The 70,996-nt window shown below is 39.0% G+C and overlaps 1 protein-coding gene and 1 long non-coding RNA gene across 2 annotated transcripts; one reads left to right on the top strand and one right to left on the bottom strand.

Annotated features, from left to right (window-relative positions):
- Window positions 1–18,834: 18,834 nt before the first annotated feature.
- Window positions 18,835–50,221, bottom strand: fn1a (fibronectin 1a). Its single transcript, XM_079618350.1, has 46 exons — window positions 49,903–50,221; window positions 49,578–49,703; window positions 49,293–49,430; window positions 49,061–49,192; window positions 48,448–48,585; window positions 47,983–48,141; window positions 46,789–46,986; window positions 46,498–46,680; window positions 45,619–45,795; window positions 43,696–43,851; window positions 43,474–43,602; window positions 43,122–43,265; window positions 40,522–40,643; window positions 40,218–40,386; window positions 39,858–40,043; window positions 39,594–39,722; window positions 38,072–38,161; window positions 37,773–37,973; window positions 36,320–36,598; window positions 34,952–35,215; window positions 34,763–34,857; window positions 34,451–34,619; window positions 34,271–34,357; window positions 33,727–33,918; window positions 32,971–33,243; window positions 31,288–31,479; window positions 31,091–31,180; window positions 30,099–30,365; window positions 29,886–30,002; window positions 29,101–29,265; window positions 28,819–28,974; window positions 28,570–28,683; window positions 27,243–27,512; window positions 26,156–26,343; window positions 25,641–25,728; window positions 25,382–25,561; window positions 25,192–25,281; window positions 24,778–24,966; window positions 24,555–24,644; window positions 23,037–23,491; window positions 21,565–21,703; window positions 21,312–21,479; window positions 20,283–20,408; window positions 20,078–20,184; window positions 19,886–20,002; window positions 18,835–19,646 (listed from the first exon to the last, which is right to left on the bottom strand). Exons 1-46 carry the CDS (start codon window positions 50,030–50,032, stop codon window positions 19,578–19,580), a joined length of 7,443 nt encoding a protein of 2,480 aa, XP_079474476.1. The 5' UTR covers window positions 50,033–50,221; the 3' UTR covers window positions 18,835–19,577.
- Window positions 50,222–57,534: 7,313 nt separating this feature from the next.
- Window positions 57,535–58,819, top strand: LOC307001887. The gene is made up of 4 exons (XR_013798354.1): window positions 57,535–57,582; window positions 57,655–57,724; window positions 57,821–57,893; window positions 57,968–58,819. It is a non-coding gene; the product is annotated as an uncharacterized lncRNA (long non-coding RNA).
- The last annotated feature ends 12,177 nt before the right edge of the window (window positions 58,820–70,996 follow it).

The following is a 70,996-nucleotide window of genomic DNA, read 5'->3' as shown; positions in this document are numbered from 1 at the left end:
GGAAGGAAGGAAGGAAGGAAGGAAGGAAGGAAGGAAGGAAGGAAGGAAGAAAGGAAGAAAGGAAGGAAGATCATTCAAATGGAATTAAATTCAGTTGCTATAAGTGTAATTTTTAGTGTTACATCTAATTTTTCAGAATTAATTATCATACACATGCATACAACATTTGGGGTATTTCAGTCATGAAAACAGTGATGATCTGTAGCTGAAAGACCATATACCGGAATTTTATGTTTAATTTTAATAAATTAACTTCCACTTTCCTGAAATTAATTGTAATTTTGAATTAAATTACAGGATGTGTACGGATGTGTAGTGTGACCAATTAAGTTCTCCAATTTAACACTCATGCAATCTAAAGAATCAATTCTAACAGTATATTCTGAATTTTGCCCAATCCAGGCATACACAGTTCCCAAAAGCTGCATTCTGTCAAGAACCATCTCTGCAGCCCATTGGACAGTGGCCACGTCGCCACCCAGGGTGTCATTGGCGCAAACACACACACACACACACACACACACACACACACACACACACACACACACACACACACACACACACACACACACACACACACACACACACACACACACACACACACACACACACACACACACACACACACACACGGTTTAAGCTGTTTTCTGCATGAAAAAAAAAAGAAAAAAAAGAAAGACCCAACAAGGACAAGGATTTCAGATATTGCCATCTTTGTAAGGACATTTTGTCCCCATAATGTAGGGTTTACCAGGCCACACACACACGAACACAACAGATAATGTTTTATTACAGTATAACACATATGGGGTGAGATGTGCATCTCCGTACAGTGGTTACTGCTGATCAGCTCTCTCCACTCTCGTTAAAGGGACCCAGAGCAGCTGGTGGTGGAGGGAGAGAGGGGGAGGGCTGCATTTGGGGAGTGTTTGCCTCCTATTCTCCGGGCCAGATGGGTGCTGATTATTGGGAACAAAGCTAGAGACACTATGAAGCCAATTTGAAGTTCCCCTGGGGCCCATATACAGCCTATTAGCAAAATCCAATTGAAAATGGAGCACAGGACCCTATTAGAGGGATGTTTTTGGCATGCATGATGCTTTCCCTGTCACGAGGGCCTGAGATATGCATACATGTGCCCGATCTGGAACTGCTGCATTAAGAATATGGGGAAAGTAGATGCATTTATCTGTAAACGGTGCATCTTCAAGCTGAACTGTTTAAGTTTTCACAGTGTGTACTTCCCCAAAGGCATCATCTAGAGTTTGATCTCAACACCCGGAGACTATAATGAGAGACAGTTGTTAAATAGGACTCGTTCAATTACCCTCAATATCTAAACTTGAGCATCATACACAATGGAATTAATTATATATTCTCTTCCATGCCTTGTGGAAATGCATAGCGATATCCACTGAACTGTTGAGACCTTCTAGTTTCTAGACCCCGTAGTTTCAGTCAAGGACTCATTACTTTCCTGCTCGTCAAAGTTGGTTGGGAGTTCAGGTGGCGGATTCGCAACTTGTGGGGCACGTTAGTCGTATGCTGTGCGTTAACCTTGTCTGGCACATTTTTCAGACATTCTGCGGTTGAGATACTAGTGGGAGCTCCTGCGGCAGTGAGCAGATGTGTCCGGGTGTCTCTCAACATGTTTTTGTAAAAGTAAAACGCTAGGCTGGTCTTAAATATTTCACTTGGATTTAAATATTTAGAACACCAATTGAACTTAAGATAACACCAAACGAAAGCGTAAAATTACCGTTTTCGAACAGGTTTCCCAAACCACGATCTCCAATTGGTTGCACAAACAGTCAGTCCCACTATCAAACTGACACCAATGAGTGTTGAGATGGTTGGCAACAAACAAACAGCAAGTACGTATGTTAACGTGAACTTTAAAAGTTAGAGTTTAGTTGGACTAAAACATTTTAAAATGTCACATTAACAAAATTTGGAGCTCAAAAAATTGAGCTTAATCTACATGCCCCTATTTTCCCTAAAGTCTAGATAAAATGGATGTAGCAACAGATAATTTATTCTATACTGTGACAAACAGTAGTTAAATGGATAATAAAAAATAAGAAAAATGTAGGGAGAGGACTTGGTTTGTTTGTTGATTCACTGTAAAAAAAAGATTAGTTGACTCAACTTAACTAAGTCAAGTCATCTTGTTGCTTTGACTGAGTTAATTTGAGTCAACTTATAGTGTCAAGTTTATTACACTTCAAAACACGAATTGATGCATAAACTTGACACTATAAGTTGACTCAAATTAACTCAGTCAAAGCAACAAGATGACTTGACTTAGTTAAGTTGAGTCAACTAATCTTTTTTTACAGTGTTGGATGGAGACATACTGTATCAGCTAAATGCAAGCTTGCAATTGGTTGTAAGAAAGGGGTGGGGCTTAACGGACTGAATGATTGGAAGTCCAGCAAACGTCACTTGAGAGATGTATCATCTTCACTCAAAATATATTCTTTGGTAATTAACATTATCCTACAAAAGCTGTTGACTGATCTTGACTTGTATTGAATCAGGAACATTCCCTCATTGGACAGGGATAACACAGACCTAGATAATGTGAATGTAGCTCAGCTTCATCCAGCATGTATACATATTAATCAAACAATAACTGGCCTAATGTTGTGCAAAAGACAGAGGTTTATAAAAGACAGAGGTGACAAAATCCTCAATTACGCATTGTCGTGTATACTTGGACAGAGAGATGAAGACTAGTTGAATTATGAATGAACTCTGGATAATAAAATGTGATTAAAAAAAGGGTTTTAAACAATTGAAAAATTACACAATTCGCCTTTAAACTGAAAAAGTCTGGTTCTTCTGGTCACTAAATGGCTTTAATACAAATTGCCAGCAGCCTGCAAGCATAATATGCCCTGCACATTGCAAGCTTTGGTCTGTCAATCACAAGAACCATGAGATCCAACCCCAATCACTCTATCATTATGGATATGTCCGAAGGGAGTTGTCCTTGTTATGGACAGTCAGCAATTACAGGCACTCCTACCAAATGACTAATGAAGCACCATCGATAACTTGTAACCCAGGGCCTGACATTGGCATTAAACAACCACAGTCAGCAAATTTTGCCCTTCTGCTTTTATCTTCTCTCTCTCTTGAGCCCTTAAAGGGCTAAATGGTAAAGGAGGGGCCTCATACAGTATGTGCATGGGAACTGATCCTGGAGCTGTCAGAGAGGTGATGGCTATGCTAATGAACTTTAGTTAATCCTGACATTACCAGTCCAATCACACTTTGTGCTAAGAATCTTTTAAACCACTATCACTCTCCTGAGACTATCATCATAACCATGAGAAGGTTAATTAGCATTTCACATTTAACCTTTCTTTAAGCATAATTACCAAAAAAGGAGGCAGTTACTTTGAACGGCGAGATGGAAAGTTTTACATGGGAGAGTTGTGATATTTAAGATTCATGATGTGATAGATGTGTCACATATATAAAACTCTAAAGGGGTCATATCATACATATTTATTTTCACTAAGGTCCCACTTGCAATGCAGGTCAATGTTTTACGACACCAAACAACAAAAAAACACATTTTTGTTTGAAGTTTGTTTCATAATTCAGTTTAACATGACAATTGTTTTTGCGAATGTCTATACAACATCCTCACATTTGAAAGAAATAATAGCTCTTACTCACAGGTTACAGGTTCACTTAAGAACCTTCAAGAAGAGACTAAACAAACACCTTCTTAGCAAAAAAATTGTCACTTATTCTATATATCTAGTCCTGAGTAGTGGCAGATCACGATAGGCTCTCGGAACATGTTCTGTTAAAGCCTGTATCTGCCTAGCTTGAATAAAAAAAAGAAGAAAAAAAAAAGAAAAGAAAATGAAAGTTTGCACTAAAGCTGGGTGATATATGAGCAATAATATTTAATGAACAAGTATAAGAAGTTTGTACAATAGGAAATAGACAAGCAAACATTTCAGTCAAAAGTAGGCTATGCTTTAGAAGGCCTACATCATTAAAGTTAAATCAAATATACAATTATAAAACTTAAATTTGACCTCAGTCAAAACGATTTGCCTGGGAACAAATAATAGATTCATGATACCAAAGATTGGCCGTTACATATACTTAAAAGAAATTGTCGAGGTAATGCTGTTCTCAGTGGGGTACATGACCTCTGACTGTACGGAGATCGCAACAGCGACACAACACAACAACAGTGACACAACAACAGTAGTATTTTAAAAATGATTGTGGGTTTTCTCCTCCGCCATTTGTTTGTTTGTTTGTTTATTTTTTGGTGGGGCCAATGTCAACTTCTAAACTGAGGCTCAAGAACCTTTGTAATTTATCATACTTTACAAAAGCTCTACAAAGATTTGTTTAAGCACTGTTTACAAATTGAATTTTTTTCCTGTATCAATCCATAAATCTAATTTGTCTGGGAGCTTCTGAGAGCTTCCTCTTTAAACAGATATATACAGACATTTATGGAGTGATCCTAATAGACACTTAACATACCCAGATGGTGCTAAAGAAGAGAATGAACATGATACCATCTACAAAGTACTGTACAAAGCACTCCAAGAAATCCACCCTGCACTGTAAAGTGGACAGTGAAATGAAAAACACATGCCTACTTTGATCTCCTTCCAACATGCTCTTATATAAACAGATTATGTATCAGAGAAATGGAATTTCAGCAATCTGATAAACACATCGCTCTCAGATCTCAAAATCTATGCAAACATGACCACAGAGGTAAACAAACACTACATTTCTTTCTCATGTGGTTGGGGAAGAACTGGCAGTTACATGAAGTTTGATGAGCCTACAGGAATGAGTGCATGTGTGCACACTGCATATGTGACTAAAAGAGACGTCTTCTGACTTCATAGCTTGAGTCAGAAGATTTAAGTGAGATGTTTTTCAGCACAGCCGGCAGAGAACGGGGTCTGAATATTGATCGAACCTCCTCGAAAGCTTCCACGGGCCTGAAGAAGATATCTGCTCTTGATTTTGTCTCTGCACCTGCAGGATTCTTTCCCCAAGAGTGTAGAAATCCCATCTCAGCCCCTCAAATTGATTCTCTGAGAGAAAGATGAAACAATAAACAGGGACAAACAGAGGAAGCCCCAGGGAATGGATTGTACCAAGTCGACCCACTGCAAACCTCCTACGAGTCGATTACAATGAAAATGAATGGCAGACTTATCGTAAGCTGAATTCTTATGCAAAAACATCTCTGAACTGATATGATATATAAAGCATGATTCAGTCACGGTAAAGCCTTTAACCTGAGCGCAGTGAGCTGGGGAAATCATTAAAGACAGTCTCTTCAGAGGCACAGGAGAGGTTTTCCCACCTCACTGCAGTCCTTCCCTGGTGACCGCCATTAAAGAGCAAGTAAAACAGTGTCATTTTTTTTATGGCGCCAAGCCTATTTCCAGCTGGTGGGGAAAACTACATGTGTGCTAGACGAAGAATAGTGGGAAAAGAGTAAGTTCTCTTCAGTCAGAGTACTTTCAGGACAGTTTGCTCCTCTAATCTCCTCTGTGCCACAGTAAGCCGAAATTAATGTCATATACACAAGCCTCGCTTTTGAAAGGCAGCACATCAGCAAAAATGTAATCTTTAGACACACATACACACTTCCCAGTCCTTTTTTGCTGGCACAATAGCTTCAATTTATAGAGACAAATTCACACATCTGGTTTCTTCCTTTTGGTTTTTAACACAATTCTATTTTCACTTCTACAAGCCAGCACATCAGCAGCAACAAATCAATATGTGTGTGCTAAAACGGCACACATAATATACGTGTAGCATGGTGGTAAACACACACACACGCACACACACGCACACACGTGCACACACACACACACACACACACACACACACACACACACACACACACACACACACACACACACACACACACACACACACACACACACACACACACACACACACACAGCAACTCTTTACTGATATACTGATACTACTGATAAAGCGAGCCTATGTGTCATGTATCTATATCTAATTTCTGTCTCATATTTGAGAGAACATAATCCTCTGTGGCGGCAAGGGAGGCAGTGTCTCCTCAAACCAATTGGATAATAAAAAAGCAATCCACAGTAAAAAAAATAAAACAATGCAAGTTTTTGAGTTTTTACAGACCCCTGAAAGTGTGCGGAGGGTTTGGTACTCGATATATACCGGAAACACGATTTGTACTGCGCATGTGTGAATCTGAAGTATGTCGAAACAAGTGACAACAGTTGTAGTTTGAGACTACCCAATTCATTCATTCCATCCTTCATTCTTTCCCTCCCTCCCTCGTCTTCTGCAATTGCTGATTGAGGAATATAGGATTGACCTTCCAGCCTTGTTCATCAGCACGGTATGGCAAAAAAAAAAAAAAAAAATCCATGTCATCCTGACACTGAAATATAAACAAAATTCATCCTTTGCTTCAGAGAATTCACTCCCCAGGACATTCCTGATGGCATTTTGTTGATCATCACTGTTCATCGGAAGAAAAGCTCTGTAAACTCCCCACGGAATAAGTCTCTGTGATTGTGGACCCAGTACCACCACGCCGAATGAAGGTCTCTCACAATGGTTGGCTGTTGCACCGTGAAGTAAATATATAAATATAAGTGTTTAAATATATATATATAAATATTAATGGCACATAAACTAATTCAACTATTTATCCAGCATGCATGCAACTTAAGTCAGTGCTCCAAAGCATTCAAGATTTATGACAGTTTATGTTGGAAATTCTCTTTTCAGGTCCATGCAAAAAAAAAAAAAAAGAGTGAATAAATGGATTATAACTGCATAAATATTATTTAGTAACATAAAATCCCCTAAAAATACAAAAATATTCAACGAAAAACATTATAGAACTAAAATATAGTAGGCTACTATCATTTCATTGAAATACATTTTTGACCGACACATAAACAGTACCAGAGGGTCAAGCGTGATCTGCTGTGACGTCACAATCATGGTGCATTGTGGTCTATGGATACGCCTGAAGTTTACATGTTGGCTGTGTCCCAATTCAAAGGCCTGAAAGATTCGGACTCCAACGGAGGATTGTTCTTGTCGACTAGCAACTGTGACAGCTGCCGTTGATGACTGACGGTAACGTTTGTACAAGGCTTTTTTTGAAAGTTATATTAAACTGTCTGGAAACAAAACAGGGTTCGCAGACTGTCTAAATATCTTCACCACAGACCATATCTGTATATAATAGAGTATAAACATAATAGCACCTTATTACGATTATTACGATTCGGGTATGGTTGGGTTTAGGTATGCGTTAGGGTACCGCTAGGAGGCGCTGCTGGTGCGCTTATGTTGACGTTATAGGGGTACCCTTTTCGTCGTATGTTGACGTATGGTCAAGACCCGTCAGTATATGACGTTTTGGGGTGAGACCGGGCTGATTTCTGGGGTAGGCAAGGCCGCGAAGGATCCATCTGTTGTATCCTTGCAACAAAACCTTGCAAGGCTTCAAATTGGGACAGCCTTCGTCGTGCCGCGGTGACGCAAACGGCCTTTGAAGCATCACCTGATCCCCTTATTTTGTGCCCCTTTCTCTCATGTCTTTGCTGGTTCGTTTTGTGCGTTGTCTGAGTTCATTGTGTGCGTTCATTGTGTGCATACGGTTGTCACAGAATTTGTCAGTCAGTGCTAGATTTAGTTTTCATTGTTTGATTGTTTCTGCTTTGTTAAATTCTAGTTTCTTTGTTCCTGTGTTTTTAGTCTAGTCCTTATTTACTTCTAGTTCCCTCAAGCCTTGTTTTTGACTTCTCTTTAAGCAATCTTTATTTCTTTTTCTCTAGTTCTCTGCAAGGTTGCAGTATTGTTTCATTTCTTTTGTTTGTAAGTACCAGTTACTTATTTTGAGAAATTATTTTATTTACTTTATTTTCCCTTTTTGCTACCTCCAGTTATTATTTAGTCTATTTTGATTTTCTGGTCATAGTTGTCTGCATCCTGTTCTTCCCTGGTCATCGAGACTCCTATCCTGGCGAGCCACTCTAGTGCGGTTTCATCTCACCTATGCCAAGCCTCTGGTTCCTTGAGCTGCTGTCAAGTTTCCACTGTTGCCGAAGAGACTGGAGTTGTCTCATCCCTGACCAGCCTGTTCTCCAGCTGTGTGCCCTGCCCTATTGTTTGGACTGTTCCTGCCTGTGTCTTGTCTGTCAATAAATATCACTCCCCGTCATTCTGCGCCTGGGTCCTCCCTTCTCTGAACCCTGACACCGTGTACCTTTGAAAAACTCATTTCAACACACTACGATTAGGGATACGCTAATTCTAATTTCGAATACTATTTAGGACAGAGAGTGTGAATTGGGATGCAGCATCAGTGTTTTGAAAGAATCGGTTGAGTGAATGATGATTCATTAATAAAGACAGGCATAATGTGTCTGTGTAGAGCATAAACTTCTAATTCAGCAATACTTACATTATTCATTAAGGTTGAAATGTACTTGTGTCTTTTATTTACTTAAAATTAATTTGTATAACTTAATAGCCAGCTAAACCTTTCATTAACATCCTACAGATTATGACAAAAATGTATTCATGACCATCATGATCATTTACTTCAATGTCTCTAGAAGTATCAATATATATCTCCGGCAACACACAAATGCACAAAACAAAGACATATATACTAATATAAATACAGGCTACAGTGCCGGGAGATTGAGCACCACAGTACAGTGATGGTATCAGATGGTAATACTATGGTATAAATAGCATGGCCATGGAATTCATGTATCATACATGGTTCTCTGATTCATTTCCTATAAACACAATGTACCATACTTTCTGGCACTTTGATGTATATGAAAATGTGTATAATGTGAAGTGTTGGAAACACACACTGTAATTCACACTTACAAATAATCGAATAGAGTAAAAGAGTATGCGTATTTGGCGTGCTCAGAGCTCCTAATTTTGGCCCGAATGCCCAAAAACTGTTCTTGAGCATAGCAAGCAACAAAGTATTTCTATAGCTTATCCCTGGCGTAGAACAAACAGTGAAAAATCTCAATGATGTTGGACTGCCAGGACCTAAAATCACAATAGAAACGCGGACAGGTCCGACCTGACCCCTACTTTGATGCTGAACAACATACCTGTGCACAAACCAGCCGTAACCAACACTAAAAGATGCTTGTCTAAGTTGGTATTTTCAGCAAGAGTGCAAGAGTGAGACACACTGAAATGCTATATAAGAATAAAGAGAGAGAGAGACAGCAAAGAGTAAAAGAGATGTGTTGAGTACCGTGTTTCTGACTGAGGGTCCCTCTGGTCGGATGCTGGGCTGCTATGATTGGAAAAGTAATTATTGGCCTGTGCGGAGCATCAAGGTGAGTGACAGGCTGAGCTAGAGGCTCTAAGGCTGACTGTGTCAACCACTGCACTGCCACAGAGCCCGGTCTCCACGGGCATGTCAAGCCTCAGACTGTGCCTAACCCCTCTGACACCCATTCAAGGAGAAGAGCTTATTCATTTTGTTACTCCCTTAAAACCACTTAAATATTGCTCTCTCCTCGGTGAAGAAGGGTATGGGGAGATCAGGGTGCAGGGGTGAGTAACTGTGGCACAAGAGGTGAAATGCTGCTCTCTAGATAAGAATGAGTGACAGCCAAAACTTCTGAGTGAAGGTTCGTCACTCTCACAAGAGAGGCTGTGGTCAGTTGCTTTATTTGGTGGACTTTAACAAATATTAGTAATTAGCTGTTAAAATATTAGTTTTCCTAAGAAATAATATTAAATTATTATGGAAAACTACTAATGATGCATAAACATGGGCCCGTGTCTGCTTTGTGTATCCATATCCTTCATTTTTAGATCAAAACCGTGGTACTGTAAATACCAGAGTTAAAAAGCAATCAGGGAAGTGAGACATCTGATATATTAATAAACTATAGCTAATATACGTATTTCAGTCACAGCATGGTTTTAGCATGCTAATTTATAGCCAAGAACCATGTAGAAAAGTATGGAAAGTGCAAATCGAATGGCTTCCATATGTAAGGTTTTCCGATGTGATCACAGCAGTGACACATGGGCGGTCATAAAAGCTTCTAGTTTCTTTTCTACGCATGGAAATAAAAAGTGTACGGAAGTTTTCACAAAACCCTATTACTGCGGTTTCCTTTTCAGATATTTCACAGAGAAAGATTCTACCTTCCGACGGGACGTTGGGAGTTCTCTGTAAAAGTTCAAGTATGTAGCTCTTGTCCCCTGTCTGGAGAGCCTAACATCACTGGCAGAGGGTCAGAGGTGTTTGGGTTCATCAATTGTTGTTTACTGAAGCCTTCGGTCATCTCAAAGACCCCAACCTCACCAGTCCAATATGAAAGTCTGAAATTAATCCTACAGATGGTCGACCATGCAGGGATTACAGGATAGAGCCGCCATTAAATTTGTATGGATCACCCTCAGCAAGAATTTAGACCTTGCTAGATAGTTTAGTAGAGCTAGAGTAAACATACTATCCTTACTTGCATTATTCTTCCTTGATTTTCTGAATGTCAAGTATCTGGTTTAAGACTCTCATAGTGTTTTTTTTTCTCATGCACATTTCTTTTAAAACAGCATATGGATGTGAATCAGCATTAATTAATTCGTTCATTCGTTCATTCATTCATTCATTCATTAATTAATTAATTAATTCATTCATTCATTCATTCATTCATTCATTCATTCATTAATTCATTCATTCATTCATTCGGTTTGTCTGTTCATTCATTCATAGTTATTATTATGTTTTTGGGAGTCACACCACATGACATTTTTAAAACCTTAACTAACTTTGTCTTGTCATAAAATGGTCAAATGATCAGATATTTCAAAGACAAGGGGGCTCGCATGACATCATTTCTTGTTTTATGTTTTTCCCCCCGGCATGTTGGTTGCACCACATTGCCGATTAATAAAAAAAAGTATTTTTTATAAAAGTATTGATTGATCAATTGATTGATTCATTAATTTATTCAAAAATACTATGTCTTGACATTTTACAATTTGAACAAACCCTGCCTTGTCATAAAAAGGTTAAATTATCTGATGTTTTAAGAGACTGTGGGCCTCTCTATGCCATCGTTTCCTGTTTTATGTTTTTTTTTTACTGCATATTGATTGCATCACATGACTATTTTGGTTGACATTTTTTGCAAATAGGCTATTAATAAGCAGATGTTAAAATGTTTTTTCTTCTTCATAAAAACAGAATTGTGCAGTATGTTTCTTTGTTTTTCTCAATGTGAAGCATAGGCTAATATTCAGAGAAAATGAACCACTCTCACAAGTACAAGCTATATTTAGCCATAGGAAGCCAAGAAAACAATTAAATCTTATCGGCTAATAGTTTCAGTATTCATTGACGAGCTTACCTGTACCCCTCCTCCCTTCGTCCTGTCTTTCCACACAACCCTGAGCACGACAGACACTTTTATCTTTCCATTTTTAATATCATGCTCTAATTATTTACTCTTCAGGTGTATTAAAGTTGAGCTGAATAGTGACTAGATCCGCCTTGTTAGCTTTAATTACTTGTCTTTGTTCGTCCCTTTAATGAATGAGCCGAGCAAAATTAAAAACGCGTAATGAAATGAAACCCAAACGGTAGACAGTACGCCACGTCTCCTTGAGATGGGTGCGAGCGGGGGCGGAAAACACGGGCATAAATAATAATTTATCCCTGTAACGTTGAACCATTTAGTGACGTTATTATCATCATAGCCGTCTCAGTTTGAACTAATACACCAGTTGAGGAAACAGCAAGCCCTCCCATTTGTTTCAGAGGTTTTTTTTCTTCCATGCATTGAAAAAGATTGTTTGTCAAGATTATGCATGACAGTAGAAATGTCAGATGCCTCGTACATAAAGGAGACGGATGTCAGTATGCGGCGAGGAGGTGGAGAAGAGCAGAGGTAGGAGGGAGATGAATGTCAGCCATGGAAAAACAAACGGCGCCCGCAAGCCTGTGCACCGTCTCCGCACAGAATTAAACCCGAATTCATCAACTAACAGCCTGCCTTATACCAGAGTCCACAATGGAGCCAAGCAGCCATTTAGATGCAAGTTAACAAGTGAAACTGCTCTTTTCAGGGCTGATGGTTTGTCTAAATGCTAATTTATGTTCAAAAAGCGCTCAACATTCCAAAGGCATTATGTGTAGACTCAGACAGACTGCAGCAGAGACATCAAACTGCTTTCAGACCTAGCGTTATGCTCTGCTGGAAGGTTATTTTCCCCCACTGGCCAAAGCGAGATTGGATTTCAGTAATGAAACCGGCTAATAATGCTCATTATACCCTTAATCTGGGAACGAATTTGTTTTTTAATAACACAGCGATTCATACGTGTAATTAAAAAGTAACTTGGCATTTGTCACCCCAAATTAAACAAATACAGCTCGACTCACGTGGAACCGAAACCATAACAATGACTAAATAAATGAGGTGGCAAAAACTATTATGTCACATCGGGAAAAAAAAGTAGGCCCACTAAAATATACATGAATGTTCCGGAATCCAAGAGCTGGAGTCGTTGAAGCATATGGAAGTAAGAAACAGGGTTTTTCTTTTGTGTTTGCTGTGTCATTGAGGGAGGACAAGTGTGTGTCTTTGATGTTGGGTTTCAGATTAAGGCTTTGGGTGGACACCAGGGAAGAGTAAAGGTTTCTGATTCTGTTGAACTCTACAGTTCGCATTCTGAGGGCAGAGCTACTGATCTGGGGTCAGGTGAAGTTTAGACTTTATAAAAGAAATGATTGTGTTTTAATTTCCTGTCTGTCTGCTAAGGAAAGATCGAGTCAGAGGGTTAATCCGGCAAATCAGCACATCTGTAACCAAAACCCAGAGAGAAACGGACAAAGAGAAGACATTTTCCTTTTTCGTGACAGGTCATTTAAAGAACAAAATGCACAAAGTAATCCGTTACAGGCCAAAAGATCCATTTTCTTGATTTGGTGTTTCATTGCAGAGATGAAACTCCTTAAGATAACGTCTTAATACCCTGTTTCACGACACTTCTGAAAGGAAGAATGGAAATGTGGCGTGAATACGTTAACGTCTTACAGTCTGTGCTGCAATCTGGAGAGGATGGAAAGTCGAGAAAGACCAACTGACACATTTCAGCAGGCAGGCAGGCTGGACACACACAAAACACACACACACACACACACACACACACACACACACACACACACACACACACACACACACACACACACACACACACACACACACACACACACACACACACACACACACACACACACACACACACACACACACACACACACACACACACACACGTTCGCTTGATGAACAGGTTAGTTGGTTGTGGTATTAATTCTGCTACATTAAGGGACATTTTAAGTTATTAACTGATCCAAATTCTTTAAATAATTTATAACGAGTTATATTTAATTATTCATATTTCTCTTGAGCTAATTTACTATGACTGCCATTTAACGAAAGACCAGTCAACTAAAATGTTAACTACCTTAATTGGCAATTGTAACACACACACACACACACACACACACACACACACACACACACACACACACACACACACACACACACACACACACACACACACACACACACACACACACACACACACACACACACACACACACACACACACAAACACACACACACACAAACACACACACACACACACACACACACACACACACACACACACACACACACACACACACACACACACACACACACACACACACACACACACACACACACACACGCCATGTTGCTGTGAAGGACACAGATTCTTCCCTCTACCATGCAGCCATATGAATCCTGGCTGTGTAGGGTGAGACAGATAGTGAGAGCAGAGAATAATTCACATGGTGAACAGATGAAGGGTTATCTGTCCATATTCTGCTGCATAAATCTCAGAATATGGGCCTGCTGGGGTAAAAAGGAAAGGGGAAAAAAGGGAAAAGCACCCAGGCTTTGGCTCTTAGTCTGCCCACATAAGATGGAAGAGACTGAATTTAAGAATTTTGCAGTAGTGCCATATTAATAGTGAATGTACTGTGTAGTGACTGAGACAAATCAGACATAATTATTTTTTATGTTTAACGAATAATCTTTAACCCCCCTCACCCAACCACAAAACAAGGTGCCTGTGACAGCCCCCCAAAATGATCCAACCAGGCCTCTGTTTGCCATGGGTTTACCATCAAAAAACAATGTAAAAAGTCAACTCTCACTCCATTCCCCGATTGAAACATATAATGCCGCATAACACATGAAAAAGGTCTCCTCCACATTAATTCATAGAAAACCTTCTGTAAAGGAACATGCATATCTCCAGGACATTGTGTGTAAGATTATTACTCTCTTGTATAGTATGTTGTATTGTATACCATTTTATGCATACGTTATGGTAGAACCACCAGTTAAAGTAACATAACCTATACCAGGTTTGGTATCTACAAATGTGTATTATGATGATCTAAATAATCATGTATATATGTTGATACCTGCAACCTATTAGTACTACAACAATCTAATAAATTCTGCATCAACACCCAATCCAGTTTCATATGTAAATACCACGCTTGAAGAGTCGTAAAGCTTCCTTCCAAATGAACAATTTATTATTGGCTCACGCATCTCCAGAGTGTGCCACATCTTCACACTTTAAAGATCACTGATCACAAGATCACGGCCGATTCTGAGAAATTCTGACACCAGCAAAGATCAACTGGAGCCTCAACAAATCGTATCAGGGAAGTTTTATTCAAACGAGCGAGACATGCAAGTATCAAACTTAGTCTCATGATACATTAAGTATCCCTACACACACACACACATCTCTCCCTAGTATCCTTTTTTATTCAACTACACAGAATAATAACCAATTTGTTAAACTCTTACCAAAGACAGCCAAGGAATTTCCTTCTTCTTTGCCAAATCAAATATTTGGCCCTCCATACATCATAGAGCATCTGACATTAAGTAGCTCAGTGCGTCGCGGCAGGGTAGAGAGGAAGGCCCACGGACTCGCCACAGATTGATTTATAGAGACATAAGGCAGTAAATCACCAGCCATAGGGCGAGAGCGCCTAACGGGCCTCCAATAACAGGCCAGCAGCCAAATCACTCTGTGAGTAATCTATCAAGACCCGTTACAGTCAGACGCAAGCGGGTACAGGGGGTCCACAACCTCAGTTGTGTCTCTGAGACACCAGTGCTGTTGTCACATTGTTGTAGAGAGACCAGCTCCCATCACAGACTGTAATTCCTTTTATCTTTGAAAGAATGTGCGGGTGGAATTCTAAACTTTCACCTGCTTTGCTTTGAAACTTTCAGAAACAAGGAACAAGGCAGAGACAGATATTCTTTGGCGAGGAGTTCAATTGTCAAACTAAACTAGGGATTAAAGTCAAATTTACCAGCTCTAAAACGTGTGTAAAAAGGTAATCACTTGCTAGCTTAAGAAGCCATAGCTCCAATTAAATTGACCTAACAGCTCTCATAAACATGTTCCTTAATTAAGATCTGAAAGAGACGGCAGCATGGAACGAATGAGAGAATTTAATTAGTGCATAGACAGGAGTTCCGGAGGCTCCGGACACTGCTGATCCTCAGCCGTTGTAATGCACTGCACTGATAGCACAGTTCCAGGAAATAAACATAAGTGAATCACAACTGAACAAAGTGAGCATGATCAGATAATATGCACAGAAACATAATGTAACCCCTTGTAAAAAAAAAAAGAACATTTACTTTACATAAAAAAGTACTTATTACAGACATAACATACTTAAAAAAAGTACATTTACTTTACTTTACATAAAAAAGTACTTATTACAGACATAATATACTTAAAAAAGGTACATTTACTTTACTTTACAAAAAAAAGTACTTATTACAGACATAATATACTTATAAAAAAAGGTTGTACTTTCAGTGTAAACGAATTGCGATTAAATAAAAGTCATTATAGTTTAAATTTATTTTAATTGCAATTAGCAATTACTTTACAATTACATTTACAAGTACAATTACAATTACTTAAGTGGAATATTTTTGTAATTTCATTATTACTTCTATTGTCCTTGAAATGGTTCCAAATATTGGCATTTTGTTGTCACATCTGTCCACTGCATTAGAGGATAATGGTAACTATTCTAGAAGTACTTGGTGCATCAACACTTCTGTAAACCATTTTGCATTTATGTCATAAATTAAAAGCAGAATGACATATAAAGAAGAAAGTGATATAAGAAAGGGTCAAAGGTCAAACCTGTCACACCTTGAATGATTCAAAATCGCTTTCTGTACACTGTATGCGAGTCACGCTGACTAAAAGAGACTGACACAAAAACACCAGCTTCTGCTAATTAAAATAGGTTTTCAGAGCTGATATTGATTAGAATCATTTATGTAGCAATCACATGTAATGAGGACCCACAAAGCGTACGCACAGAGTCAGAGCATTCATCACTCAGACCACTGCAGACTCATAAATCTTAACAGTTTTTACACAAAACCATAGGCCATTGATCACTTCCATACTTGAAAGCAAGACTCCAGGAAAACAGTGAGAGTGCTAGGAAAGATTAATAGAGATGTGTTGGTCATACACACAAATGGCATATAAATTAATTGATGGACAAGCTGGGAAGTGCAGACTAATCAATCACATTCCTAAAGACGGATGAGAGTATTGGCAACGGAGAGATGTAATCTTGAGCAACACAATGGAAATTACCATTTTACTTCTTTCACAAGCTTTCGAGCTTCACACGCTCTGTGGCTTCACATAACACTCTTATAATTCAAAGTGAACCGGTGGATCCCTCATTAAAGCCTTTTTAGATTATAGACTACTTTCAAGTCAAATGAATTCAGAACGAATGGTAAACATTATTTCAAAAGACTGAAAATAGTGAGGCTGAATGTGGTGTTTAATCACTCACTGAAACCCTGTTAGTCCTCCCAAGAAATCCTTGAAAAGGAAATCTGTGATTATCAATGCACATCTTAATGGATGCGAATGAAATTGCACGTTTCCATTCAAGACAATCAGATGTGGTTGAGATTGTTATTTTCCTTGGCTGCACCTCAGCAAACCTGCGCACGGTCTGTTTAGATTTTCAGATGAACTGGGTTGGATCCAAAAGGACAGGGCAAGGCCAAAACTGACTTCGGTAACAGAGATAAAAAAAAAAAACACTAACTAACCTTACCTTGGGCAACAATGTAGAGTGGAGTGGCTTCTCAATGAACTGGCGTAGCCTAATAACAATGATCAAAATAAGTTGTCTTCTGCAATCAATGGACTGAATGAAGTGATTATGAAATATATGTCAAGGGAAAACAATATACCGGTAAGTGAATGCAACAGTTGGTTCATTGAATATGTCCAATGCAAACACACCTGAGAAACATGGCAGGATGTAGGGTGAGATGGCAGTCCCAAACTGAGTAAAGAGCAATACTGCCCTCTGCTGTGGAAAACTGACAACTTGTGCCTTACTTGGGTCAGTTTAGCAACAGGGTCATTCATGTTTGGAGGATTTTGGACTGACCAGGTTTGTTGAAAAACAAAATGTTAAAATGTCTTATCTGAGGGAGAAAATGGCTATTCATGGCTAAATAACCAGTAGCCAAAAAAATTCTTTAACATGGGAACACAAATTAGTATTATCTTCAAGAAGAAACAAAAAAGTGAAGGATTTCACTCAAAGATAAATTTCTGCCTTATACTCATATTTCCATGCGTGGCTTCAGGTCTATCCAAGTCAACCTCCTTCTGTTCGTGCAATAGAAATCACTGAAGGATAAATATCTGAGGATAAGAGTTCAATTCAAACATACTTCCATTAAAAAAAACTTTACAGCTATAGGAAAAGGATTGCTCTTCCAATAATTCAGATTTGATTTTTGTAAATGCAAACAAGTGAAAGTTAAAAGAATTATGTGAAAAGATTTATGTGAAGAGTATGTTACATTGTTTATATTATTTATATGTTTGTATAAATACATGTATTATAAAACATATTAAAATATTAAATTCTGCAATCAATAAAATCACTCCAATGTTTTAATTTAGCTAATTTGTAGCCATTTTTAAACTAGGGAAACAAATTGCACAATATGGCCACAACTGACCTAAAACAATTAAACAAATTGTTTAATCATAACAGAATATTACACATTTGTGACCCTGGACCACAAAACCAGTCACATGGGTCAATTTTTTAAAAGCTTTCCATTGATGGTTTGTTAGGATAGGACAATATTTGGCCGAGATGCAACTATTTGAAAATTTGGAATCTGATGGTGCAAGAAAAATCAAAACATTGAGAAAAATCTCCTTTAAAGTTGTCCATTTATGTTCGCGATTGTGCTGCATTCACTCACAAAAATAAATGTTTAATATATTCACGGTAGGAAATTTACAAAATATCTTCATGGAACATGATCTTTACTTAATATCCTAATGATTTTTGGCATAAAAGAAAAATCTACCATTTTGACCCACTAAATGTATTGTTGGCTATTTCCACAAATAAACCCTTGCGACATGCGACTGGTTTTGTGATCCAGGGTCACATTTCACCGCTATCATCCCCATATGGAATTACAAATATAATCACTTTTCAAACAAGTTTCCTGAACACCCTTGCATGCTAATATCTCTTAGCCTCATGTACCTATTAGACCACATGAAAAAAGAAGACACCAATGCTGCTTTAGTGCCCTGAAAGCTTCTTACAAATAGGCTTTGAATCACAAACATTGTAAAAAAAAATTGTTTTATTAAAAAGTATTTTTGTCCACAGTAGTTAAGACTTTGGCACCTAAAACACAAACAAAAAAACATTATACACCCATAATCTGCATTCCATCAAAACGCATACATAAAAGGGATAAATAAAAGAAAAGAAAAAAAGTTCACTTCTTCATTAACACAGTGCTTTCCTTTGTCTCCTGGCAGACACAAAGGCCACAGATATCAACCAACCAATCAGATTAGGGAGGGGCGAATATTACATCATACAAAAAGGATGCCTACAAGGCACAAAGGTTCTCATTGTAAGACAGTGCTTGTTTTAGAAAAGAACACCAATAAAAGTTTATCACTGACAAAAATACACAAAAAAGTCACAAAATCATTAAAAAAACACACAATCAAACAATAGGCAATAATACTGAAAAACACAAAGGCAAGATATGTTGATTCTCTGCTGATGTTCCACTGATTTGAGTTTCCAGCGTCAACGGCCAAATGTCAAACCAGTGGAATCTCGGTGTAGACGGATGGTGTCCTTCCATCCACCATGCAGAGGGAGACTGGCTGCAGACTCAACCAATCAGAAGAGTGAGAAGTTGTGTCTCTGGGCGTGATGTCACAGGTGGAAGCAGCAGGACAGAGTTTGCAGTGTGAGTGAAAATAAGGACAGAGAGGCACCGAGGGTGCTAGATACAGTCTCTGGGGGTCGTGTCCTCTCCAGTATTGGGCAAAACTGATACGCGCGTTTATTCCAGAGGGCTCTGGGCATCTGCTAACAGGTCCGGTCTCAGGCACTCAATGGGACATTGGATGTTCTGTAGGGCAAAAGTCAAAAGTGCACTTGTTTAATGGCAAAATCCCAAACATTTATGAAATCTCCAGACATTAAAAGGTATGTGATGATGAAATAAATGCTGCCTTGGTGAGCAGAAGAGACCACTTCCCGACCCCAAACTTTTGAACGGAAATGCATAGTGCATAATAATATACATTATCAGCTATAATTAGCTTGGGGGGGGGGGGGGGGGGGTAATCACATCTATGAAAGACTCACTAGTTTGCGTAGGGCGTTCTCTCTGTAGCGGTCGAAAGCATCAGTGCGCACTGGAGGCTGAATGAGGTCCGCATCAACTTCAGCCCCAGGACGACGACAGTTCTCACAGCGCCAGCCCTGGAGAGACAGCGTGGTTTTAAACATGGGAATATATATTTAGTGTGGAAACTAGGACATAGGACCTAGTGTTACCTGTTGTCCCCCGTGGCAGGTACAGGTGCAAATGGCTCCGAGATACTCCTTCTGCCACTGGTTGCCCACCTGGTACAACTTCCCCTCATCATAACAGGTGGATTCATCTACAGAACGCAATGATAGTCAATCAACTAACCGATTTACAACTACAATTCAATATTCAAAGTTGCTTAGACACTGTTAAAAATAAAAATACACTTACGGGGTTCACATTTAAACTCTCCTTTCCCGTTTCCGAGACAGGTGCAGCTCATCATGTGACCGTTCTCAGCATGGCGGTCCCACTTCTCGCCAATTCGGTAGTTGTGGCCATTGTCATGGCACCACTCTGTAGATTAAGAGATGCGTGTTGGTTGGCACATAAACTCTCAGAAGAGTGTGGAGAAAGACATTTGAGTTTCCAGTGTATTCATCCTTCACACACGTTCATACAGTGGTTAATGCACTTAATAAGCTGGTCTCAGAGTTTAATATCATCTGGTTAAAGGCTGACAATACAAATCTGAGACATGAGCCACCTCTGACTGTCATGTTTGAATATATCTACAAACATGTCTGGAAAAAACTAACATGGGCAAATGTATGGGGGCCAAACTTTCACAAAAGATCTCAAGTGTACTAATTAAAGTTAGTTTCTTATATTCTAATGTAAGAAATTATTTTCTTCCCCATTGTGACATATAACCGAGTACCGCTTACAGCGCGTGTCGGAAACGAAACGCCCATTAGTTCTTGGAGTAAATACTATATAGGCCATTATGTGTACACAGATTTTTTTTTAATGCTGGTGTTTCGCGTGCGTTCGGCCAATCAGTGTAGAGTTACGTCACTGGTAGTTCCTATTGTGCTGGGTTACACTGAAGTAGGAGATCATTTAGTTCCCTCAAAAGGCCGATCCTAGAACTAAACTCGTTCCCAGTTCCTGCGATGCGGACACGCTAAAAAGCCAGTATTTCCGCCATTAGTTCTAGGAACAATGAAAAGGTTCCTCCGGTGCGAAAGCCCCTAATAACTCCATTTATCGTGCACTTTAATCTTTAAAACTTTGCCGACCTTTTACTGTACATTCTCAAACAGCTATATCACACACTACATTAAAGGTTATATCCGAAGAAAAAGCATAAGAGAGGCACTTTAAACAAACATAGCACATTATTAAAGTGGTTAACGGTTGCCCATGCTAGAGTGAGGGGTGGTGTTTAGCATTTAGCGGCACTGCTCATTCACTCACTGGATGAATCACATCTGAAATGCCCACTGCCGAGGCCAAGGCACTTGCACCAGAGTTTAAAGCCTGTCTCAGACATGCGCTCCCACTCAGCACCCACTTCATGGTAGATGGCAGTGAATGTGTCGTAGCACACATCCTTGCTTGAGGGAGTCACTCCAGCCCCTGGAACTAAAGCATATGAGGGGTCAAGATCAAGCATGCCAACTTCTGAAATGTGGTTATGTGAATTTTTTGGGGCTTTTGGATGATTTACCACTGTTTCCAACAGTCACAACATCATCGAGGACTTTCTGTTTTTGGTCTCCATTGACAGACTCCACAAGAACATTATAGGAGGCACCGGAAGTGAGACCGATCAGTGTAGCGCTAGTAGACGAACCAGGCAGACGCATCTGAAGGGGAGAGAGCATTCAAAACAATAATCGCTGAAAATATCATTCCATGAAAGAAATATGTAAACATCAACAGCTGGAAGTTGCATTAATTGGGACCTACTGAAGGTTTCCAAACATGTAAATTTGCACTTTAAGAGGCAGTGTAGAGAAAAAAAATCTCTGATAGCCGAGGCACTCCTTAATTAAAATGTCTTTATTATACAAATGATATGTCCTAAATGGACAAATTTAAAATGCCCACGCGTAGCGGCATGGGGCCTTCTTCAGGGCATTTTAAATTTGTCCATTTAGGACTGGAGTCCTAGGACTGGACTCTACACTGCCTCTTAAAGATGTTCGACCTTGGACCGAAGAGCACCCAAATCAAACTCAAAAAGGATTGAGCACGCCATTCATCTTGAATGTAAATTTGCACTTTGATTTTTAGTTTTTAAACTGTGTGATTGTTTCAGTATACCAATGTATTAATTAGCGCTGGCAATTTAACTGTACATTTAATACAATTAATTCCATAAAATATTTTTAAAAATAAATACATTTATATAATTATTAATAGTTAAAGAGTTTAATTACGCCCCTTGAAATGTCCGTCTGCATACAAGTAATTTACTTGTCTGCCACAATAATGTACAGTATAATAGGCAAGGCAAGTTTATTTATATAGCACATTTCATACACAATGGTAATTCAAAGTGCTTTACATAGAAGATAATAACGTTTTTTTATTATAATAAGTAATGTTTCTTTAGCAGCAAATCAGCATATCAGAATGATTTCTGAGATCATGTGAATGTAGACTGGAGTAATAAAAAATATATATTTTTTATATATGTATATATTATATATACACACACACACATATATATATATATATATATATATATATATATATATATATATATATATATATACACATTGACAGTCAGTTAACAGTTATTTTAAATTATAAAAATATTTCACATTATTATTGTTTTACTGTATATTTGATCAAAAAAGTGCATTAAAAAACCTCTTATCCCCAAACTTTTGAACTGTAATGTATGTGCATATATCAAATACTAAATTATATAAAGAATTATTATTAAATAAAGAATGAATAGTAATTTCATTTGAAATGTCCTTCTGCACGTGGCTCAAATCAACTTTTTTACTGACCATTGTTTTAATGGTGTAATGTTTTCAATTATCTTGATTTGGGGCTTTATTAGCGAGTGTTGATATTTGAGATTACTTGTGATTTTTTTAATATATTTTTTTTATAATTGATTGATAACACTAGTATTTATTTATAGGAGTACCAATATTGAATATTGTCAGCTAGTTTACTCACCTGGAAGCTCTTCTCATTGATCTCTGTGATGGGACTGCACGACACCACATACTCTGAGGTGTGCGGCACAGGCTGCCATATGATTGTGGTCTGGGTCTGAGATTCCTGGGGCAGGTTTGTCTCATTGTAAAGGCCACCAAAGGGGAAGCCCGGTTCAGGGCCCTCGTTCACCTTCACCACTGGCACTCTCTGGCCATCGGCTCCTGGCAGGGGGATGTAGACCAGGGGCTCGCGGTGGTTTGGGGGATGAGGCTGCTGGCCGTTGTTTCCCAGGTTGAAGCTCTGATATTCAGTGTAGATGTGTTGGCCCTGCTGACCCAGTGTGTTGTGTCGGTTTGGCCCCAGCATTTGCACGTGGTTGTTGAAGTGGTCATTGTCCTCGGGGACATCTAGCATGTCATGGCGGGGACGGCTGGGGTCGGGGAGCTGAGGGAGCAGCTGGTAACTTTCCAGTTCTAGCAGAAAAATTGTGTTAGGGGAAAGCAAATGGGTAATGCAATAGCAAACTTTTTGCCAGCAGAGGGCAATGTAAAGCACATTTAATTTTTTGTTTTTTGCTTAGATCAGCCTTGCATTTCTTTCTTTTGAATAAGGTACACTACGTAACTTTTCTTTGTTCAGAATTTACAAAATGTATATAATGAGCGAGTACATCATGAATCAATCTTCCAGACCGTGTTTTTGTTTTTTCGTGAATCACTAAGGTATGCCTATAATAAGTGTTTATATTTGGTCTAATATAGACTGGGAGGGATGATAACCAAGTAGCCCAGTACCTTCATATACATAAACAGAAAGAAGTTGCTCCGGCTACAATGTTCTTTCACAAAACGCATGCATTAACCGCTAGAGTGTGTGTACCATTAAAGTAATTCAAATATTAGTGGCTTTAAAGTATTTCTTTCAAAATAAAGGCTCCGGCACTGCTATGTGACGTGTATTAATAGCTTGGTTGAAATTAATTAGAAAAAGTATTATAATATAATAAGTTTGACTGCAAATGGCACCCCCAAAATACATATAGTACATAATATGCACTACAGTTCCTAGGTTTGGGGTCAGTAATAAATCGAGTTTGTAATAAATTGTAAAAAAAAAAACTAATATTTTTATAAATTTAAAAAGATTTATATTTCAGATAAATGCTGTTCTTTTTTTTAACTTTCTATAGAATCCTAAAATCAAATCAAACCAATAAATACATTTTAAAAAATCATTTATTGCAGCTCCACAAAAAAATTAAGCTACACAACTGTTTTCAGCATAGATAATAAGAAATATTAATCAGCATATTAGAATGATTTCTTTAATGGCTGCTGAAAAACTTTTCTATGACAGGAATAAATTACATTTTAAAATATACAAAAATAGAAAAGAAAATATTTAAGTTACAGAGTTTACAGTTTATATTGTATTTTCGATAGAAAAAAAATGCAGCCTTGGTGAGCATAATTTTTCCCCAACCCCAAACTGTTGAACAATAGTAAAAAAGGAAGGATTAATATAAAGTGTACTTACGAGTTTTTGCTTTTCTAGTCAGCGGAGTGCTTCTCTGAGCATTATTTAATGCAACAATCTTGATAATGTACTCAGTGCCTGGTTTCAAACCTACACACACAAAAATGTTGGTATACATAAAAAAAGAGAATTCAAATGGCGAGCTGTCTAAGAAAAAAAGCTTAAATAAGGAGAAACAAAAGGTAGAACATTATGAAAGCCATAAACTGAGAAAAAGCAGTACCAGAGATAGAAGCGAAGGTCCTGCCAGCCTGGGGTCGAGGGGTCAACTCTTTAGGACGGTCTCCAGCCTCCTCATAGGTCACGTAGTATCCAGTGATAGTGCTTCGTGGAGCCTCCCAGGTGAAGGAGATCGAAGTAGAAGTCAGAGAGGTGAAATGGAGGTTTGTAGGTGGGCTAATAACTGGTTTCGCTGGAAAAAATATATTAAAGGTGCAGTCTGTAAGAATGACAACTAGTGGTTGTCGAAATAGGTATTGCAGTCGAATTCAAAATATCGTGTTTTTCAGAGAAACGAGTATGTGAACTTAGCATGTTTCTGCAATATATGCAAACATAGTGGTATTTTTATGCTTTAGTAGAGTGAAAAAGTTAAATACAGCACATTTAAAGTAATTCTACTATATTATACATGTACCTGTAGTAGCTGTAAGGGTGAATGGCTCACTACGTCCATTTTCATTCAGAGTATAGATATTGACCTTATAAACGGTTCCTGGCTCCAGACCTATAGGACACAGGATCATAAAAAATATTATTTTTATTATTATTTGCCAAGCAAATAATGCAGCCTGTTATATAAGTTGCTGTGTGGAGTTGTACAGTACCAGTAATCGTGTGTGTGCGTGAATCCGGCTCAATGGTTCTCTGGATAGGATTATGGCCGCCCATGGTTGGTGTGGCTTCTACCAGGAAGCCTGAGATGGCCTCGGTCTTAGAGCGCCAGGTGAGAGTGATGGAGGAGTCCTTCACATTGGATATACGGACACGTCGAGGTGGACTGATGTCTGGGAAAATGAGATCTAGATTGAGTTTTGGCCAGCACACACACGGAGAATGCGGGTCTGATTTAGCGACGTGGCTTACTGTCAGGTGTCGTGACTTCTCCCTTGACACGACGGCTGGTGAGAGAGTTCTTCACACTGTAAACCTCCACTTCATAATCAGTGCCAGGCTATAAACACACATACAAGGGGGAAAAAATTAAGCAAAGCCTTGAAAATGTGCTCCGCAAAATACCATATAATTTTCTGAAACAATCTGGCGAAGGCTTTAATCTTTGATCTACCCACTGACCAAAATGACAAGGTAGATATACAATGTGAGGTTTGCCTGATGGAGATTAACATTGCTCTCTGAGTACCAGTAACCCACAACCACAGCTAAAATCAAGAGTAAATGCCACAAAACTTGAGGAACAGCCGTTTCAATAGTGATCTTTCCATGAAACCCCTCAGTGCTGTTTATAAGGGCTACTTTCTAGCATTAGTGTGATGCAAAAACTCCAAGGAATTAAGTAGTTTGTTCTGCACTAGACACTTATATCAGTGAGGTTAAAGTTTTGAGAGAATGAACTTCTCCAGTATGAGATGGTTATTCACCATGAGTCCCGTGGCGTGGAACTCAGTGGAGTCAGGGGTGATGTTGTCCTCTTTAGTGGGGCCGTTCTTGCTCTTGGGGGTGATGGCCACACGGTAACCTGTCAGCCTGGCGTTAGAGGAAGTCCAGGACACAGTGAAGGATGTTGGACCCACCTGGGAGAAGTGCAGACTGGTGGGCCCGGGAATAGCTACAGAAAGGAAAAGAGAATATTAAAAGAAACATTCATTATATTACCAGATTTATCTGAAGAACATTGCTGATTGCTAGGTGATTCAACTTTTTTTTTTGAGTCTCTTATGCTCAACAAGGCTACATTTATTTGATCAAAATACAGTAAAAACAGTAATATTGTGAAATATTATTACAATTTAAAATGTATAATATATTAAAATAACAATTAGTTCACTTATTCTTGTGAATTTTCAGCATCATTACTCCAGTCTTCAGTGTCACATCATCCTCCAGGAATCACATTCTAATATGCTGATTTGATGCTCTAGAAACACTTATTATTATGATCAATGTTGAAAACAGTTGTGCTGCTTGATATTTATTTTTTCAGGATTTCTTTTGACAAACAGGTGGTTTAAAAGAACAGCATTTATTTGCAATTGTAAAATAACAAAAGGTCTTTACTGTCACTTTTGATCAAATTAATGCATCCTTGCTGAATAAAAATATAAATTCTTCAAAAAATTTAAATCTTACTAACCCCAAACATTTGAAATAATAATAATAACCATACACAATAAGTGGCCTCATTCATATTCATGTTTCAAGATAAGTTTATAAATCTTGCATCATTGTATCAATCATTGGATCAATGATTTTACTGTAGGTGTCATTCATGTTCAACAGTGCAGAACTATATAATATAAAATTATAATAATAAGCAGTACTACTACTAATAATAATAATTAATTCAAATAAATTATATAAATAAATATTTAATATACTGATTAAATATATTTTCGATATTTGAATTAATATAAAAAAAATTGTTATGCATGTCAATAATTATTATAGTTGGAAAGACCGAATATAAATGCACATGATATTAAATAGTGCAGTTGTTGAGTGTAATACCTGTTGTCTGAGTGCCCACCAGAGGAGTGCTGGGGGTCCGGTCATGCAGTGCGATGACTTTAACAGTGTATTCTGTGCCCGGTCTGAGGTCACGGATCACTGCAGACTCCTCATCTCCATTCGGGACAGGGAACAGCTCTCTCTCTCCCTCCTCCGGACTGGAGTACAACACTCTGTACGAGGAGACCACGCCATCAGGACTCTCCCAGGAGATGCGCATGGAGGTTGAGTCCACGTCACTGAAGGACAGGTCTTTGGGTTTGTCCACCGCTAGAGAGAGAAATATTTCAAACTATGAATTCATCAGTTTCAATTAAACCTGATGTCATTCCATCTGCACCGTTTACATTGCAAGCACTTTTTAATATTTACAATTAATTAATAGTGATTTGATGATACCATGTTTTTGACACTTTCATGTCGTTAATATCCTTTCAGTAATTCAACTTAAAAGGTGAAACTAATATATGATATAGACTCATTACATGCAGGGATAGTTCACTTCAAAATGAAAATTCTGTCAGAATTTCTTTCTTCTGCTGAACACAAAGGAAGATATTTTGACGAATGTCAGTAACCAAACAGTTAACTGGTCCCATTGACTTCCATAGTAGGAAAAAAAAAATATTATGGAAGTCAATGGGACCAGTTAAGTCAGTCAAGTAATCTGTTTAGTTACTGACATTCTTCAAAATATATTCCTTTGTGTTCAGCAGAAGAAAGAAATCCATACAGGTTTGAAACAACTTGAGGGTGAGTTATGATGACAGAATTTTCATTTTGAAGTGAACTATCCCTTTAAAAACATTATTGAAGTGTGCAAAATTTAAGTGTGCTACGTATTATGCACTTGTAGTGCACGTCAACAAAGCATAAAAAAGAAAACTGTACTACCAAATTACTTCATGACATTCGTCACTATGTTTTTTAGCACACTTTTTTGCACATTTTAAAATGTCAATTTAAACAACTTTAAAGATTGTTAAAACATAATAATTTAAAATGTACTTTTAGTTGTGCTATAAAGAAGTGCACTTATTTTGATGTGCAGACTGACATTCTGAAGCACATGTGAAGGATTTGATTATAATTTAAACTGTAGTGTGTTATTCTAAAGTTAATTTTTAACGAGCCAAAAAAGCACTTTAAGGTTCAGCTAATTGCATTTAATAAACATGTAAATTATAATAGATTTTTTATTTAATTACAATTAACATGCGATTAAGTGTATGATAACATTATTTTAAAGTTTAGTATTTCTGGTACTCTTTTTAAAAAGTATGCTAAAGTGTACTTCTGTAAATCTGGATCCAGTTTGTACACCTACTTGTGAGTACATTTTCGACCAGAGGGGGGCTCTCTCCGTCCTGACCCAGAGCGTAGACGCTGACGGTGTACTCTGCTGTCGGCATCAGGCCAGAGAACGTCATTTCAGTCTGGTCTGCATTTACATGAACAAAAAACACACAAACTTAACTCTCACTTTGACAACATTACTTCCTTCATTTCAAATGTACTGTACATAAGAGAAGGCACAACACAATATTTGTATTGAGAGTGATGTACATTAGGCTACCTGGAGCCACCACTTCAGAGATAAGGGGTCCCTGTCCATTTAGTGGAGTTCCTGTGACACGATATCCTGTGATGGGACCAACTGCCGGACTCCAGCGTACAGTAATAGTGTTGTCCTTCACGTCAGTCACCTCCATCCCTGGTGGAGACTCAATATCTGTTTAAAGAAAATAAGTCAATTTTTACATTTTTGACTTAATAAATCCTTTTAAAAAAGTCAACAAACTGACAAACTAGTGAACAAAGACCTGACAGACTCAGATTGTCAGAAGCGTTGGTTTACCTGTTCGATGTATTACATGGATGGGGGTGCTGGACGCAGGGCTGTCCCCTCTGCCGGTCACAGCGTAAACGGTGACGGTGTAATCGGTGCCTGGACGTAGGCCTTCAATAGTGGCAGTAGACTGGGAGCCGGGGACATTAAATTCCAGAGGAGCGTCAAACCCTCCTGCACGGGAACATTAGAATGATTTAGCCAACGGCAGACAAAAACTCTTCACACTAACACATATTCAGTGCAAAAATTGGATGAATGACTGTTAATGCATCTGTTCACATCAGACCATCACGATTATTTTCACACTGTCAATGCGACAGATTATTATTATTTTTTTGCAGAGAAGGGTTCTAATCACTTTTCTATCGCACTGTGAATACAGCTGGCCCACTAAACAAATAAATGAACATTTTACATTGTCATTTTAATTGCGAATACATGTACGGTAAGTGCAAATGTGTGGTGTATAAGCTAAGCTATCAGGCTAATTGGATCTGCATGCTATGCTAGTACGTAAGCTAACTAAAGCAGGCAACAATGGCAGGAAAAGACGCAAATACTGTTTGTCTTCATGAAAAGCGAGTGTCAGAAATGTAAACTTACGTAGTGTAACCATGGGTATTTATGCACAGAGAGTAAATTAGTATTTTTGCTAATGTGTGCTGCTTTTTTACAAACTGGTCTGAACAGACAATCACATGCGAGAATCGGACCACATTTTTGTGCCGAAAATTCGTGTTGGTGTGAACTCAACAACATTATTTGATCAACAACAGGATCCAATGAGCTACCTGACTCTCCATGCGTGATCCTGTAGTACCTCACAGTGACCGAGGGGGCGTCCCAACGAACTGTGATGCTGGTTGGTGTTGAGGAAATGACTTCCAGGTCGGTGGGGGCATCAGAGACTAAGAGAAATAGTGATGAGAGACAATTAGTACTAATAAGACCTAAAGTGAGCCGCAATAAGAAGTCAAAAGAGAGGAAGAGATGCAGCAGCATACTTGTAGACTGGGTTCCAGTTAAAGGCAGACTCTCGCGGGATCCGCTGACGGCATAGACGTTGATGATGTACTCTGTCTCCGGGGTCAGGCCTGTGAGGGTGAAATGGCTCCTTGATGGGGGCAGTCTCTCCTCCTTAGCACGCCCCCCACTGGTCATTTGGTAGTGGATACGGTATCCTGAGATAACGGCCTGAGGAGCCTGCCAGCGCACGGTGAAGGAGTTGATGCCGACATCAGAGAACTGCAGGCCGACAGGAGCGTCAAGCACTGTGAAGTAAAATGCATGACTTAGTCAACCAATGAAACGGGCTTGAAATGGGATGATCCCGTTTGTTACGGAAACCCTTCCTAAAGTTATGCAGTTTCATATTAAAAATCATATATGTAGTTTGAGACAAAAAACAAAATGTAATAAAATAAGGACATAAAATAAAAATAACTAAAGCATTGAAAAAAATATTGTAATATATATAGTAAATAATATAATATATATAATAAAAAAAATATAGTAATAACAGTAAATTATGCATAATTACAAGCAGCTAACCCTAACCCTACAGAAAGTATATTATAAATATAAATATAAATATATATATATATATATATATATATATATATATATATATATATATATATATATACATACTTAGATATTTAATGATATAGCAATACCAATTTAGATACCACAGTAAAAAAAAAAAAAAAAACACTCCTTAGATTATTCAAAAGTTCATAATAATGTATATATTAACAAATAACATTCTTGAATGGAAATCTCCACTTGTTAGTTTCTTTTTTTTAGCTGGCAAAATGAGTAGGTTTTTTTCTTTTCATGTTTTCTAAAACTTTAAGGGATATTTCATTTCATTTCACGCACAGAAATAAAAGGGTAATTACGGTAACAGAAATTAGTTTGTTCGGCGCTAACCCATATCTCCCAGAATAGAACATATTGCCTGCATCAAAGCAAAAAAACAACAACTCATTATTACCTGTTCTCTGAGTGCCAATCGCAGGTGAGCTCTCTCTCTCCTCATAGACACAAATCACTCTCACCAGGTACTCGGTGTTGGGAACAAGATCTAAAAATCACACAGAGGGACTCATTACTAACAACTTCTCATTAGTGACACTAAAGACAGGACTGCACAAACAAACAAAAATCAATTCTGCTGTAAAAGTCACGTACGGTAAAGAACGACAACATTTTCGTTTCCTTCCACAGTGCGCTCGGTGGTGTCATCGTCATCATCGATTGGATGATAGTGGATGATGTAGTGTTCGACATCAGCGGATTTGGGGACCTGAGGGGCATTCCAGGACACCACCATACTGTCCGCAGTCACTCCACTGAAGGACAGGCCAGACGGGGCAGGGACAGCTAAAAGAGACAGGAGGAAAGTGCAAGATTTTTTATTTCCATTTAAAAGCAAGTTTTTGGAAGCATCATCTACAAGAAGTCAGTGTCCCATTTGTGGAAGGCTCTCTCAAACTGTGTTATTTTAGTACTATTTATATACTATTATAGTATTTTTATTTCAGTTTTTTTTTAAAGCAACCGGTGGAGGACAGAATTCGAAAATGAGCACCATTTCTAAAGGTCAGACCAAGAATATGTTTATCTGAAAAGCAGAAGTCACACATACTGATGCCATGTGGGTCTACACATCAGTTTTCTTAAGACAAAAAGAGAGTGAGGAAGAAAAGGAGACATAAAATAGTGTGGTAGAGGGAGGGAAAAAAAGAGTAAGAAGGAAAGAAGGATAAAGTGCTGCAACAAGAAACAGCTGCTAGTTTTTCCTCAATCCACTTTCAAACAGGGAATATGGCTGCCATATGCACATAAAGAAATACTGTAGCAACAAAGAGCAGGAATGGTCAACAAGTATGAAGACAGATTTATTGCACATTCATTTGGGCCAACAGGTAATTAAATTCACATGTTTTTCTTCACTTAAAGGTGCACAAAATATATATATTTTTTGTATTATATCTATTTTTACTCCCAAAAAACATCAAACTCTAACAAATTTTTTTTATATGCATTGCTGGTCAGAAATTGTGTTTTTTGGGAAGGAGTTAATGCTTATTCACTAATGATGCATTAAATTGATCATAAGTAACAGTAAATACATTTATAATGTTACAAAAATATTTATATTCAAATAAATGCTGTTCTTTTGAACTTTTAATTTAACAAAGAATCCTGAAATAAAAATCACGGTTTCCACAAAAACATTAAGCAACAACGAGATCAGTAATATATTATCGACCATTGATCATTTCTTGAGCATCAAATCAGCATATTAGAATGATTCCTGAAGGATCATGTGATCAGTAATGATGCTGAAAGTTCAGCTTCGCGCCACAGGAATAAATGACATTTTAAAATATATTCAAATAGAAAACAGTTAAATTGTATAAACAAAATATTATATTATATTTAACAAATAAATGCAGCCTTGGTGAGCATAAGAGACTTCTTTCAAAATTTTTGTTAAAAATCTTACTGATCCAAAACCTTTGAATGGTATAATATATATATATATATATATATAAATAGTTTGGTTAAAAAAACGAATTATTATTATTATTTTAAAAAAGCCCTATTTGGAGCCTTACGGCTTTTTTAAAGCCTTATTTTTCATCATACATGTATGTAAAGTCTTGGAGACATTTTGCCCAGCAATTTTTTTCCTAAAAGTTCCTCACACTCTGTAGAGTGATGTGTATGTCCCCTTTAAGTGCGGCCGCTCCTCCTATGACGTGAAACAGAGAGCACGGAGGTAGAGCGGGCAGTTCAATAAACTAGGTGTACGAAGCAAGACGGCTTCTCTGTGTTTCTGTCTATCAAAAACTACACACTCTTTACCTGTTTGCTGGGTGATGGTGATGGGTTCACTCTCTCCGTTTTCCGTGACTGTGGTAACGGTGATGTCGTAATCAATACCGGGCTCCAGACCGTGCACGGTATAAAAGCCTGTCGTGGGCTCCACAAATTCAACAAAGATTGGTACACTGTCCCCTGCAGCCAACACCGTGATGCGGTAGCCCGTAACGGCGGTGGAGTTAAGAGGACTCCAGCTGAGGCCGATAGTGGAGTCAGTGATGTTGATGAAGTTAAGGTCAGTTATTTTGGGCACATCTGGGGAGGAGAGAAGGTGCCAGAGGCCCAACACAGACAGAGACACAACACAGAGAGGCGGAGGTAAGTCATCGGCCCAAAAAAACAGATCCTTCATGGTTCATATTGTGAATGCTGAACCATGGAGATGAGCATTAGGAATTTGTGATATTAGTATATTATATCAGAGTTCTAATGCCATTTAAAAAAATACAAATAAATACAGACCAAAATTGTGAAAGAAATTGAGCTCTTATGTTCTGTTCGCCAAAATCGACTGACAACAGAAACATATGCTGATTATATTGTTGTTTCACATTTTTTGGTCATTATTGAGAAAGCAATGTGTATTTAGTAATCTGCATGTTCTCTGTATATAATCCCTCAATAGGCATTACAAGCAAGTACTGCACTGATTACAAAACACATGCTTTAAGCAAAGTTACTGACGCAAAATGATTGAGGTACGGGGTGATTTGTCTCTCGAAAAGCTCTTATGCCTACCCGGAGTCACAGTGCTGGAGACAGGAATGCTCTCCATGTCATCCTTCACAGTAAACACGCTGACGTTGTATTCCACTCCTGGACTCAGGTTCTCTAACGTACACGAGTTCTCTCCCGCCTTCACAAACTCCTCCACAGAGTTCCCCTGCTGTCCATTGGTGGGGGTGCAGGTCACTCTGTATCCCGTGATGTCTAGTGTTGCCAAGGGAACACATGAGCTCATTTGAGAGAGTGCTTCACATTCTTTTATTACACGGTAATCCAGCATTTTTTATTTGATTATGTCCATGACTTTTCAAGCTGTTTGTAATTACTGGAACACTGTCGGTGCATCCGAAATCGAATACTTCTCTGCTATACTATGCTAAAAGAGTACGCCAAAAGAGTAGTATGTCTAAATGACAGCAGTGGTCCTAGAGGCAAAGTGGTTATGAATGAGGAGTTCTATCATATGTTATGAATATCTTGTGCTTGTGTGAAAAACACGGTATACAACAATTTACGCACTTGAAAAACACGATGGCGCCCCTCCATTGATACTAACCTGGGATTTTAGCATCGTTCCACTGAACAGTAAGCTCTCCGGTGTTCGGGTTGGACTCCAGGTTTAGATCGGTGGGTGGAGAAAGAGCTATAGACAGATAAAACAGTGTGAGAAACTTCCCTCTCACACTCCCACATCTTTAATAAGCTCAATATAATGAGAACAGAAAAATGCGCTTACGAGTGACCACCCGTCGAGTGATGGGGTTGCCGTGCTCATGACCGCTGATGACCGGCTGGACGCTGTAGGTGTACTCAACTCCAGGGGTTAGACCTGAGACAATGACACTACCGGACTCTGAGATCTCATCCCTAGGGGCTTCCCCGCCTTGGCTGGGCCTCACGGTTAACTGCAGAGCAAAATTAAAGTGTAAACATTGTGTAGAAATGTCCAAAGCCTGTTTCTCAAGACTTTCTCACCGTAGCCGTTAAAGCAAAAAGTAATGGCATATAGCGGCTTCAGTGTCTCTGGTGTGTTTCAACGGTAACCTACCTTGTATCCAATTTTAGGCACAGGGATCCAGGAGACAACGATGGAAGTGTCTGTGACATCAGTGCTGAAGTAAGGAGCATTTCCCATCGGTTGAACTGAAAGCCAGAAGAAACAGAACTATTGCTTTAGAACTTGTAGTTCATGATTTGTGAATGTATTAGGAAGCGTGACAGGCAAACAGAAACTCACTTGTGGCGAATGTGGCGATGGACCCCTCACTAAGCACATTGCCTTTTTCTGCATGCAGAGTGGCAGTGTACACCGTATCAGGCTGCAAGTTGAGGATGGTGTACTGTGACAAGCGGGCGGGAATACGCAGCTGTTTGGGGTTTGAGCCCTCAACAGTCAGGAAAAGTCTGTAACCTGTGATTTGAGCCCTAGGAGCCGACCAGATGATTACACTACTGTCCTCAGTAATGTTAGTGAAATGAATATCAGTGGGTTGGTCAGGCTCTGCGAAGAGAAAGATGTACATGGTTAGCATGCATCACAGTGCCAAAAATGGTTACACTTTATTTTGATGGTCCCCTTCAGATATTCTGTTGACTATAAGTAACGTGCACCTACTGTACATGTCAACTAACTCTCAATAGATTATGAGTTGAGTAGACTGTTAGGGGTATGGTAAGGTTAATAGAATAAGGGGTTGGGGTTAGAATAATGTGGCATGCACTTGCAAAGTTACTTATAGTAAGTAGAATGTCTGTTGGGGGACCATCACGATAAAGAGTGAGTAGATTTTAAGCAGACGGTCTACGCATACTCAGAGTTAGTTGACATGTAGGTGCAACATTACTTATAGTCAACAGAATGTCTAAAGGCCGGGACACACCAAGCCGACGGTTGGCCATCTGACAATGCCGCGCCGCCAGCGAGCGTCTGTCGGGCTAGTTTTTGCACCGGCACTCGTCGAGCTCACGTCGACGGCAGTTTATCCCGATTTAGCATGTTGAAATTTGTCATTGGGGCCGTTGGTGAGAGTGGGAACTCTGACTTGTTCGCTAAACTGAACATCCAATCAGAGCATGAGAATTAAAGCGAAAGTTATGAAAGATAGCAAGTAAGTCAAGACGGCACAGACAGAAAGCTGATCTAACGTTATGTTGTCCTACCCGTGCATTCCAAAATGCAAATATTTTCATAACACATGAGCCGCACAAAAGTTATCAACAGAACTGATATTTAAAATGGTAAGCAAGCACTGCTTTGTTCACGTTTTGTCTATCTGCGTATATCTTATATATATATATCCTTGTTTCGGTTTCTCCTTTTGAATGACGAATATATGCTATTGATACCTGCTGATATAGACAGTTAATTCCTACACGCAGGCGCAGAACGCATGTGCTAGTTTGCAGTCGGCTGTAGTCTGTGCTGTGTGAGCAAGCGCAGCTTTTTGGTGCAGACGCAGCCGACGCGAGGCAACAACGTCTGCAATGTTGCAAAAACGTTTTGCAGACGTCTGCAAACATCTGCAAAATTGCAATGTTGTTTAATTCTCAAGTAATTTTTTTAAATAATTATTTATTTATTTTTGTAGAAATGATCTTTTCTCACTTGTAGCTTGTTCTCCAACCAGTGGCTCGCTCTCTTCACCCGATTTGAGAGTAAAGATGAAGAAACGGTAGAGGGTTCCAGGGTGGAGGTGTGTGATCTCAGCGTAGGCGTTCTGTGTCACCGGGAGCGCCATTTCTCTCTCGGTCAATCCATCTGGACCCACCTCACCCACAGAAACACGGTACCCAGACACCTCAGCGGATGGACCGGTCCAGGTGATTGTGATCTTAGAGTCAGACACCCCAAAGAACTGCAGATCGGTTGGAGAGGGAACTTCCTCTGTGGGCAGAAAACATAAGATTTTTTCTTCATTCAGACCGTGGAATACAATGGAAAAAGTGTCACGCTTTGCTCCTTAACAAAACATCACCATGACCTTTTTGAGTCACAAACCTGATTCTGAGTGACCTTCCTTTGAAGGGCTTACTTTATTGTAGCCTCTCATTTAGACATGCGTTTACCATTCTGCAAAAGTTACTCATCTGAGCAAAGGAATTCAGACAACCTACCGACAGACCAGACGGCATGACAGGGAAAAGAATAATAGGCTTTCAGGACTGTTTGTTTTAGAACCAGCCATAATATTTCAGCAGACATCAAAAACCTCATTACACGTAAAGCCGAACTGTTGAACCCTTTTTGTAGCATTCGCACCTTCGAAGAATCAGAGCATTCTATAAAAGTCAATGTGAATATATCTTAGATAAAACGTTCTCATTGAGACTCAGACACTTTTGTAAAGTTGCAATGCTTGCTGATTTACCAGATCAGTATGAAACAGTCAGACCTCTGTAAAATTTCCCCACAAAATCTAAATCCACACACTTTCAACACATTACCCTACAAGGATTCACAGGCGTTTGGATGCCGACTCGCTGACTCAACTCAAATGTGATCTTATCTATGGGCTGCCAGACAAAACACCTAAATCTACTCAAAAGAAAACAATAAAAAGACATTTATGGCTTGATGACATCATGCTATGTTTCCACTGCACCCCAAAGATCAAACCATTTGTTAAACAGAAGTTATTATCTTCAGATGTATCCTGACACACATCTGAGGTCATGTAACATCTCTTATTTAAAGATGTGGGTGAATCTCATAAAACCTGTCAAGAACAGGTCTAGGTCATAATTCACCCCAAATCAAAAAAATATAAAATAATATTAACTAAATAAAATAGAAGCCTATTTTAGGAACATCACAGATTTTTGCAATGTCACACTATTATAATTATATACATACAGTATTATAATTATATACACACATATACATACACATAAATGGAGAGAGTTTTAGGGGACAATGTATTTAACTTTCATGAAAATAATGTCACAATATTAAAACTCCTAATGGTCATAAAAATAGGCTTCATACTTTAATATCTTAAAGGCCTTTTATTTCTCTCTCTCCATGTTTTTCAAGATTCACCCATGTAGTGATTTCATACCTGCCAGTGGTTCTCCAGCAGTAGTGACCTGAACAAAAATAGGTTCACTCTCCTGACTCTCTTCCACTGAGTAGATGCTGATGTTATAGAGCAGACCAGGGCGAAGGTCACCCAGGGTCACTGAGGTGGCAGTGTTAGGCAGGTTCAGCTCAGTGCTGCCAGAACTGCCCTCTTCAGATGGGGTGTACACCACACGGTAACCTAAATATACAAGATATACACTTATCATCTGTATTTTGTATACAATTTATATATAGGTCACATAATGGTTTGTTTTACTAAAGACAGCCTGTGTTTACCCGTGATAGGAGCCACAGGTTTAGACCAGCTGATAATCATGGAGGTCTCCCCCACATCCTCCACTTCATGATCAGAAGGAGCATCAGGAGCTGTGGAAGCATAAGTTAAAACATAAGTCAAAATGATCACATCATCATACAATCAAATACTGCAAGTAAGAGTATTTGTAAGTGGAAGATGTTGTGGAGTTGACTTTTTACATTGAAATTTCTCATATAAACATACTTGAGATTTAAGCTGTTGAGACATTATTTGATTGTTTTATATTATATTATACCATGGTCTGGGTGAATACTCGATTCTGATTGGCTGCAGGGTGTCCGTTAAAAAGTGATAGAGGACACCTAAATAAACTGTCAGGCGTAACAAAGGAAACCAAGTTATTGTTTGTAACTTGTAACTTTAGATTTCGATTGTTAAACTAATTAAAATATAAACTAATGTTTTAAAAATGTGTTATTTGTCAAGTGACCATGGTATAAGCGGGTTAATGCCCTTCGAGGTGTCCATTGTCAGGTTTTAATGAACTTCGGCTGCGCGTCGGCCGGTTCACACCTCGCCGTCGTCCATTAAAACCTGACAATGGACACCTCGTCGGGCATTAACCCTTACTTATATTATATTATATTATATCTTGTAAATGCTATATTACATCAGAAGTGAACAAATGAACATGGCTGTAACATTAAATTGATATTTTTACTTAAGATGAAGATAAAGACATACAAGGCTACATCTTATCTGAAATAAATTGTTGAATTTAATACAGGTATTTTTGACCCCCTTTATGCTTTTTAGGGCCCTGTTTACACCGGGTATTTATGCGTTTTGGTCGATCGGATCACAAGTATACGAGGGAGACACCTTACCTTTTACACCTGGTGCATTAAATACCACGCGAACACGTGTTAGAAATCAGGAATGGTGAGAGAACATTGTGCTTGGTGCGTTTTTCATCTTCAAACCCAACTTAGGCCTTCAACCAATTAAGTTTAAATCCCATTTGGCTAGCGAGCTTCCCATAATGTTTACACATTGGGTCAGTAGGAAGAGAGTAGGCGGTGTTTTGTGGCTGTTCCACGGATGAGTGTCTACACTATGAAAGGAATATGGTCTAATGTATTTTCAAATACCACTAGAGGTGGTCAGAAGTGGACAAGCTCAAAAAGTTTTAGACCCTGTTTACACACGTATTTAAGGTCGCCCACATGTGATCGGATTGACGTAAATGCATCTTAAAACCAGGTGTAAACAGGGTCTTATGCAAGTTTTTAGGGGTCATGCATTCTAGAACTAACAAATAATATAAAAACACACTTTCATTATCCAATCCAATCCTGTCTGTTAATACACTAATGACACTATTCCTATACTATTTCCTGCTGAATATTCAACACCCTCAAAAATATGTCAAGTCATATATGGCTTTTCCAGTAGGTTACATTTTTATAATATTATAAAGAGGATGAAAGAGGAAGCGGGAACAAGGAAAACCAAGAAAGACAGAGAGAAAAGGTTCACCTGTAGTCTGGGAAGTGGTAAGGATCAGGTTGGGTTCTCCTTCTCCTGTCACTTCATACACATTCACAGTGTACTTTCTTCCTGGGAGAAGTTCACTGATGTTCACGGATGTAGCCGTATGAGGAAGGTCTGGAAACGGATAATCAAGTTAACATTACCAACATTGACATATTTAACTTTCACAAAAATTATTGTGGACAAATGAGATTTACTAGTCTCATTTGACTAAAACAATGCCACCACACTTGAGATGCACATACTCACCTAAGACCATGGGCTGTCCTGTCTGGCCTCCCTCCTCACTCAGCTCATATTCCACCCTGAATCCAGACACCGTGTCAGACGCGGACACCCAAGAGATGACGAAACTGCTGGAAGTGATCTCAGTCACAGACTCAGAGGTGTCCACCATCGGAGGGGGCTGGGTGGTATATCCCTCAGAGGTAGCCACTAGGGAAGTTACGGAAAGGGCTACATTAGCAAACATGCTGTTTTTGGATACACCGAGTCCCATTCAAAAACTTGCTGATGAATAATTATTTATGCTTGAAAACTGTGGTTCCACAAATACATGCATGTTTAATGAATGAGACACATAGCCATTAGCACTGTTGAATAACCTACATGAGCCATGCACGGTGGAGAAATCAAAGCGAGTGGTTTCTCTACGTCCGAAACGCAGGATGCTAATGAGTTGGCCCTCGTAAGTGACTCCTTGCTTCAGTCCTGCGATGGTGTATGAGTTCAGATGGCCTGGAATAGTGACCTCCATCCATTGGGTATGGGTGTTTTTCTGTTTAAAATAAGTAGGTTGCAGCTCAACTATCACACACTATTGTGTATTTGATAAATAACTACTCTAATGTAATCAGAATTCAAATTTATTCAAAGAACCACTAAAGTTTATAGTGTCTCAAAAGAGACTTACCGGTCTCCATTTGAGTATGTACTGTGTGATGTGTGCAGAAGCCGGGGCGTTCCATTGGATGGGGTGGGAGTTGGGCTGGTTGCCAGATTCTGATATAAGCACCTGGACTGGACGATGACCACCTGATAAAATATTCAGAATTTAAATCATATTTACAGCCAAGAGCACCCATACTTGCAAATTACAATACGTAAAATATGTCTTGAGAGAATACCATGCCAGTAGCTCATCATGCTAATACTATAAAACAACAAACAGAGTATTTGAACAGTGTTTTCACAACTCGCATATTGAGAACAAACCGAGATGTTTCTGGCCTAAAAAATACATTAAGGTGTTCTAGGAAAGAGAAAAAAAAAATAGTTTGTAGCGTTAGTGTGTTCTGTTCCTTTTGGGAAACGCTGAAATGGGAAACGTAGCACTAGCTTGTGAGATTCTTACCACAGTTTCAGCACTAAGACATGAGGATGAGAGGACCACCACCACAGTCTCAGGCTTTCAAACCTTTAAATCCTGAAACCCTCAGCAACTTATCTGAAGTGATACATCTCTATTATTTACCAACAAAATTTCTCAACACTGTATTTAAAACTCATTTTTCTTCAAGTGTCTTGTAGCCTCATATAGCAATATCCTCAATTGCTCCTGATTTCAATCTGGTCCCCATTTTTCCCAATTACTGCCATGAGGGTAGTCTGTGTACAGCACTTAAAGTTCACTTAGTCTGCATTACGTTCCGCCAGCCTGCACCAGCCTCACTCCCACTGTTCCCAGCCTTCTCACAGCTGGACGCCATTACTGAGGGATATTGCTCTGGGGTTGCTTTCACTCAATGAGCAAAGGGAGCACTTCTGACCCCAACAAGCTCTCACAAAGAGGGAAAACTTTATTAATGCAGACCTTGTCAGATCTTGTGGGGGAGTTCAGTGGTTGTGTATAAATACATATAATTAACAACACATTTATTTTGTGATAAAAAGGAATGGATTAATATAAACAACATACTGTACTGGTCTTTAGTGATGGGCAATATGACTATAACCACGGTAATGGTACAAAAACTTAGTTTTATATCATATTATATGATATTCACTATACCGTCCAGAAGTTTGGGGTCTTCTTTTGGAAGAAATTAAAAATTTTACTCAGCAAAGGATGCATTACATTGATCAAAAGTGACAGTAAAGACATTTACAATATTACAAAATATTAATATTTCAAATAAATGCTGTTCTTTTGAACTTTCTATTCACCAAAGATTTCTGAAGGATCACATGACACTGCAGACTGGAGTAATGACTACTGCAATTTCAGCTTTGCCATCACAAATTTAATTTTACAATATACTAATATATATATATATTGTAATCATATTTTCACAACATGTTTTTCGCAGAGTTTTTTTTTAATCAAATAAATGCAGCTTTGGAGAGCATAAGAGTAACATAAAAAAAAATCAGACCCCAAACTTTTTAAAGGTAGTGTATAGATCACATAACAAACCAACAAATGATAAGACAGCGCAGAACCAGCTGCATATTATCACAATAGGATTCAAAACAATAGTGAATTACAAATATAACTGGATGAGCCATTATTTGAAGTCATCATTAAATAGGCAAAATATGCACAACAGGCCTGGCATGGCATTGTGCAACACGTAAAATTAAAAACACTCCCAAATCAACAAAGCTGTCTAGACTAGAAGAGTATGCTATAGTTTTATTTTTAATCTTGGATGTATTTGTTTTTTACATGACCAGTTAACACGTTTCTGTTAAGCAGTGTATGAGTATACTGATGTCTACATAAAGAATGGCATTCAAGGACAATAAAGTTAAGTTTCTACCGTCATTCCATCCAGCCCTAGTTGTTGCTTTTCCTCTACAAAAGTTCGGAGGCAACCATTAACAATGGGAAGTGCATAATCTCTGAATTACTTTACAGATGCTGTGCAAGCAGAAAAAGTAACAGGTTTGGTTGAAATTCAAACTAATTCTCAACACAGGACGAAAGAAACTCAAAGACAAACAAACAGCGCCAAAAGGGCTGCAGGGGGTGATTTAGACAGCTGTGTTGAGTGGGTGTGTGCCTTTCTCCATCCAGGGAACTTCAAAAGAACAGACGGCAAACACAAGGCACTGGCCCACCCAAATCAAGGTGTGGATGAGGGCATCTTAAAACCAACATCCTTGATTTCAAACGCTGCCAGAGGACGAGCATTTGTCCGTTGTAAAAGAAAAGATCACAAGGAAGAGCAAATCCTAATCACCACTCCAACAAAACACCTGGGAGAAATGGCACACAGCACACTTGCTCTCAGTAAACATCTGGAAGCCTTTGACTTCCAAACCTCTCCCCACCCATGCCCACAAGACTACTTATAGCAGTACACAGTGTGACCCACACTGTGTGCGTGTGTGTGTGTGTGTGTGTGTGTGTGTGTGTGTGTGTGTGTGTGTGTGTGTGTGTGTGTGTGTGTGTGTGTGTGTGTGTGTGTGTGTGTGTGTGTGTGCGCGTGCGAGAGAGAGGGAACATGTGCCTCATAAAAAATAAAAATGTTAAAAAGATCAAAAATCAAAAAGATGCTGTTTACTCACCAGAGAAAGACTGCTGAGGCTCGCAGCTCAGCTCTCCAATGCCATTTCCATAGCAGTGACATCTGTAGTGGATTCCCTGAATGAGTTTTTCCCAGGAATCTCCAATCTGATAGAACACTCTAGTCTCTGGCTCTTGGCACTGATCTGGAAATGGAAATCGGAGTAACACACGGTCATTTTCCAATCATTAGCTCGGTCATTTATAGGGAAAAAGGCTAAAACTGCTAATCCTAAGGCTACAATTTAGAGGAAGAGGCACTCTAATTGTTTCAAGAAAAGTTCATTTAAGCAAATGAAGACAAATTATCCATTTCAGTTCTAATTAATGAAACCATAGATGTGGCTGGCTCACCAATAGCATCACACTTCCAGCGTCCACGGCCTTGACCAAAACAGCTGCAGTTCATCATGTAGCCTTCCTCATGCTGTTTAGTGAAAGTCTGATTTACTTCATAGGTCAAATTATCCACAATGCACTGGTCTGAAAGAAGAAAAGACATGCATGAACAAATAAATAATGGATACAAATTTCCTATAAACTCATCACTCACAAATGGGAGATGACAACGCTCACCTTTGATTTGCGAGTAGGCAATGCAGCTCCATTCCCCACGGCCATTGCCCACACACGTACAGCGCATCATGTGACCCAGAACATCATGGCGTCTGTCCCACTGATCTCCCAGACGATACATCACACCCTCACCAGTGGTACACACCTCCTCATGAGCTGGTGGAAACCCATCAACATCAACATTATTCACAAACCTTCACATTTAAATTATCCTAAAGTCACATTTAAATTATCTTAAGGCGGTTTAGCCAATGAGACAAGAACAACTCTTTTCGTTTTGGAAGCACTTGAGAACTTTTCCCAAAAACAACCCTCTAACTCCTTCAAAAAACAACATTAAAGGCCCGTTCGCATCAAAAACAATAACTATTGTCTTTATTGTTATAGTTTTAGTTATTATCTTTGGTGTGAACGGGCCAATGGGAACTTGGAGTACCTAGGCTTGTCACGATTATCGATTAATCGTTTGATCCTGGTTATTTGATCTAATTGCAATTATTATTACAATGAAATATGGAATGAAGTTTTGAATGGAGGGACAGAAAGCGCTCAGATACAAAAAAAAAAAAAAAAAACTTAATTTGTGTTCCGAAGGCGAGTGGAAGTCTTACGGGTTAGGGAACGACATGAGGGCGAGTGATTAATGACGTAATTTTCTTTAAATCATTAATCACATTTATTTGTATGACAATTAATCGTCAGCACAAAATGCATGATCCTGACAGGCCTGGGAGTGACATTTGTAGCTTTTAAGTTAACACCAAAGTGAATCATTTAGCTTGAGGAAGAGACCAAATCCAGCTAATTGGGTTTTTAAATGGCCAAAAGAGTAATTAGAGGGTCAATTAGGGTCAAAAAGCTCAAACTCAATTCTAATGACCATATATCCATTATAGCTCAAGGCAGTTCCTCACAAACAGCCTCATTGTTTCAACTGGGATATCATTGATTGGTGTATCTGGTTAATAAGAGAGGATGAGAGTGAGGAAATGTCTCCAAGGTTAAGAGTCGAGGAGAGCAGCCAGATATATATGCTTCACTGCCAGCCAGACTCTGGTCCAAAGCCAACCTCTCTCCGTCTGCAGCCCCGCACAGCTGAGGGGCCACGGCTTTCACAGACGGGCAGAAATCTGTGCTTAAACAATAGCTGCCAAGTTTTTAAAGTTCTTTTCCACATTGTTCACATTCAGTACGGCAAGTAATATATTACTTATTATACTGGGGAAAAAACAGTTGATGTATGATAATGGTTCCTGTGTTGAGACAGAAATCCCTACCCCCTACAAAACAAACACGTGAAAGAAACACAAAGAGCAGCTCTGGTTTCAATCTATGTCAGATCACTAAATCTCATAAACTCCCCAGAGTGCGCCTGGCTCTAACTGGCACCTTGGTGACAGAGACACCCATCAAAGCTCAGGCAGAATGAGGTGTTTATGTAAATATGGCTGAATAGGTGCGGAGTGATCTTTATTCCACGTAGTTAACGTCCTCATCTTAACCGTTACCAGATCTTCCCCAACACAGACCACAAGGTAATTGAAAAAGCTGTGAGACACATGACATTTTATATATTCAGTCTTTTTGCTGACATTCCTCAAGTTAGGAGAAGCATGGAATATGGACTGCAACGTTCCTCAATATCTTAGAAGTTTAAGATAAAATTATTTGCTCAATGCACGTTATTAAGATCCAGGGCTGTGTTTCCCAAAAGTTGCCACCAATGGCCTCTACGATCAACTTAGGTCACGATACTATTGAGAAACGCAGCCCTGGATACTTACAGGAATAAATGCCTTTATAAAATTATAGTTCTCTATCTTCTTATGTGCCAAGCTCCAGTCAAGTCCTAACCTGTCTCTCTCTCGCTCTCGCTCTCTCTCTGGCTCCAACATTTATTGCTAGTGTAAAACTGGCACTTACCTGCCATGGGACAGAAGCCAAACCGCTGCTCTTGGTCATAGTTATAAGTTGTTCCACACCATTTCATGCCATCTCTCCTGCCGTCAGCGGTGCAGTCGGTGTAGTTACGGCCGTTGTAGAGGAACGGCAACTGACAGAGTGCACCATTGGAGTTTCCTCCTCTGGTTGTGACCATAACTAAAAATAAAGATATTTACCAGTGAAAAACCGTAGCAGTTCCAAGGAGAGGTTTTGACTTCCAAAAAATGACAGGGATAATCCATCAAAAAGAGCTTGGGGTTAAAAAAAGAGCCTGCTTATGGGTACATGGCTCATTCAGGGCTTGAACCAACAGCCCTGTGCTTTAACCACACCACTACATGACACGAATAATTAAAAAAAGATGTAGATATGGAAAAAAATCGAACGGAAATCAAACTAGATATCCTTTTTTTAAGAATTGCACTAGCAGTTTTAAAGAAATTAATGATTTTATTCAGCAAAACTGCATTAAATTGATCAAAAGTGACATTAAATGCATTTATAATGCTACAAAAATGTATTTCAAATAAATGCCTGTTCTTTACAAAAGGCACCATGGTTTCCTCATAATATTAAGCAGCACAACAGTTTTCAACATTGATATGTATAGTTAGCAATGTTTCTTGAGCACCAAATAAGCATATTAGAGTGATTTCTAAAGGATCATGTGACTGAAAACTGTAATGAGGCTGAAAAATCTGATTTAAAAACATATTAAAAATAGAAAACTTTAAATTCTATAATATTTTGCAAAAGTGTTTTTGATCAAATAAATGCAGCCTTGGTGGTCATAACTAAGACACAAATAAAAACCTTACTGAGCCCAATCTTTTGAATGGTAGTATTATATAAACTTACCATGGTTGTTGGTACAGAAGGAGTACTTGTAGTCCTTTTCAAAGTCAGATGAGGTGCTGCACCAGAGCTGCCCATCACTGCGTCCCTCGGACGTGCAGGAGTAGAATGTTTTCCCCATGAACACAAAAGGGAACACACACGGCTGCCCACCTGAGGTCCCACCATACACCTGGGACTGGCTCTCTATGCACACACGAGAAAAGAGACAATGAAACAAAACACTTCTAAGTGAACAGCAGCAGATTCAATCACATAAAACCGCAGACGCACCTGATGAATAAAGACACTAACCTGACTCTTCACAGCTGACACCATTCCCCAAGCACGTACACAACATCTGTTTGCTGCCTTGGGTCTTGATCCATCGCATTCCCAGGGCGTAGGAAATGCCTGCGTCTGTCAGACAGGATCCCTCCGTGGGGTGTTCAGGCACAGTCTGGGGCTGGAACACACCAGGCTGGACATTGGTCACCACACGAGACCCAGTACCTAGAGCACAAAATACCACATGAGGATACACATTTTGTCTCTACATCCATACACTGATTTTCAACTGATTCTCTCTCGCTCTATATATATATATATATATATACACCGGTATATAAAGATATACAGCTCTCAAATTAAATATGTTGGACATGATGTTCAGTCACGAGACATTTAATGCCACTGACATCCAACCTGAACCATTGGCTCCATATTTGATTTGAAAGCTGCTGTGGAGGGGAAGATCATCAGTGAACAAAGATTTCTGTCTCATGCACAAAGCAATTGTAGGATTTCAAAACACTTAAAAATATAGGGCACATTTTTATTTTCTATGCCAGCGAAACTTTCATAGCAAAGTCATGGAACCGTTGTGAGTTCACTACTCCACACTGTTCAGTGCGTTGCACAGCTTTGCACAGATTTAAAAGTCCATCAGCTAAATAAAACAGACGGTGTATACCAAAGAAGTAGACTAATGGGTAATTTGGGAGCAGACGCGAGATACATCCATATTCTGAAATAAACACCTACAATAGCTTATTTCTCTGGCACGCGTAGTTAGCCATAGTAAACCTACTGTATGTCGACACAGAAGAAGGCCCTGTCTAGGGCCTGTACGGTGTAAGGCACAGTAAGTGTGTGGAGAACAGAAGTGAAATAATAAACTAAATGGATGGAGTTCGCTACTCCTTCAATATTAAACCAAAAAAATGAATGAACGAATGATATACAGATTTTCTTTGTGAATATATTTTACAATTTATCATTTTAAAATATAGTTGTAATTTTAGTAATTTTGTTATGTCCTTTTGTCATTTAGTATTTTAATTATTTCTATTTAGGTTTCATTTGTTTTATTTTCGGTTTAGTTTCAGTAATTTTAGTAATAGAACTTATTTTATTTCAGTTAGGCAAGATTTCAACTTTTTTTATATTAATCTAATATTTTAATTTTATTCCGTTTCATTTCTTTTTTCAAAAATGTGAGGTTCTCACCCAGGCTAGTGGTGTGCAGTGATGCATGTCTCTCGCACTTCCACTCTCCACGTCCATTTCCAGTACACAAACACTGTAGCACATGTCCACGAGAATCTGTCTTGCTCCACGTGTCTCCGATCCGGTAAGAAGTGCGTGTGTCCTGGTCGTTACAGCGGTCTGTGATGCACACACAATCATACAATGCAGATGTTTCTCATCAGAAACCATGTTGCGGTTCTTCATCACTAACAAAATAACTGATTAAGCTCTTCTGGGTACACAATTGTTTAATAAAACACAGTAAAGTTAAAGTTTTTCCCTCTTCTGCCCAGTTAAAAAAGCTCTTGCGCTGATGCCAGAGGTTTGAAATGCACTTTGAGTGGATAATTAAAGTGAAATCCAGTTGGACAGATGGAAGACTGGGAAAGGGAGTTTTGTGTGGTTTGGACTGTTCCACTATTCTAAAAGGGGTGGAGTTCTTACTTCTGGATGTGCATGTAATACGTCCACTTCCTTCTCCGAGGCAGGTGCAGTCCACCATCATCCAGCCTTGGTAGGGTTTCTCCCAGGTCTCACCAACCATGTAGGACATGCCAGCCGTATTGTCGTAACAGCGCTCCGCTATCAAGCAAAAGAATAAAAAGGGTTTAATAACATGATGTTAATACTACTACTACTAATATGACACATCTCATTTCCCATTAACTTGATGGTTGCAGATTCTTTCTTGTGTCAACATATTTCGTATAGAAACTGGAACTTTGGGCGGGACATATTGAAGGGCCGATAAAAAAAAAAAGTTTGTTATGAACCATGATTTGCTACTTGCTAGTCAATTACAGGTGGTATTAAGGCAAGAGAGATTCTCATTCTAGAGAGCATTTGATTGGACAAGAATCTGTGTAGTGCAGGATGAGTCATCAATTATTTTGGTCCATTATCCTGCAAGTGAAAGTAATTTTTAAACGCATATATCTGCTAAATATAATCTACTAATAATGTTTAAAAGTATACTATCATATATCTCAAAGCAGACACAGAAAAAAAGCCATACAATTATTTTTGCTTTATAGTGTCTTTAAATGCCTAAACTCACCAACAGGTTTGCAGGTCCACTCTCCTTTCCCATTTCCCAAACAGACGCACTCCAGCATGTAGTCTCCAGTGTCATGGGGTCTCTTCCATGTGTCTCCAATCTTGTAGGAGTGCCCTCCCTCATGACAGCGGTCTACAACAGAGCCGTAGAAGGTAAACAGCAGCACAACTCCCAAAAGTATAATTCCCAAAGTGCGGTTAAGTACAGTGAAGGAAAGTTCCAGTCTACCCACTTGCAATGGTGCAACTGATTTTCCCTCTGCCAGAGCCAATGCAAGTACAGTCCCAGATCATCCCATCCTTGGGCCTCTCATAAGTCTCTCCAACCCGATAGGAGCGAGTGTTTACTTTATCATAGCAGGTCTCTTCAGCTGGGGAAAGAAATGGACTCTTTGTTCTTCATACTATTCAGTACTTCAAACGTAACTTGTCGTATATGGTTATTAATTCAACCAAGTCAAGAAACCTTAATTCCAGTGATGTGTCCCACATAATAAAACCAATGTAAAGGCACTCACCATCAGGCTTCGATTTACACTTTATACCAGAAACTCCATGACAAGTGCAGATCAGTGTGCTCCCCAGATAACTGCGCTCCCATTGCTCTCCAACTCCATACAACTGACTATTTTCAACACAGCCTTCTGCAGAGGACACAACAAAACCCTTCTGAGCTCTACAATATTTTAACTTTCTCAACAAAAAACAACGATCACACAAAGAAAAAACGAATCCCTAGAGTTCATTTTCCAGCTTTTAATTAACTATTTGCGTGCGTAAAACCACTTAATTGCCCATTTCAAAACAATCAATACAAAAACAAACAAATGGAGGACCGCATACCTTGGGACACGGATGACACCGAGTGTTCCTGAGCTTGTCTCCTATGTTTCCCCGTTCCTTTCGGCATACACTGCACAGTGCAGGCGAGCAAAGCCACTGCCAACGCCGTGCCCAACGGGCCACCGGTCATTTTCACAGGTGAGATGAAGCAGTATACCAGTAGTCAAGCCTTCCTTTCCTAGCAATGGAGGTTCGAGGAGACGCAGTAATACACTGGCTGCGGGATTCAGGGTCACTAGCCGCTTTCAGTCTCCAAGTTCCCTCTGTGTGTTTCACTCTCTATGCGTCCTGCCCCTCCAGCTCTTGCGCACACCTCTGCGGAGAGCTCAGATGTGCGGAGCGCTTTTATTTGACCTCAACATTCCGCCCTGGAGGAGGAACTACCCGTGCACACGCGTATGAGAGCGTCGACCAGCCATGCACACAGACACCCAATCTGAAGCTCGCTTTTTGCGTAAAAAGTTTAGGATGATACTGAATCCAAAGCTAGCGCTTGCAAACAAACACTCTCAGTGTAGTGTACTTGGCTTTTGTTTTATAAATATTGTTAATCCAACACGTCAGTGTTCAATAATGACCCAAATCTCTCCGTTTAAGGAAGCCTTTGACTGTACTAATCTAATAGAGATCATGCTACAGTTGGAGTGCATGAATGTCCAATGTCCCGTTCACAGATGGTTCAGGGCTGCACCCATCTGAAACCAATTAGACAAACTCTTAACTTTAATAATACTTCCCTGGTGGTAAAATTAAGTCATTCTCAGTTTACTGTCACCCTTAAAAAATGCATAAAGATTGAAAGAGGACTTATACCACAGATGTAAACTGGTAAATAAAAGACAAATAATTTCAGTTCTGAGTTTACATGGCTATTAGTTAACTTCCCAACATACTAAAAGTATTGAATCCTCATAGACTCTATCGTTGCTAATATATATATATATTTTTTATTGTCCTCTTTATGTTTAGGAAGCCATTTTATAAATGTAATACACTTGCTGCCTTCATTTTTTAAGTACAATCAACTTGGCTGTGTAAATCATGTCAACTTAAATTAAAAAATTATGTTTAAAATGGCTTAACTTATTTGGATGAGTTGAAGTAATGTAAAAACATATGTTGTCATATCATGATTTGAAACAATTTTCAGAACAATTAATAAATACATTGCAAAATTGCAACTATGGGCTTTCAGGGTTGCAAAATTGCTTTGACTTCTTGGCTTGGACTTTGTTTAGACATTTTTCCACCAAACTAGGAGGCTGAATTTTGAATATGTTCATCCAAGGCAACCTGATGACACTTTATAAAGCTCCAAAACCTTGCATATTCTACACTCACGGACCCCTTGTAAAACACCTGCAAATGCATATAAGTGCATCTGCTTTGACCTTTTTAAAAGTCTTCCCATAAGTCTGAAACTCCAGTATGTTGTCAATAATATATAAAAAACAAAAAAAACACTGGACCCGCAATGTTTTATTTTTTGCTTCGCTTAGAAGATGTGTCTCAAATGTTCACAGGCTGATATTTGGGGTGATGTAATCATTTCAGTGGGGAAACACATTGGGAATTAAGAAAGAATGTATTACAGATTACTACAGTATATGTTCCAAACATGATAGCAATGGTGTCAGTAAGCAGTGACCTTGCTGTGATCTTATATATAGGCTATACAGTTTGCTGTGAGGGTACAGTAAATACAGTAACAATGTTTTTCTTTCTAACTTTTCTGCTACTCACAGCTTGATGGATCTAGCTCTGTCTATATCTTATCTTTAAGGCATCTTGCAGGTCATTCAAAATGCAGGACTGATGTCAACACCCTCTCATTTTAAAACTGTACCCTTCTCGCTCTATGAATGGAGATCACTATGCTGACAGAGCTCCCATTTAAACATCATCAGACTTTTAGAAACTGCTTTCTGAGCTTTCTGTGTTTGCAATAATCATACCACCATGTAGTTCAATCATATGATGAGATGAGACAGATTGCTGTTTAATAACAGGTGACTCAGTGATTTCCAGGCCAGAGTTTGACTCATGCTTTATTCTACATGTCTGTCTCCCCGCTGCTCCCTCAGTCTCTCTTTCTCCTCCCCCAGGATAAGTGTAATCTATGCGTATGAGCTGATATGCAAGATATCTCTCTCTCTCTCTCTTAATGGGCTTATAAAGACTTCTGTCCACAAAGTTTTAACGACATTTTGCTGCTCTTTAAACATCTCAGTTAATCCAGTTTTCTCCTTTGAATTTGGATGACTCTCTCTATGTTCTCTTGTGGTTTCTCAATGCAGCCCACCTTGTCATCGATGAGGAACATGGTCTGTATGAATCAGTTTTCATTTGGTTTCTCTGTATCTGAAACCACTGGCGGTAGTGAGTGGCAAATAAGTTCTTGTTTGGGGGATTTTTGTGGAAATGGGAGAAGTTACAGAGATTGAACCTAAAGCTGCTGCGTCATGGAGGTCAACGCATGCAGAGTGAACCTATGAGATCTGACTCCACTAACAATATGTGAGCACATCTGGCTGCATTTGCTATGACTCAATGAATGACTCAAAGCCAGTTTTTTTTTTTTTGTGCATAGCTGCACAACAATATTACAGAAACATCCATAGGTCATGAAAATGTTGGCAGTTGACAGATGTGTTCAGGAAAGACAGTTCTCAAATAAAACAAGTTAGCATTTTAGCCCTTCCGGTTTCGTTGTCCTGAAGTCAATGAGTGTTTTTAATAGTAAAAAAAAAAAATTGAAATAAGGTCTGTGGTTAACGCAAGCTCAAGATATTTTCACGGTTTATTCTACGATATGAAATACATCACTGGCATCAGTAATACCCTCTTGTGATTTTTTAAAAGCTTTTACTTTTCTTGAAATAAGCGGTAGCTAAGAAGTGGCTAAATGGGACTACTGTCGGGACATTAAACAAAGACTAAAAGAGTTAGTCGGAAGCTTAGTGATGGTGATGTTCAAGTTTGTTTGACTTCTGCCGATTGTATTTATGCTCCAAAAATTCATAAAAACTGTGTTAATTTGCGAAGATTATCATGATGAACAAAACATGTAAGAATCATAATTTTCTGCAATAATCCAAAAGCCATTGGAAAAATCCTATTGGGTTTTTGACTAACCAGGGTAATGCAAACCTCTGGACTGGCCTACACAAATACTTCATCCCTGCACCACTTTATGTTGATTTGCTGCTCAAGAAACATTTCTTATCATTATCAATTTTAAAAGCAGTTGTGCTGCTTAATATTTTTGTGGAAACAGTGCTACTTTTTTTTCAGGATTCTTTAATGAATAGAACGTTAGAAAAGAACAGCATTTATTTGAATATAAATACTTTGTAACAATATAAAATGTCTTCTCTTTTGATACATTTAATGCATCCATGCTGATAAAGCCAGTAAAAGTTTTGTAAAAAAAAGTCTTTTTTTTTTATGGCGCCCACTAATAAACAACGTTCCCAGAAGTCCCCATATAACGCATCACATTTGATTAGATTTAATAAAAAAAAAACTTTTATTTATCATTATGTGGCCTTCTGTTTTGCCACGTTGACAAACAGTTGAAGAAATTTCAGTCTTTGCCCAATTATTCCTCTGTACTTTCACGCTTACTGCTCACATAGAAACATCTGCCAGGGAATATTTCCAACATGGCCACCCAGCGAACTGATGTGGCTTAAAGGGACAGGACTTTGGTAACGGCTAGTCTAAGCTCTTTGTAATCTCGACATCTCTGCTGCAGTGTATGACATCATTCTCCCAGAGGACAGGGGCGGGGTACAGCTGCAACCCCCATCAGTTTTACCCAGACATCTCTAAACTCCTGCAACCCCCACAGAATCTACAAAATCACATCTAACTGCTGCTTTCTGCCTCCAAACTGAATTTATTTTGCCATCTGATATAGTTGTGGCTCTGTTGTGGACTTAAGAGGGATGTGTGTGTATTATGGGAACTAATATAAAAGTTTCTATTTGATCCTAAAATGTGTGCAGTTTAAATAAAAAAAATACTAATCATAGCACAACACTTGTGTGGAATAGTTATTACACTGCAAAAACTTAGTAAGTTAGTAAGTAAGTTAACTAAAAAAAAAAGAGTAAGTGTTTGTTATGCCTTACGATTTTAAGTTTAGTCAACTCAAATATCCAAGTCACTTTGTACAATTTTACATTTCAAGTTGACTAAACTTAAAAAAATTTAAGGCAGCACGAATACTTATTCATTTTATTTTACAGTATATCAATGGATCTGCAAGAAGTGGTCTCAATGACAAGGGGCAGAGGAAGACTCAAATTTATAAAATTACTTGCCAGAGGAAGTTACAAGTCGGTTAGAGGGGCGTTTGTTTATTTCAACAAACTCTCCATCACGCCAAACCGGCTTCTGTTCTGATGTCATTATTGTCTGTGTGTCTCTCTGCATGTTAGTGTTCATGTGTGTGCCTGTTTTTTTTTTTTTGTGTGTGTTTTTTTTTTTTTATTGAGCTCCAGAGAGGTCAGAGGGTAAAGGGGAATTATGCTCATGAGAGATCTGGACATGTCTCAGGGATCTAAAAGACACATATACCATCTTTACTTACTTTTTATCACCATGACAACCCAGATGTGCATTTAGTCTGTCATGTCTCAGAATTTCCTTTCCATAGCCTGAAAGTCTGCACAGAGGACGGAGGTTATCCCTAGTTACAGCAAAACACGCATAGAACTTCCGCGACAGGAATGCTTACTAAGTTGTTGAGTCATTAGGAAAACTCCTACAGAAAAGAAAGTGGCTGATGTTTGTGGGCGGAAGTTCATAGACTGTCCTACACCCCTGAGATTTGTGAGTCAGAACAGAATCTGCTAGTGGTTAGTGAATGGGCTATGGTCTGCCCTTTCGTTCCTTAACCCTCATGTTCTGTTTGGACTACCTTCACAGTCTTATGTTTGTGTCCCAGAGACCCCAATAATTCATTTGCAAATATAACTTATAATGCATTTAACCAGATATTTTTTTAGCTTTAAACCTCTGTTATATACTCAATGCAATTGTCAATAATGTGTATTTTATCCAATTCGGGGCCGTCAGTATGGTGGTGCAACTAGTGCGACTCCTGCTTCGCGAAAGGACAGAGGGGGGGAAGGACACCCCACTCCCATTCCCCCAAAGGGCGATCGCGAATGAGGGGGAAATAATTCAACCCCCATTGCAAATTAGGTTTATTGGCAAAAATTTCAGCTGTTTGCAATGGACAAATCCAACAAAAGTAATTGAAATAGCTCAACACAACAGATGTTTCAAGTGGTTTCCCCAAATTCAACTGAAAATGCAGGCTCTTCTGCAGGCTCAAAATTATTCAGACCCCTGAACAGAATCCCTCACAACAGCACAAATCTCCAAGACAGGTGTTGTCTCAAGCACACTTCATGCAACTAATCAAGGGCTTCATTAGTTGCACCAGGTGTGCTTGAGCTAGAACACTTGAAATATCTGAACTGGCTAGGTTTGTTGAGTGTCAGGTTTGACTGCATGTTAGACATATGGCTAAGTCAAAAAAATGGTCCAAACAGTTAAGAGAAGATATTATCACCCTTCACAAATAAGGAACAGGATACAAAAAGATAGTGAAGGCACTAAATATTCCTAGAGACACAGTTGGAAGCATAGTTTTGAAGTCTCTGCTTGCACAGTAAGGTGCATACTAAACGCATGCCAGAACTCTAAGATAGCCTACATCCCTAATGACCCAAAAGCACAATAAATTTCGGCTCCAATTTGCTCAAAATCATATAAATAAGCCACAGAGGTTTTAGGATTCTGTTCTGTGGAACGATGAAACAAAACTGGAACTTTTAGCCCCTATGGATCAGTGGTATGTCTGGAGGAAGAAGAAAGAAGCATATGCTGAAAAGAACACTCTGCCTACAGTTCAGCATGATGGTGGCTCATGATGTTCTGAGGCTGCTTTGCATCCTCTGGCACTGGAAACCTGCAGCGTGTGGAAGGCAAGATGGATTCATTGAAGTATCAGAAAATCCTAGGAGAAAACTGAAGCTTGGTCGTCATTGGACCTTACAACAGGACAATGAACACAACCATACCTCAAATTCCATCAAGGCCTGGTTGCAGAAGAAGTCCTGGAAGATTCAACAGTAGCCATCACACTCACCTGATCTCTGATGGGATTTGAAGAAGGCGGTTGCAGCACGCAAACCCAATAATATTACTAAACTAAAGGCTATTGCTCATGAGGAATGGGTTAATATTCCTAAGAAACGCTGCCAGAAGCTGGTGTGGTAATACATCTAGTTTGCAGCAGGTCATAACAGCAAAAGGGTGTTCTAAGTTTCAAAGATGCCTGCCATGAAGGGGTTGAATAATTAGAGACGGCAGAAGTCATTCAAATTTGCATTTTCAGTTGAATTTGGGGAAACCACTTGTTGTGTTGAGCTATTTCAATTACTTTTGTTTGATTTCTTCATTGCAAACAGCTAAAGGTCTGTACATTTTGGCAATAAACCTGATTTGCAATGGGGATTGAATCATTTAGATTACAACTGTAGCGCTTAAGATAGCAATCAAATTCAAACTTCAAAAATAAATGAGGATTGCAATGCTGTAGCAGATTGATTAATACAAATGAATACAAAAATGTTAATAATAATAATAACATATTATTAGTACTAAAATTATTTGTAATAGTATTTTTTTCAGGGAACATTAAGACCTAAACAGAAGTACAGTATATTAGAACAGTAACAGCATGAAATGTTAGAGTTAATTGGATTAGGAAAAGACAAAAAGTCTCAGTGTGATACTTTTGAGTATCAAAGGCATCAGAAATGTTGACTTCGGACATGGGGATTTATAAAGAGAGGCTTCAAATATATTATATATTATGCATTTCTTACAAAAGAAAAGTTGCCCAACACATGGGGTGGAGTGGACAAACCACAAATGCAGTGTTTTGCAACAATGGAAATGTTTTGTGGAAAGAGGAATGGGCGGAGGGGAAAACTGCTCAAATGAGGCCAGGGTGAATCCAGAGCCCCTGCTGAGATGATAAGGTGACCCTTTATCCCCGATGAGAGGCGCCTTCACCACTGATCCCAATCTCATCCCAGACAGCCCTCTTTCACAAAACAATGGCTGGTTATTTTTGTCCTGGCAGATGATCTGATATAGACAGGTCACTTTTACCCAGCTCTACACCTACACCTGCTTTTAGTCCACCATTCCACCAGAGCTGCAAGCCCAGCTAAATGAAGTTTGAGAGGGAGGGAAACAGTCTTTGGCTGTGTTCTCTCCTATCCTGTTTAATGAGCCTAAATCATCCGCAGATAAAAGCATGGGAGGCAGTTCTTAGAGTGCATTACTCTGGACCGACAAAGTAATGTTTGTCTATCTAAGGCATAAATCTCACAATAACACTGATTAAGACTTTTTTCTTTTATATCCTGGATTAACTTTAATAGCTATCACATATACAAGAACATCTTAACCTTATATAGTAATACTGTATGCTAAATGTAAACTGACGCATGTGTGGCAGAATTAGGTAAGTGGCTGACAGTCCTGGTGTCCTATCAGGAAAGAGTACGGTCTATTTAACGCTGGTTGGCTGTACTCTGAGATGCGTCATGTCTTGTCCTCCCCCTCCTGCGTCATCCACTATCGCCTCAGGTATGTGCTGGTAGCGGGTGGTTTAAATCATGTGTTTAGAACGCCACTGATATGTTATCTTTTTAATTGTAGCGTTTCATTTAAGCACTTGTCTGACGGTGCATTTTCATCAGCTCAGAATAGGTGTTTGCCCACCCTTCAGGTATGTAAACTGTCCCTGTATTGAGTGGTGGTTATGATGGCGTGTGGTATACTGAGTCGCTATGTCACTGTTAATGCGTTGCTTCCTGTACCCCAGTTAATCGGTGGTTGTGATGATCGCGGTAAATAGTAGCCTGTGGGGATTTCATGTGGGGTAATGTCGTCTTTTGGTAAGTGTCATGTAAGATGTTTGTAAGGTTGTAGTGGAAAGAGAGGCACTAACATCCCGCTGCTTCTCTTTAAGGCGTTCGTGAGGCGCAGGTCCTCCCTTTCGTCCTCCGGACCATTGTGCTGGTTCTCTGCACAATCTCCCTCTCGTTCTTCCGTGTTTCTACGAACTTGAGTCCACCTGGATAACCAGTGTCCCTCCGTGTCGCGCTGATCGTGCCGGCGGGAATTCATAAGGGCACAGGATTATACCGTCTACTTCTACTTCCTTTCGTTTTTTTGTGTGATTAGAAAAGTTGATTAATAATAATAATTGACTGTTATTAGTACGAGAACCAGTGTGTGTGTGCACACGCGCGTGTATGTGTGTGTGTGTGCTGCACCAGCTCTATCTACTGTGATTCTTTTTCTCTTTCTTTTGGTCAGCTGTGTTTATTGTTTAGATTTTGGTTCTGTAACTACTGTTGTGTGTTGTTGTGGACCTTGATTATTATATTTTTTTGGATAAACAAATTCAGCTGTTTATCTTGTTTCTCCCAGGAACTGAGGTGACCAGGCGGGAGGACCCCCGAGTGCATTTGTGGTGGTGGTAGTGTTGCAGTGAGTGACACCTTTTGGAGTGCTTGCGTGTATGATCCAAGTGCACGGTGACGTGTGTGTGTGAGTAGAATTACGCTTTTGGAAAAGCCATTAAGTGGTCCTTCCGCCGGTAAGCTCAGCCTGGTTTTGGTTTGTTTTACTTTTTGTTTGACAAACTCCTCCTACCCTCGTGGGTAGAGGACTATGTCGGTGTGTGCCACTCATATTGCCCCCTTGTGAGCACCTGTTTTTGTGCCTTGACATTTGTGCATTGAGCGCTGTGCGCCTTTGTTTTAAAAGAAGATACTGTTTTTAACTATTTTTGTATGTCAATAAAAGACCTTTTTGTAATTATGTGTACTCTTGTCTCTAACCTCCCTGACACACACGAACCTGTGTGACCTAATGCTAACCGCTGGGTTACTTAGATATTCCCTGATTTATTCAGGGTGGCGTAGTCGACAATTATCACCATAAGCAAAGTAACTTATTGAAATCCTGTACCGCTCCGCTTCGCCACACATGGTTTAGAGAAGAACATTTTAGGAGAAGCATTTGAGTAAGGCACATTGAACATAGAAGTTGATATTACATATAACAATACATAACGACTCTTTCAAACTGTTATATTTATAATTCAACTCATGCTGACAAAGACATTAGTCGCTGGTGCAAACTGATCAATGGCAACTATATATTAAAGCAGTGTTTAAAGCCCTAATAGGTGCGTAAGTACTTGTTTGCTTAAGATTTATGAGTTTTTGGACCTTTAAGGAAAATCTAATCTTGTTAGTTCCTGGCATGTGGTATGGAGAGTTCCTTAATATGTTTTTGTTTCTCAGACGTTTCCCAGAAGAGTCCTGCTAGATATTCCTGGGGGTTGATTTTAAAGGATAGTGAGAAAGATGCATTTCAGGAAAACTGGCAAATATTGTAAGGATTTTGAAACCGATAACAATAATTCAGTACAGACTCAAGCACACTAAACTCTATAAACTACACAAACCATTGAAATGAAGGATGTGCATGAGTGGAACTATTACTCAGTGCCATAATTCAACCAATGTTATGTCATAGAACAGCGTCTGTGGGCAATTTGAGTGGAAATCCTGAGACACGGATAAACACCTGCACGTCATTCCAGATGGTGCTGCGGATCTGCAGCGCTAGTAATGAGAGCATTTCCTTGCGCTGGAAAGCCAATAGCGTAGAGTGACAGGCATCAAGAGGAAAATTTGTGGAGTTCTTTATTGCTATAGCACTCTGAATCATTACATTTCCATCTTCAAAAGGATTCGTACACCACCCACTAGGGTTGGAAAGTTGGATGAATCTCCCAGAAGGAATTTAATTCAAAATGACAAAAACATGGTTTGTCTTGTCAATGAATCTCTCTGTGTCATTGTACAATTAGGGAATGACATCATGTTGTCAACTGTTGTGGTGTGAGATAAATCATAAATCCCAGACTGGGATATAAGGACATCACATGATGCCAAAAAGACATTATTAAACAGTTGGTTGGAACTGCACTCCAAAAGTGTTCATGTTTATTATACCAGTATTGGGATTATTTTTCTTTGTATCACTTCACTTGTCTGGGTGCGTGTCAATCAGCTCCATTTTATCGTGTACATGAATCCAGGCACTGGTAAGGACCCTGACTCACTACACATTGGGAAAGTGATTACTCCATTTTCTGTGACAATGAATGTCATTGTACAACGTTGTAGAACGTCACTACTGGTATTAATCATTAACACATTGTTCTGTTATATATCCTTACAACATTTATATGTGTCCACTACCTGTCTAACAATGTATGTTACTGTAATGCTGACATATAAAAAAAATGTCTTTTAAATTCTTTCGGTTTCCGGTAAGGGAGCATAGTGAGCATTGATACTCCCTGGTTTTGCGGTGCATTGTGATATTTTTCAGGGAGCAAACGTTCCAGCTTTTTGAAATGGAACTAGTTAAACTTAATTTTCTTGTTTGAAACATAAAATAAACTGCCTTCTTTTTTACAGAATTGTTATATAAAACCAATATCAATCCTACTGTTTTTGTGTGATTGTCTTTCACCATTTAAATTTTACTTTTTACGTGTTTTGTTATGCTCAGACTTATTAATCATTGTCAAGTCATCCTAATATAAACATATTCTCAGTGGTTTCCCAGGATTGCAAATGTTGACTTCTAAAGTAGGCATGAAATGAAAATTCACCATCTCTAGTATAGATCTTATTGTGAATGATTCATTTATGCATTAAGTAATTTTTTTTTCAAGAACAAAATTCTTACCTTGTATTTTTTAAATACAAATGTCAACTTGATCGCTGCCGTTCTCCAATCATTTTGTCTGCTCAAACCCCGCCCTTTTCTCAAAATCAACAGCAAGCTTGCATTTGGATCTGCCTCCATCCAATCATCTACTGATGGATAGAGCCAAAATTAACTAAAACTATCCACATCCAACTGTGAGTGTAAATATGGTGCTGAAAGATCTCCCTAAATATGTTTCAGGTTTAATGTTCTAGGTCATTTTGGGTCCTGTTACAGTGGTGCCATGTGGTAGTGGGTATGCCATAAGGTCTTACATATGGCATACCAATAAATCATACAGAGACAGTATTTTACATTGTCAGACCTTATAATAAACGTGTGCCACCCAGTTTTTCACAGGTCTATCAAATACGTATTTAAATAATTATTTTATAGTATAAATGATCTGTTGCACCATAGGACAGTTTTAGGGGTTAGCCTTGAAGACTGTTTCCCATTTGTTTGCACAAACTGAGGTCAAAATGACTGTTATTCGTATAAATTACATGTCATTGAATTCTGTGCATAGACACCCCTAAACACATTTGATTACAAATTCCATGGACCAATTTTGTGTAAAATGCTGTTATATGTGATTAACTTTTATAAATGATATAAAGTTTACTGTTTTTTTGTGTTTTAAACACCACATCTATCAGATATCCAGTCATCATGGGTGTAAACGGCGATCTGTCTCACATGACATTCGGATCACCCAAGGCGGATGTTAATACCAGGTGTACACAGGGGAGGGCCTTAGGGTCCTGGGCTAACGGGCCCACCATGTCTACAAAGCGGCCTCACCCACCTGTCTGTAAGGCCTTACTTAAACCTTCTTCCTGTTTAATTTATTACATGTTTCGTGAGATGCCTGCAGATGAAAGGCTCCGTTATGTTTTATCACCATCTGTTTGATGTGTGTGTGTGTGTGTGTGTGTGTGTGTGTGTGTGTGTAACGCTGAGAGACGTTGAAAACAGACAGTGCGCTGAGGTGTAGGTGCTTTCTGAAAAGCATTATTCAGTATTAAATTGAGGGGTGGCACTGTGGTAGTGTGCAGTGGTATAAGGTCTGTTTTCCTTATAATGGCAACCAGTAACAATCGCCATCTTAAAGGGATAATATATCAAAGTATCCTCTATTATGTTGCACAGGAGAGGGTATGTCATACATGTTTGGAACAACATGGCACAAAACTAAATATTTGGGTGACCTATGCTTTTAAGCGAGACACGTTACTCCCAAAGCATCTCACTTATGACAGTGAGAATCTGAAGTGTTGTTTAAATGACTTATACCATTATAATCTTCCAAAATGATGAAGACTGGCCTGTCTATAGTGCCCTTTAAAAAAAAAAAAAAAAGGAGAAGTGAAATTGACTTACACAATTGTAACATTTATCATTATTTATTGCTGTCGTGGTTACAGTGAAATCAGCGACAGTCGTTATGTAAAATGACTTGAAACAACAGATGTTGTGGGCGTGTTTGCATTACCTGATTTTTCTAATTCCTTTAGTAAATCAGGCACTAAACCAACACAGATGACCTATTAGCAGTGTCCCTTGTGCAAACACTTGCTCCAGGGGCTGTTCTTGTGATAAGAGTTCATTAGCAGGCTTAGACTTACTTAGAGTGAATAAGATGCATGAGAATGCATTTCTCAGTAAATGCGTTCAGCTTTTGTGGTGTCCATTTTCAAAATCATGCAAGCAAATATGCAGTTTAGATAAACAATTCTATGGTCAGGAACTTCAACACTCTCTTGTGAGGGTTTAAAACTGGAATAAACAACAATGCAAATAAAGAAGCTTAGATAGAAGGTTTAAAAACAAATCTGGGATTTGTAACTAGAAACCCCTGGTAAAAGCCAAAGAACACACATCTGAATGACCACAGAGCAATGACCGCAATACAACAGACCACACACTAATGCAGTTTACACAATGTGTGTACATGGATTAACAATGGTCTTGTCATTGCTCCATTGCCGTGCATTTGCTTGTGTTTGAGTGTATGGGCTATGAAGTGCTAGCTATGATGCTAACTGTAAGCATTGCTCTTCATAGATGTTTTTTCTTTTTTCTTTTTTTTTTTTAAATTATGTTTCAGGAATTGTCAAAGAATTAAAAATTTCATGAAACATTACCTGAAGAGTTCACCATCATTTAGTTGAGGTAGTGAACGCAGCTAGCAGGGAGCTAGCTAGCTCTCTGAACTGTGGCTAGCATTCTGGCAAGGTTCTCTCAAAGTTATGAACAAACATTTTTTTGTCAAATCAAAACATTTTCTTTCTCAAAAAGAAACTTTGATTTTTACTTAAAATGGGCAGCACACTCACACACACACACACACACACGCACACGCACACGCACACACACACACACACACACACACACACACACACACACACACACACACACACACACACACACACACACACACACACGTTACACAGAAATTGAGGGTAAAAATAGGTTTATATGCCTATATCTTTAAAACAAATAATGACAGACAGTATGGCAGAAGGACAAGCAAAAAAAAAAATGTACAGAGACAAGAAGAGAAAGGAAAAAAAGGAAATGAAGATGACAGTACAACCAGTGAAGAAATGACAGAATGGAGGGTGCTACAGGAAATGTTAAAGTGTTTTTTGTTTTGTCAAAGATGTTCTAATCTTTAACAAAATGTTTGACAAATATTTGACAAGAATACACACATACATGCACACAAAAGACACTAATGCACAGAAACACACACCTATACAACACGATCAGTTCATTTTTAATTGCATTTTTTAATGAAATCTATTTAATGAAATACATTCATGATGTTGCTATGACACACTAAAGACAATAGTGTCAATTTACTGTTAAAAATAAAATTATTTCAGCAGAAATTACCTGTGTTGTTCTCTTTTTATATTGGCTCAAGAGACCCATGCTAATTTATAAAAAATATCATTCGATTTCATGCATAGCTTGACTTATTTGCTTATAATTTCTCCCTAAATAATGTGAAATGAGTGAGGACATACGTGTTTTCTAAAATTACCTTTTTTTTGTCATTTGCTTACATTTTCACCCATTTGCTGATTTTTCCTTTTTATTCCCAGGAAACAACTCACTGAGTCTATTTACTCACAGACCCAAGTGGATCCCAGCAGAGAGGAGAGCATCCGCTGTGAATATTTGTTCTTTTGGTTTGTTATAAACACCAATGGAAGAAGGGGAGGGAGCATTCTGACACTGACTGTCACGTTCTGACATGCAAATCTGATAGACTGCTGCAGATAAAGCCGGGTGGGTTATATGAGTCCCGCTCGGCTCCCCTGAGGAATAAAAACATTTTCTGGCACATCAGCATTACTGCAAACTTCAAGGGCCAGTTTGGGCGCATCTAGATAAGCGCTTTTCAATTGCTGCTCCTCAGGGGATGAAAATGCAAGGCAAGCTCAACAGGGACTCCACCTTATCAAGTTCCTGCTGCAGGGGCATTTCCGGTGAGACATAAACAAACGTAGTCATTTTTTTGTGCAAATGTGTCTTTACATTTGTACAGAAAGCTAATCTTAAAGAGATAGTTCACCCAAAAAATTTAATTCTGTCATCATTTACTCACCCTCAAGTTGTCCCAAACCTGTATGAGTTTCTCTGTTCTGCTGAACACAAAAGAAGATATTTTGAAGAATGTTGGTAACCAATCAGTTGATGGGCCCCATAAACTTCCACAGTATTTTGTTTGCACCATCGTGTCATTCTAAATCTGTACTCTCTTTTATCTGTGGAACATAAAAGAAAACATTTTGAAGAACTGCTTTTGTCAATACAATGAAAGCCAATGAGCTCCAGTGGTCTTTTGGACCCCATTGGCTTTCATTGTGTGAGCAAAATATAAAATGGAGTCATTTTCAAAATATCTTTTTTTTGGGGTGCATCCACAGAAGCAAGAAAATCATACAAGTTTGGAACTACATAAGAGTGAGTAAAGTCTTTTTTGTCGTGTAAAATCATGAACTACCACAGTTTTGTGGCTTATACTCTTAATTTGGATTGTATTTGTTTGCTTTGTGAATTTCCCATGCTAAGGTAAATGGGCCTCATAAATCTTATTAAAATAAAAAAGCACTTTCTCACATCAGTCCAATGCAGGGCCGTAATACATAGTCCCCGGGACAAATTATGAGGGTGAGCACCTACCCCTCTTCCCCTCCCCCAATATATTAGGCGATGTAATGACGCATTTAGTGGGTTCACCCTAGTCGGAGGGCCCAGGACAACATTTCCTGCTTTCTGCCCTTCATGAAGAGGGTCAAATGGATTCATCAATTTTTTTCTATTTTTAACCATACCTTTGCATTACTAAATGTTTGATCTCCGTGTGAAGGAACTCAATTGGGAATGCTATCCTCAGGCCGTGGAGTTCCCCATGTCTGATTTAGGTGAAAGCTAAACCTCTTTTAGGGAACATTGAGATTAATCAAAAGGTCTTTACTGTAAGCTGCTAAAATGAGCGATTGGATTACAAATGCAGAAAGTAGTGCTAAGGGTGAAGAATTAAAAAAACAAGCAAGAAAGAACAGATCTACAGGCTGAAAGAGAGATTTTATTGTGTAAGATGAGCTATGAGGTGGTTCTCGGGGGACGTAAAGAGCGGAAACACACAACACTTTATATCCTTCCCGGAGAGCGCTGTAATTACAGATGTTTAAAGTCCATTCAACAAGGGATGAGTCGCTACATGTTAAGACACAAAGTGACCTAAGAAGCAGGAATCTCTCTCTTTCTCTCAGGTTCTTTCTTTCCTCAGTATGTCCTCTGACCTTGACTTGCCTGACAAAGCCATGTTGTTTCCACCCCCAATGGGAAGCTGAGCAAAGAACAAAGGTCAACACACTTATGTGATAAATTAGCATCTGGACACTCCTTTAAAGCCAACCTGTTAGCGCTTTAGCATTTAGAGTCCCACATGGAACCCGCACCAGTCAATAGAGCCATTGTTAGAGCTAGTTATTGATGTGACATCCAATAGAACTTCATCATGTGACCCCAGGGAAACTTCTGGAGTAATGTATGAGATTTGTGTGCAATGGACTATAGAGATGAGGGAGACTGTGATTTATACTGGATAGCATGGCTCTTCTCCTCTAAAAACAAATATATGTTGATTTTTGAATCTGGAGGTTTGGATTCAAAATGGATAATAAAAGCTATTCAGTATCATTGATTGAAGTATGCTGATGAACAATGAAGAATGTAATTTACTTTCTTTGTCCCGCTGACTGTTTGAGGACTCTCCAATGCAATTTATACTTTGAAATGGGCCATGATACTATATTTTGTATATTATTGAAGCAATAAGCAATGTCTGGGAGTTACATTACATCCAAAATAAGCACATAAATAGAAAGTCATGTCTGACGTAGTGAACTTTTGGTCTGAAACACTGCATCTACAAAAACAAGATTTTCCATGGGAGATTAGGACAGGAAGTCCAGCAGACGTATGTGGTAACCTCTGTGGCTTTTCCACATTTGGCAAAACTTAAGCACTTGTGTGAGACTTGGTGACCAGCTAAAAAAGAGATGAATCATATACAGTAAGAAGCCCACTTGAACATTTACTGGCAATTTTCATGACTGATATGGGTAACATTAGCTGATGCTAATGGGTATTTGTTTTCTTTCAGAGGTGGCAAGAGTAAGCTGCAAAATGTGATAACAAGCTCTGCGTGACTCAGTCCATGGTGTCCAGACAGGATACTAACAGTGCCTGATGTCCATCTTCAACACCCCCTCAGTCTCATGCACTTTTCCTTTGCTAAAGACCTACACCATGGAAAGCGCTGGCCTTTCAGGGAGCGGGTCATGGTTTTGTCCCTTTGGAGTTGGTGACCTTCAACTTCATCAAAATAGCATTTATGGAAAGTACCTTTATTTATTGTAATTAGAATGGGAAGTGAAAAACTATTGGGAAAAACTATTGGGAAACCCCCACCCCTGGTATCCTGTTATCACTGTTAAGCTGCTTTGAAACAATCTGCATTGTATAAAGTGCTAAATAAAGGTGACTTAACTTGACTTGACACTCTGAACGTAACACAAGGTATTTCTCCATAAAAGGTTTCCTTGTAGAACAAACTATTTTCACACCTTCCCATCACAGAGAACCATGTCTTCGATTTGTTGCACATCACATCTGTTGACAGCATTTACAGTAAACTTATCAGACCTAAGTGCTATATGTTCCACTGTTGAATTCTGGGGCAGACCAAAGAGCCGTGGAGAGTCATAAAACAGGCCGAAAATGGCAGTTATCAGCACACATACATGGTGAGGAGATCTGTGCACTGGTGTGAAGTAAAACCATGCAGACCTCCTAATGAAGTACACACACACACAAAGCCATACTAAATGACTTACACATGTACTCAGACACAGCTGTCACTGACTGTCGTTATTGTTTATGCAGTTTCTATAATTTCCCACACCATAGCACAAGACACCCCTGCTATTCCTCTTATGAGGTTTGTGTGTCTATCTATACACAGGACGTTCTGTATTCAGCCTCACAGCGTCTCACAGAATGCGTGCTGGAGAGTGAAAAGACGAGGCTGATGTCATACACATAAATATTTTCGGAGAGCGTAATAGACACAGAAAGGGAAGCAGTGGGTTTGCTTAATAAATAATGAAATATAAAGCGTGAAGGCCTGATTGCTGGCACGGAGGAGGGCGACCTCGTCTCTTTAATCGATTACATACAGGCTGTGATGAATGAAATGCAAGTAGAGGCCCTGCCTGCATGTCTACAGAGGGGTAAGGGGGTGGGGGGAAGAAAAGAAAAACAGAGACATAAACTAAGATGAAGGGGGCAAATGAAAAGAGACAGGGAAACTAAAGGGAAAGTGAGAATTAGAGAGGCAGCAAAAACAGAGGACTATAAAGGGGTTCAACTTGAAGACTTGAAGTTAGGAGTTTGGACAGTGGGAGAGAAAGATACGGCAGAGACAGAATCAGAGATAAAGAGGCGTTCGCCCTGATCCTATGGCAGCTGTGTGTGTGTGTGAGGGAAAAAGCCTCTGTATAGGGATTACTGACTTTAGTCATGGACATTCTGCAGACTTTGGGAAATTCTTTGCAGAATGTACCAGAAAAAGTCAAAAGACAGACGCTTGGGCCTGGGTAATACTTCCTGAATGAGGAAAGTTTTGGCTCAACGCCTGTTGAGTCAAATGTAGAGTAAAAGTAGCCTATTCGTTTCTCTGGCTTCACATTTTTCATTGATAGCCTATTATTATTATATGAGCTTCATGTATGTCCATCCCAGAAACTTCATAAATCGCATGTCACCTGTGCAATGTGAGACATTAAAGAGTTTAAACAATAAAAGGAATTGTTCACCCCAAAATTCTACCATTTACTCACATTTACTTCAAATTATTCATTGAAATCAAAAGGAAAAATATTGAAGATTGTGATGGTCAGCTATTTCTGGATTATTTTTTTCCTGAAATGTTTCAAAAATAAATGCAAAGCACCTTGAAAGTTTCATTAAAGTGTTCAAAATTTGCACAATAGCTTTGACCGGAATTTATGTTGTTATTCACTTATAATCTTCTGTTAACCACTGGGAATGGAGTTGAAGTCATTGGGCCCTATCTTGCACCCAGCGCAATTGACTTTGTACACCGACGCATGTATCATTACTATTGTGCACCCGCGCACAGCGGACTTTTCCCTCCACAGACGCACGTCGGTAAATTAGGGAATGAACTTGCGCTCGCGGGGGCGGTTCAGCGCAAAGAGGAGGCGTGTTCCGGCGCAAAACTCCCCTGGTGCTATTTTTCAGTTTTAGAAAGCAATTGCGCCACTGACCAGGAAAAAAACAGTCTAAAGACAGTGGCGCGTTGCGCGTTAGTGATATGGTATTTTAAGGGCGCGTGCTTGGCCATAATGTAGCGTGTTAACGCGCATCCACTTTGATTCTCTAATAATTATAAACAGACGCAGCAGTTTTCATTTTTGCAAATCATACATTATTACAAGGAAAAATATTAACACACGAGGGAAATCATTGTTGTGCCCATGAAGATGTGAAAAAGAGTGAAAAAGTGAATCTATCTAGTAAAAAAAAAAAAATTCTAGATTAGGCTACACATTTACCCAAATTATACGTCTGTTTAACCGAAGCTAATTTGGGTGGGTTTCTCCCATAATCCCCAATGTCACTTCTCTGTGTTTTACGGCCCTGACGAGAACGCCGCTCTCCTCGGCTGTGAACTGCTCCTGGCGTGCGCCTGGCAAATCCACCGTTATAATAGCGATCCGCCATGGATCAAGCGCGCCTGCTCTTAAAGGGAATGTGAGAGGATGCTCAGATTGGTTTATTTCATGTTACGCCCAAACCACACCTATGAATAATGAAGCTACTTCAGACCAACCCCTTTTAGATTTGCGCCAGGCGCAAGAGTCGTTTATCCCGCCGGGAACATAGCAACAGCGCCGGGATCCGCCCACAAAGTTACTTGCGCTTTGCGCTTTGACACTTGCGTTTCAGATCGTTAAAATAGGGCCCTTGAGTTGAAGTCAATTTGTGAACTGTACAAACTGATTAAATTAAAAGACTTAAAAGACTGAAGTATCCTGACATAATTACATTGCTCAAGAAGAGCTTGGGTGGATGTCAAGATTTATTTTCAGAGAAAAACAACTTACATTTTGGTTCTTTTGAAGTTTGAAAGCTCCAATCTTTATTCATTATAATTGCATGGAAAAGAGTGACCAGAATAGTCTTTTGTGTTCCTCCGAAGAAAGAAAGTCATGGGTTTGGAATGACGCGAGGTTGAGTAAACGATGACAGAACTCTTTTAGGGTGAAAAATTCCATTAAGGAAAATTCAGATCAGGAGTCAATCTTTAAAATAAAAATGCAGACATTGTCACATTTTGAATGTTAGGAGTCTTCTTTTTAGATTTACATTTTTTTTCACATCCCTTTTTGACTACACACTACCCTTGTATCAACTACTGAAGCCGTATAGCAACATGGTTGTGTTTTATAACATACATTGACGTACACACACACTCACTGCTGCCTGATGGGCAATCTTGGGCCAACATGTTTGTCTCACTTCCATTGGTATTTATAGATCAAACTTAACTTAGCTGTGGCTAAAGTCTGAGAAAACTCCTCAAATGTGGTTGAGTTATAACCATAGAGCTCTGCAGGCTCCCGAAGCATCTCACCGGTCCCATTAGACCAGCATGTCTCTCATACGACCAAAGACTGTCAGCGAAGGGTCTGGCTGTAGCCATGGTTACAAAGATGATCATAGTTATGTGTTTTCCCTCTGATGTCATTGTGACCTGAGTCAAAGACTATTTCAGCTAGTCGGTGGTCAGAGTTTATATGGTAATGTGTGTAGCGGGCGTTTTATGTAATGGATAAAGTGAGAGTTAAGATGGATACAACAGTTTGGAGAGAATCAATGGTCTATGAAAGTCTGGACAGTGTGGGTTATGATTGTGGAATGTGAACATGTGGAGGGGAAGAAAAATACCAAATAAGGTCTATTTTAAATTATAATTGTTTCTCCAAAACAGCAATGAGATTAAATGGACAGTAAAATGAGACTTACTTAGAAAAATAACGTAGTAACGGTGATTAGGCCAAACAAAGTGAGTGAATCTTTGTGAAATAGGATGGACCTGTGTTCTGTGCCATTATATATATAATTAATATTTTGATGTGTACCTCTTTCTTTAGCCTTTTTGAGACAATATTTACCTTAATATACTGGACAGTGATGTTTGTAATGCTAGAGGCAAGACAACAATTCCCAGCATGGTAGTGATGGAAGCTACTTTGTAAGTTGCTTGTCAAGCTACAGTACAAGCTAATCATATTTTGAGGTACAGTAGTTAAGCTATTCTTTTGAAAAAAGGCTATAATACTTGGCTATAAAAGATTTAAAATCTTACTATTCAGAGCTGGACACCACTGTTCAGGCACGAAGGGCAAGCCATTGGACTGGGATGGTGGGTGGTAGCCAATGCAATCTCCCGGTCTATGAAACACTGAATGGGACAGATGAACACTGAGAATAGAAGGATGGTCTCAGGATTATGCAGGATTATGAGACCCTGGAATATGCAGCCAGGAGAGAGCGTCAGCTTTGCTGTTCTTGGATCCTGGTCTATAGT

The sequence above is a fragment of the Phoxinus phoxinus genome (assembly GCF_949152265.1).
Source record: "Phoxinus phoxinus genome assembly, chromosome: 7".
In the NCBI taxonomy this organism is placed as follows: Eukaryota; Metazoa; Chordata; class Actinopteri; order Cypriniformes; family Leuciscidae; genus Phoxinus; species Phoxinus phoxinus.
Note: the sequence above shows the minus strand (reverse complement) of the source record. Positions and strands in the feature narration are given on the sequence as shown.

What these genes read in the sequence shown, in the direction of transcription:
- fn1a (XM_079618350.1), bottom strand. Translation starts at nt 50,032, where the DNA reads ATGACCGGTGGCCCGTTGGGCACGGCGTTGGCAGTGGCTTTGCTCGCC. An exon ending in GTGGACCTGCAAACCTGTTG is followed by an intron (nt 48,586 to 49,060) that starts GTGAGTTTAGGC and finishes TTTGCTTGATAG; the next exon opens with CGGAGCGCTGTTACGACAAT. An exon ending in CTCTGAAGTGGTGGCTCCAG is followed by an intron (nt 28,684 to 28,818) that starts GTAGCCTAATGT and finishes ATGTAAATGCAG; the next exon opens with ACCAGACTGAAATGACGTTC.